This window comes from Triticum dicoccoides, chromosome 7B (genome assembly GCF_002162155.2).
Source record: "Triticum dicoccoides isolate Atlit2015 ecotype Zavitan chromosome 7B, WEW_v2.0, whole genome shotgun sequence".
Lineage (NCBI taxonomy): Eukaryota > Viridiplantae > Streptophyta > Magnoliopsida > Poales > Poaceae > Triticum > Triticum dicoccoides.
The window spans coordinates 241,443,494-241,515,582 of NC_041393.1; positions in this window are offsets into that span (position 1 = coordinate 241,443,494).

Sequence of the window (72,089 nt, forward strand, 5' to 3'; positions counted from 1 at the left end):
CAGCCTCTTTTCTCCTTGTATTTTCTTCTAAGGGCAACATGGAACTACATGATATCCATGCTGAAATTTAAACTTATTCAGGGTTCGTTTGGCCTTTTTATACACTAATTGAGTTTCCTAGGCATTTAATGTCCATAATTCAAATCTAAACTACAAATACATGCTCAAGTTCATCAAAATGGCTAGAAAAATTGTACATGCATGTGTCCTTGGGTGCATGTTTAATTAGGTCCCATGCCAGGAATGGGAACGAATTACGTACAACCGTACTGGCGTCTTGGCTCGTCCTCAAACATTTGGAATCTCGGTTTTAAATCCCCATAAATCCAAAACTCACCAGAAAGTCATTAAAGGTGGCATGGTGTCACGTCATGGCACATATATGTCGTGGTAAAAACATTGCCAATTTGGGCCAAGCTTTATTACAAACCTCTTACAAACCAGAGCTTCTCTCAAGGAAGCCTGATGGTTCCGATAGGGAAACGCGTTCCCCTTGTGGCGAAACATAGTCGCTCCCTCTTTTTGCCTTGTATTTTCTTCTACGGACAACATGGAACGACATGATATCCATGCTAAAATTTAAACTTATTCAGGGTTCGTTTGGCCTTTTTATACACTAATTGAGTTTCCTAGGCATTTAATGTCCATAATTCAAATCTGAAGTACAAATACATGCTCTGGTTCACCAAAATGGCTAGAAACATACATGCATGTGTCCTTGGGTGCGTGTTTAGGTCCCATGCAAGGATTGGGAACGAACTACAACCTGACCGACGTCTTGGCTCGTCCTCAAACATTTGGAATCTCGGTTTTAAATCCCCATAAATCCAAAACTCACCAGAAAGTCATTAAAGGTGGCATGGTGTCACATCATGGCACATATATGTCATGGTAAAAACATTGCCAATTTGGGCCAAGCTTTATTACAAACCTTTTACAAACCGGAGCCTATTGCAAGAACCCTTGTGGTTTTGGTAGGGAAACATGTCCCCTTGTGGGCCAAACGATAATTGCTCCCTCTTCTAGCCTCGTATCTTTTTTCTACACACAACATGTACAGAACAACGGGAGATTCGCGCTGAACTTTGAAATTATTCAGGGTTCGTTTGACCCTTTTTATTCATTAATTGAATTTTCTAGGCATTTAATGTCCATAATTCAAATCCGAACTACAAATACATGCTCCAGTGCACCAAAATGGCTAGAAAAAATGTACATGTGTCCTTGGGGTGCATGTTTAGGGTTCGTTTGGCCATTGTATATATTACTAATTAAGTTTTCTATGCATTAAATGTAGTCCATAATTCAAATTTGAACTACAAGCACAAAATGAGTGGGAAATCGTACATGTGTCATTGGGTGCATGTTTAGGTCTCATTTAAGGAATGGGAATGAATTACAAACTTGTCGTCGTCCTGAAACATTGAGAATCTCGGTTTTCAAATCCTAGTAAATAAAAACTCACCCAAAAAACATGAAACTTGGCATGGTTTCATGACATGGCACATATATGTCATGGTAAAAAAATGATCCATTTTGAGAAGAGGCACACACATTAGTACCCAACGAAGTCCTTTTTGAAACAGTAAGCTGACACGTTAATATCACAAACGGTTGTATCATATGAACCGTGTCAATATATAACCATACTTAGTGGCGTGCGTGCAACTGTTTGATTAGACGGGACAAGCACGAGAAGTCCGCCGTGCAGGCTCGACGGGACGCGTGTGAGCAGTCCGCCGCGCAGGCTCGACGGGACACATGCATCCTGTCCACCTCGCAGGCTCGACGGGACACGTGCGAGCAGCAAGGCCGCCCATGCTCACCGGAAGCAAGCTCTTTGACCTCCATGCACCAGCCGCAACCCGCCTCGCTCAAAACTTTGTCATTAATGGGTTAATTAAAGCGCCTGGACGGAGGTTTTTTTAGGGGTGGACGGAGGGTGTTTGTTTGTGATCTGATGGCATCATTTGCTTTGTTCGTGTTTTCAACTCGTATTTCGGCCTAATTTAAATTGCCACATATGGCAACGGATAATACGACAACAAATAAAATGGCAATGGATAGTACGACGATAAATTTACAATGGTGCAAATAATAATTGTCTTACATATTCCGGATAATTTTAAATGCCACATGCGGCAAAGTTCGGAAGACACGGGGGCAAGAGAAGAAGGAAATCATAGACAACGATCTAGATCGCTACTGTATCTACTCTTCGATGGATCACTGGGCGATGACATCCTCCAGCTCCTTCCTCATTTCCTCACGGCTTTGCTTGAAAGCAGCCACGGATTCCTCCACCTCCTGCTCGTGCTCGATCCGGATCTTTCTCAAGTCACCCATTAGTTCCTCGACGACTGCTGTCAGCGTCATCCCCGAGGCACTGCTCTGCTCATGCAGCATCTTCTAGCTGGTGACCTCATCCTCCTTCTCGATGAGCGCCTTGAGGAGCTTCACATTGTCACCCATGAGTTGCTCGACGAGGTCAGTCGCCTTGTCAACCGAGGCATCGCTGATCTCGAGCAGCTTCATGAAGCCGTCGACCAGCTCCTACTGCTTAATGAGGCCAGCGAGAATGTCATCGTCGCTGGCCAAGGACTTCAGCAACACCAGCTCGTCGCGATCGCCGATGCGGTGAGTGCACTTGTGAGAGCCCTCGCATGCCCGTGAGAGCTCGTTCGAGGGCTCCGCGGCGCGCCGGGACATCTTTGTTGCGGCTGCCGCTTTGTGGCGGGACCTCTCTAGTGCTTCAGCGGCCTTGGTCTTTGCTGCCTGGTTATATGCCCACCCGAAACTCCTCCTACCGGTCATGGCGGAATGACTTGACAGGAAAGACCAGTTTTGTAGGTGACGAGGAGAGGAACTGTGAAGTAATTTTTGAGTGGGTAGCTTTTATAGCCCGATGCTAAGTGTGAACACATATTAGTTTGATCTGTGTGAACAGATTTGCAATTACTTATTGCGTTGTAATCTGCAATGTGAGGAGAAAAAAAGTCAAAATTTATTGATGGTTCTGGGCCCACAAAGCCCCGTTTTGTTGTTCTGTCTCATCGCAAACAGTTCTCATCGCAAAGCCCGAAACGTGGGCCCTTGTTCTCGGATGTACGTGTACGTGTCTGCCCACTATCACACACAGTCATGATATCACCATCGTGTCCTATGGATGCGCCGTCGCGTCTCCCACGGGGTGCCAGAAGGTTGACCACGTGGTTGCTCGCCGTGGCATCCCTGCTTTTCTTCTTTTTTTTGCGGGTCCGTGGCGTCCCTGCGCGCTCTGCTCGCTGTTGAGGCAAATTTACAATGGAAAATGGTTAATAATTGTCTTACATAATTCAAGATAATTCAAAATGCCACATGCGGCAAGGCACAAAACACTCACGACCTACTTATGCATACCATTATAATAAAATATAGGCTAAAAAACTGAGCCGACAGCCTTCCGACGACGGTCTTCTCGGACTCCATGATCAGCATATCACCCTTGCGGCCGTTCATTATGTGTAACTTACTAATCATCGCACATGAGTACTCGCAAACGCATCGTGCGATACTCCTAGCCACTGCAAGCAACTAGTTTGCATTTTTTTTCAAAGGTTTTTGTATGAACAGAATCACACACGAACTTACTATAGTAACCGTCTGTGTTATAATTCCTCATCCCAAACAATTCATCCGAGTGGGTTGTTTGCTGCGTATCACACACATCTGGTTTACACGAATTGTTTGTGTTCGTTTGGCTGATCGCAAATGCCGCATATCACACACATCTTGTTAAGATGAACCGTTTCCATTCTCTTGCCTAATCAAAAATAGTTTTTCCGAGTGAACCGTATGTCGTATATCACACACACCTTGATCTGGTTGACCGTTTCTTTGCATTCCCTAATAGCACACAGTTCATCAGAGGGAACTGTATGCCGTATATTGCACATAGATTGATATGGCTGCCCGTTTTTGTTGTTCTTCCTCATCGCAAACAGTTCTGCTGAATCAACTGTATGCCCTGCATCGCACACGCAACTAAAATCTGAACCGTGTTTGATGCGTTCGTCATTGCAAACGTTTTGGACATTTTTGACGGTTCTCAGACACCACCGTTTGCGATTATTGCATCACATACGGTTTCTTGAAGGGTCTCTGATTGTAGTGTCGCATTAGCAGCATCATGCAGTAGTGTTTGTTGGGATTCGATGAACTTTGAGTTTATGATCAGATCTATGTTTTTATCCATGAAAGTTATTTGAGTCTTCTTTGATCTTTTATATGCATGATTGCTTATAGCCTCGTATTTCTTCTCCAATATTTGGATTTTGTTTGGCCAACTTGATCTATTTATCTTGCAATTGGAAGAGGTGCTTTGTAGTGGGTGAGGGAGTCCTGGATAAAGGGGGTATCCGGACTGCCGGACTATATACTTTGGCCGGACTGTTGGACCGCGAAGATACAAGACTCAAGACTCCGTCCCGTGTCCGGATGGGACTCTCCTTTGCGTGGAAGACAAGCTTGGCGATCCGGATGTTAGATCTCCTTCTTTGTAACCGACTCTGTGTAACCCTAGCCTCCTCCGGTGTCTATATAAACCGAAGGGTTTAGTCCGTAGGACAAGAACAATCAAAATCATAGGCTAGCTTCTAGGGTTTAGCCTCTACGATCTCGTGGTAGATCTACTCTTGTAATACTCATATCATCAAGATCAATCAAGCAGGAAGTAGGGTATTACCTCCATCGAGAGGGCCCGAACCTGGGTAAAACATTGTGTCCCCTGCCTCCTATTACTATTAGCCTTAGACGCACAGTTCGGGACCCCCTACACGAGATCCGCCGGTTTTGACACCGACATTGGTGCTTTCATTGAGAGTTCCTCTATGTCGTCGCTGCGAGGCTCGATGGCTCCTTCAATCATCAACCACAACGCTGTCCAGGGTGAGACTTTTCTCCCCGGACAGATCTTCGTGTTCGGCGGCTTCGCACTGCGGGCCAATTCGCTTAGCCACCTGGAGCAGATCGACAGCTATGCCCCTGGCCATCAGGTAAGGTTCGGAAACTTGAACTACATGACCGATATCCGCAGAGACTTGATCTTCGACGGATTCGGGCCTACGCCAGGAGCGCCGAACAGTCATGACGAGCACGGCTTAGACCTGTTGTCAGACAATACTCGGGATATCGCACCTGCAAGAGCTCCAGACCTAAATCCGGGGCAGATCCCGTCGTCAGAGGACGGGTGGATGGACCCCGCCTCGGAGGCTGCATACTCATCGGCAGTAGAGACGGACACGGACTCCGCCCCCAAGGAAGTCTGTGTCACTGGACCCCCGGACTTGTGTCCGGCCGTAGGTTCCAGACCACGCGCCCCCGAGCCCGCCGAATCTGGTTGGGCTCCGGTAATGGAGTTCACCGCTGCGGATATCTTCCAGCACTCGCCCTTTGGCGACATGCTGAATTCATTAAAGTCTCTCTCTTTGTCAGGGGACTCTTGGCCGAACTATGTCCGGCTCGAGTGGGAAGCAGGCGACGAGGAAATTAGTTGTCCACCCACCACCCACTTCATAGCCACCATCGATGACGTAACAGACATGCTTGACTTCGACTCTGACGACACTGACGGTATGGACGTCGGCGCAGGGGACGATTTGGAACCACCGCCCACGGGGCGTTGGATGGCCACCTCATCATATGATATATACATGGTGGACACACCTAAGGAGGACAGTGCCGACAAAAAGGACACAACGGAGGATAAACCCCCTGGGCAAAAGCCAAAACTACGGCGTAGACGCCGCTCTAAGTCCAGCCACAGTAAAAATAGCGATAACAGCGCTAAAAAAATCGACACCCCAGTCAACTCCAAAGGCAACAACGACCATATGGACCCAGCGATGGAGCAGGAAGAGCTAGGTCACGCCGAACACAATCCGGAGCAGACGCCCGATCACAACGATCCCGAGGGCCGAACTCATCAACCTGCCTCGGGAGAAGAGCACAGTCCAGACGACAATGCATTCATCATGCCGGAAAAATGTCTGGAACAAGATAACCTCCACAGAAGGCTTATGGCCACTGCGAGAAGCCTAAAGAAGCAGAAGCAAAGGCTTAAGGCCACGCAGGAAACGCTCAATCGCAGATGGAATAAAGTTCTAGACACCGAAGAAAGATATGGCGACGATCTCCACACGAAGAGCTACCCAAAGCACAAGTTGCTGCCAGAATTCAATGATGAGGCCATTCCGCCAAAGAACAATACGGCCAGTAGGCCGGACCAACCACTCCATGACCGCAATAGAGCAGGTACTGATGCCGCACACAATTTACGTGAGCTCCTGGACAAAAAGGTCGGCGCAACCAGGTCCATCTATGGATCTAGAGGACATGCTCCGGCGCAGGATTATGGTCACCAAAATGATCAAACTGATCGAATACCAGTTCAGAATCAACATCGGACACAACAACAGTCGACAGCATGCCACAACACGTCCAGATACAGAGGGGCTATGCACCCTCTGTGCTTCACCGAAGAGGTATTGGATCATGAATTTCCACAGGGATTCAAACCCGTGAACATAGAGGCATACGACGGAACGACAGACCCCGGGGTCTGGATTGAGGATTTTATACTTCATATCCACATGGCTCGTGGGGACGACCTCCACGCCATCAAATACCTTCCCCTCAAGTTGAAGGGACCAGCTCGGCACTGGTTGAAAAGCCTCCCTGAAAATTTGATCGGAAGTTGGGAGGAACTTGAGGACGCTTTCAGGGCCAACTTTCAAGGGACCCATGTCCGACCTCCGGACACTGACGATTTAAGTCACATAATACAACAGCCCGGAGAGTCCGCCCGCAAGCTTTGGAATAGATTCCTCAGTAAGAAGAATCAAATTGTCGATTGTCCGGATGCTGAAGTTCTAGCGGCCTTCAAGCACAGTATCCGAGACGAGTGGCTCGCCAGACAGCTCGGCCAAGAAAAGCCGAGGACAATGGCAGCCTTAACGAGCCTTATGACCCGCTTCTGTGCGGGTGAAGACAACTGGTTGGCCCGCAGAGGCACTAGCGACCCGAGCACATCCGAAATCAGGGATGGCAACGGGAAGCCACAGTGCAATAAAAACAAGCATCGAAACAAGGAAGAAAGTCCGGACAACACGGCGGTCAATGCCAGATTCAGGGGCTCTCGACCCGGTTAACAAAAGAAGCCATTTAAAGGCAGCAAAGAGGGACCGTCCGGCCTGAACAAAGTCTTGGATAGACTGTGCCAAATTCATGGCACCCCCGAAAAACCTGCGAACCACACTCACAGAGAATGCTGGGTCTTTAAGTAGGCCGGCAAATTAAATGCCGAACACAAGGGATGGGAAACACCAAGTGAAGACGAGGATGAGCCTCGCCAGCCGAACACTGGGGGACAGAAAAAATTCCCACCACAGGTAAAAACAGTAAACATGATCTACGCGACTCACATACCAAAGAGAAGGCGCAAATGCACGCTCAGAGATGCATACGTTGTAGAGCTCGTCGCCCCCAAACTCAACCCCTTGTTGGCCTGTCCGATCACTTTTGACCACAAGGACCACCCGACTGGTATGCGGCATGGAGGATCGGCTACCTTGGTGGTCGACCCAATAATTGACGAATACCATCTCACTCGTGTCCTCATGGACGGCGGCAGTAGTCTCAATCTAATATATCAGGACACTATCCACATGATGGGGATAGACCCACCCAGAATCAGCCAAAGTAACACCACCTTTAAAGGGGTGATACCAGGAGTTGAGGCCCGCTGCAGGGGCTCCCTCGTATTAGAGGTGACATTCGGTTCTCCAGACAACTTCAAAAGCGAAGAATTACTCTTCACCATCGCTCCCATCCGAAGTGGTTATCATGCATTGCTCGGAAGAACAACCTTCGCTTGTTTCAATGCAGTACCGCACTACGCCTACCTTAAACTCAAGATGCTCGGTCCACGTGGCGTCATCGCCGTCAGCGGAAATACAGAGCGTTCCTTACGTGTGGAAGAGTATGCGGCGGCTCTAGCAGCTGGACACTAAGCGGCCTCTCCTATCAGAACGCATGATCGGTCGTTAAGACCACAGACACAGTTAGACAAGTCTGGCAAACCACCCTCGATAACAGCCTAGATAAACTTGAGCTGGGTGCTATACATGTAACCCCATAGAGGGCATCAGGGGCTGCAAACATGCAATAAAGCCCACCTTTTTGCTTGACCTTACTAACAGGCTAATGCCTTACACCCCTACTATCCATTGATAATAATCAACTCTTCGCACGATTACGCCGTACTCTTTTACATGAGTTTTCCTGTTTACAAACACCATTCGTGCGACACCCTACCAGGACACAGCACAACGGAGACAAAGGCGCGGACGTGCAGCAGGGCCCCGCTCAAAGGTTTCTCTTTAGATTAAGCCCCTGTGTAAACCTTCTTTATTGTCTCTTGTTGCTTGACATCCCATGGGTATTCTATACACCCATAGGGGATACTGGCATGATTGGCATTTCGCCACGACAGACTACCACACATACATGGAAATACAGGGTTCATAATCAAGGGCGTTACTCAGCCCAGTATATGTTATAAAGTCCGAATACCCTCTGGAGTGTTCGGCGTCGCGAGTTTGGCCTTATATGCATCAGCTCTGAATCATGTCTTTCGTCAAATGTTGGGTTTGCCCGGCTCCTGGGTTTGCTGCCTTACATTTCGTTTCTATCGGCTAAGATGGCCAAAGGAGAACTACTGCTATTGTGCCCTGGTTATTCCGGATGAGCGCCTCAGTAGAGAAAGCCGAAAACTGACTATCATGATATAGCGAGAGACTGGTCAACCACTCGAGGACTCATCAGAATCTTTAGGATTCCTCCGCATCAACGAAGGGCCATTCCCCAGTCATGTACACACGCGCCCGTATCCAAATGCACGCGAAGGTACCAGGGGCTACATAGTAGCGCCTGTTGGGGAACGTAGTAATTTCAAAAAAAATCCTACGCACACGCAAGATCATGGTGATGCATAGCAACGAGAGGGGAGAGTGTGTCCACGTACCCTCGTAGACCGAAAGCGGAAGCGTTATAACAACGCGGTTGATGTAGTCGTACGTCTTCACGATCCGACCGATCCAAGCACCAAACGTACGGCACCTCCGAGTTCAGCACACGTTTAGCTCGATGACGATCCCCGGACTCCGATCCAGCAGGGTGTCCAGGATAAGTTCCGTCAACACGACGGCGTGGTGACGATGATGATGTTCTACCGACGCAGGGCTTCGCCTAAGCACCACTACAATATGACCGAGGTGGAATATGGTGGAAGGGGGCACCGCACACGGCTAAGGAACGATCACGAAGATCAACTTGTGTCTAGAGGTGCCCCCTGCCCCCGTATATAAAGGAGCCAGGGGGAGGGGGTCGGCCGGCCAGGAGGGGCGCGCCAGGAGGAGTCCTCCTTCCACCGGGAGTAGGACTCCCCCCTTCCTTGTTGGAGTAGGAGAGAAGGAAAGAGGGGGAGAGGAGGAAGGAAAAGGGGGCTGCACCCCTTGTCCAATTCGGACCAGAGGGGGGCTGCGCCCCTCCTTCCTTTCGACCTCTCTCCTCTATTCCCGTATGGCCCAATAAGGCCCATATACTCCCCGGCGAATTCCCGTAACTCTTCGGTACTTCGAAAAATACCCGAATCACTCGGAACCTTTCCAAAGTCCGAATATAGTCGTCCAATATATCGATCTTTACGTCTCAACCATTTCGAGACTCCTCGTCATGTCCCCGATCTCATACGGGACTCCGAACTCCTTAGGTACATCAAAACTCATAAACTCATAATATAACTGTCATCGAAACCTTAAGCGTGCGGACCCTACGGGTTCGAGAACAATGTAGACATGACCAAGACACGTCTCCGGTCAATAACCAATAGCGGAACCTGGATGCTCATATTGGATCCCACATATTCTACGAAGATCTTTATCGGTCAGACCGCATAACAACATACGTTGTTCCCTTTGTCATCGGTATGTTACTTGCCCAAGATTCGGTCGTCGGTATCCAATACCTAGTTCAATCTCGTTACCGGCAAGTCTCTTTACTCGTTACGTAATGCATCATTCTGTAACTAACTCATTAGCTATATTGCTTGCAAGGCTTATAGTGATGTGCATTACCGAGAGGGCCCAGAGATACCTCTCCGACAATCGGAGTGACAAATCCTAATCTCGAAATACGCCAACCCAACATGTACCTTCGGGGACACCTGTAGAGCTCCTTTATAATCACCCAGTTATGTTGTGACATTTGGTAGCACACAAAGTGTTCTTCCGGTAAACGGGAGTTGTATAATCGCATAGTCATAGGAACATGTATAAGTCATGAAGAAAGCAATAGCAACATACTAAACAATCAAGTGCTAAGCTAACGAAATGGGTCAAGTCAATCACATCATTCTTATAATGATGTGATCCCATTAATCAAATGACAACTCATGTCTATGGTTAGGAAACTTAACCATCTTTGATTAATGAGCTAGTCAAGTAGAGGCATACTAGTGACACTATGTTTGTCTATGTATTCACACATGTATTATGTTTCCGGTTAATACAATTCTAGCATGAATAATAAACATTTATCATGAAATAAGGAAATAAATAATAACTTTATTATTGCCTCTAGGGCATATTTCCTTCAATCTTGCACTTGCACTAGAGTCAATAATCTAGTTCACATCGCCATGTGATTTAACACCAATATTCACATCTGTATGTGTTAATACCCATAGTTCACATCGTCATGTGATCAACACCCAAAGGGTTTACTAGAGTCAATAATCTAGTTCACATCGTTATGTGATTAACACCCAAAGGGTTTACTAGAGTCAATAATCTAGTGCACATCGTTATGTGATTAACACCCAAAGAGTACTAAGGTATGATCATGTTTTGCTTGTGAGAGAAGTTTAGTCAACGGGTCTATCATATTCAGAGCCGTATGTATTTTGCAAATATTCTATGTCCACAATGCTCTGCACGGAGCTACTCTTGCTGATTGCTCCCACTTTCAATATGTATCCAGATTGAGACTTAGAGTCATCTGGATTGGTGTAAAAGCTTGCATCGTTGTAACTTTTTACGATGGGCTCTTTTATCACCTCCATAATCGAGAAACATCTCCTTATTTCTCTAAGGATAATTTTGACCAATGTCTAGTGATCTACTTCTAGATCACTATTGTACTCCATTGCCAAATTCAGAGCAAGGTATACAATAGGTCTGGTACATAGCATACTTTATAGAACCTATGACTGAGGCATAGGGAATGACTTTCATTCTCTTTTCTATTTTCTGCCGTGGTCGGGATTTGAGTCTTACTCAATTTCACACCTTTGCAAGACAGGCAAGAACTCTTTCTTTGACTGTTCCATTTTGAACTATTTCAAAATCTTGACAAGGTGTGTACTTATTGAAAAACTTATCAAGCGTCTTGATCTATCTCAATAGATCTTGATGCTCAATATGTAAGCAGCTTCACCAGGGTCTTTCATTGAAAACCTTTTATTCAAGTATCCTTTTATGTTATCCAGAAATTCTATATCATTTCCAATCAACAATATGTCTTGCACATATAATATCAGAAATGCTACAGAGCTCCCACTCACTTTCTTGTAAATACAGGCCTTTCCAAAAGTCTGTATAAAACCATATGCTTTGATCAACTCATCAAAGCGTATATTCCAACTCCGAGATGCTTGCACCAGTCCATTGATGGATCACTGGAGCTTGCACATTTTGTTAGCACCTTTAGGATTGACAAAACCTTCTGGTTGCATCATATACAACTCTTCTTTAAAGAATCCATTGAGGAATGCAGTTTTGACATCCATTTGCCAGATTTCATAAAATGTGGCAATTGCTAATATGATTCGGACAGACTTAAGCATCGATACGAGTGAGAAAATCTCATCGTATTGAACACCTTGAACTTGTCGAAAACCTTTCGCAACAAGTTGAGCTTAGTAGATAGTAACACTACTATCAATGTCTGTCTTCCTCTTGAAGATCCATTTATTTAACATGGCTTGCTGATCATCGAGCAAGTCAATCAAAGTCCATACTTTGTTCTCATACATGGATCCCATCTCAGATTTCATGGCCTCAAGCCATTTCGCGGAATCTGGGCTCATCATCGCTTCCTCATAGTTTGTAGGTTCATCATGGTCTAGTAACATGACTTCCAGAACAGGATTACCGTACCACTCTGGTCCGGATCTTGCTCTGGAAGACCTACGAGGTTCGGTAGCAACTTGATCTGAAGTTTCATGATCATCATCATTAACTTCCTTACTAATTGGTGTAGGAATCACTGGAACTGATTTCTGTGATGAACTACTTTCCAATTCAGGAGAAGGTACAATTACCTCATCAAGTTCTACTTTCCTCCCACTCACTTCTTTCGAGAGAAACTTCTTCTCTAGAAAGGATCCATCTTAGCAACGAATGTCTTGCCTTCGGATCTGTGATAGAAGGTGTACCCAATAGTTTCCTCTTAGGTATCCTATGAAGACGCACTTCTCCGATTTGGTTTCGAGCTTATCAGGTTGAAACTTTTTCATATAAGCATCGTAGCCCCAAACTTTTAAGAAACGACAACTTTTGGTTTCTTGCCAAACCATAGTTCATAAGGCGTCGTCTCAACGGATTTCGATGGTGCCCTTTTTAAAGTGAATGTAAGTGTCTCTAATGCATAACCCCAAAAACGGTAGTGGTAAACCGATAAGAGACATCATAGATTGCACTATATCCAATAAAGTACTTGTTATGACGTTCGGACACACCATTAAGCTGTGGTGTTCCAGGTGGCATGAGTTTGTGAAACTATTCCACATTGTTTTAATTGAAGACCAAACTCGTAACTCAAATATTTGTCTCCACGATCAAATTGCAGAAACTTTATTTTCTTGTTATGATCATTCTCCACTTCACTTTGAAATTCTTTGAACTTTTCAAATGTTTCAGACTTGTGCTTCATTAAGTAGATATACTCATATCTGCTCAATTCATCTTGTGAAGGTCAGAAAATAATGATACCCGCCACGAGCATCAACACTCATTGGACCGTATACATCGGTATGTATTATTTCCATCAAGTCAGTAGCTCGTTCCATTGTTCTGGAGAACGGAGTTTTAGTCATCTTGCCCAAAAGGCACGGTTGACAAGCATCAAATGATTCATAACCAAATAATTCCGAAAATCCATCTTTATGGAGTTTCTTCATGCGCTTTACACCGATATGACCCAAACGGCAGTGCCACAAATAAGTTGCACTATCATTATTAACTTTGCATCTTTTGGCATCAATATTATGAATATGTGTATCACTATGATCGAGATCCAACAAACTATTTTCATTGGGTGTATGACCATCAAAGGTTTTATTCATTTAAACAGAACAACAATTATTCTCTGATTTTAAATGAATAACCGTATTGCAATAAACATGATCAAATCATATTCATGCTCAACACAAATGCCAAATAACATTTATTTAGGTTCAACACTAATCCCGAAAGTATAGGGAGTGTGCGATGATGATCATATCAATCTTGGAACTACTTCCAATACTCATCGTCACTTCCCCTTCAACTAGTCTCTGTTTATTCTATAACTCCTGTTTCGAGTTACTAATCTTAGCAACCGAACAAGTATCAAATACTCAGGGGCCACTATAAACACTAGTAAGGCACACATCAATAACCTGTATATCAAATATACCCTTGTTCAATTTGCCATCCTTTTTATCCACCAAATATTCAGGGTATTTCCGTTTCCAGTGACCATTTCCTTTGCAGTGTAAGCACTCAGTTTCAGGCTTTGGTTCATCTTTGGGCTTCTTCGTGGGAGTGACAACTTGCTTATCATTCTACTTGAAGTTCCCCTTTCTTTCCCTTTGCCCTTTTCTTGAAACTAGTGATCTTGTCAACCATCAACACTTGATGCTTTTTCTTGATTTCAACTTCGTTGTTTTCAACATCACGAAGAGCTCGGGAATCGTTTTCGTCATCCCTTGCATACTATAGTTCATCACAAAGTTCTACTAACTTGGTGATGGTGACTAGAGAACTCTGTCAATCACTATCTTATCTGGAAGATTAACTCCCACTTGATTCAAGCGATTGTAGTACCCAGACAATCTGAGCACATGCTCACTAGTTGAGCGATTCTCCTCCATCTTTTAGCCATAGAACTTGTTGGAGACTTCATATCTCTCAACTCGGGTATTTGCTTGAAATATTAACTTCAACTCCTGGAACATCTCATATGGTCCATGACATTCAAAACATCTTTGAAGTCCCGATTCTAAGCCGTTAAGCATGGTGCACTAAACTATCAAGTAGTCATCATATTGAGCTAGCCAAGCGTTCATAACGTCTACATCTGCTCCTGCAATAGGTCTGTCACCTAGCGGTGCATTAAGGACATAATTCTTCTGTGCAGCAATGAGGATAAACCTCAGATCACGGATCCAATCCGCATCATTGCTACTAACATCTTTCAACACAATTTTCTCTAGGAACATATCAAAATAAACATATGAAAGCAACAACGCAAGCTATTGATCTACAACATAATTTGCAAAATACTACCAGGACTAAGTTCATGATAAATTTAAGTTCAATTAATCATATTACTAAAGAACTCCCACTTAGACAGACATCTCTCTAGTCATCTAAGTGATCACGTGATCCAAATCAACTAAACCATGTCCGATCATCACGTGAGATGGAGTAGTTTTCAATGGTGAACATCACTATGTTGATCATATCTACTATATGATTCACGCTCGACCTTTCGGTCTCCGTGTTCCGAGGCCATATCTGTATATGCTAGGCTCGTCAAGTTTAACCTGAGTATTCCACGTGTGGAACTGTTTTGCACCCGTTGTATTTGAACGTAGAGCCTATCACACCCGATCATCACGTGGTGTCTCAGCACGAAGAACTTTCGCAATGGTGCATACTCAGGGAGAACACTTCTTGATAATTTAGTGAGAGATCATCTTAAAATGCTACCGTCAATCAAAGCAAGATAAGATGCATAAAGGATAAACATCACATGCAATCAATATAAGTGATATGATATGGCCATCATCATCTTGTGCTTGTGATCTCCATCTCCGAAGCACCGTTGTGATCACCATCGTCACCGGCGCGACACCTTGATCTCCATCGTAGCATCGTTGTCGTTATGCCATCTATTGCTTCTATGACTATCGCTACCGCTTAGTGATAAAGTAAAGCAATTGCAGGGCATTTGCATTTCATACAATAAAGCGACAACCATCTGGCTCCTGCCAGTTGCCGATAACTTTGGTTAAAAAACATGATCATCTCATACAATAAAATATAGCGTCACGTCTTGACCATATCACATCACAACATGCCCTGCAAAAACAAGTTAGACATCCTCTACTTTGTTGTTGCAAATTTTACGTGGCTGCTACGGGCTGAGCAAGAACCGTTCTTACCTACGCATCAAAACCACAACGATAGTTTGTCAAGTTAGTGCTGTTTTAACCTTCGCAAGGACCGGGCGTAGCCACACTCGGTTCAACTAAAGTTGGAGAAACAGACACCCGCTAGTCACCTGTGTGCGAAGCATGGCGGTAAAACCAGTCTCGCGTAAGCGTACGCGTAATGTCGGTCCGGGCCGCTTCATCCAACAATACCGCTGAACCAAAGTATGACATGCTGGTAAGCAGTATGACTGTGTCGCCCACAACTCACTTGTGTTCTACTCGTGCATATAACATCAACGCATAAAACCTAGGCTCGGATGCACTATTGGGGAACGTAGTAATTTCAAAAAAATTCCTACGCACACGCAAGATCATGGTGATGCATAGCAACGAGAGGGGAAAGTGTGTCCATGTATCCTCGTAGACCGAAAGCGGAAGCGTTATAACAACGCGGTTGATGTAGTCGTACGTCTTCACGATCCGACCGATCCAAGCACCGAACGTACGACACCTACGAGTTTAGCACACGTTCAGCTCGATGACGATCCCCGGACTCCGATCCATCAGGGTGTCGGGGATGAGTTCCGTCAGCACAACAGCGTGGTGACGATGATGATGTTCTACCGATGCAGGGCTTCGCCTAAGCACCGCTACAATATGACCGAGGTGGAATATGGTGGAGGGAGGCACCGCACACGGCTAAGGAACAATCACGAAGATCAACTTGTGTCTAGAGGTGCCCCCTGCCCCCGTATATAAAGGAGCCAGGGGGAGGGGGTCGGCCGGCCAGGAGGGGCGCACCAGGAGGAGTCCTCCTCCCACCGGGAGTAGGACTCCCCCCTTCCTTGTTGGAGTAAGAGAGAAGGAAAGAGGGGGAGAGGAGGAAGGAAAAGGGGGCTGCACCCCTTGTCCAATTAGGACCAGAGGGGGGCTGCGCCCCTCCTTCCTTTCGACCTCTCTCCTCTATTCCCATATGGCCCAATAAGGCCCATATACTCCCTGGCGAATTCCCGTAACTCTTCGGTACTCCGAAAAATAACCGAATCACTCGGAACCTTTCCAAAGTCCGAATATAGTCGTCCAATATATCGATCTTTACGTCTCGACCATTTCGAGACTCCTCGTCATGTCCCCGATCTCATCCGGGACTCCGAACTCCTTTGGTACATCAAAACTCATAAACTCATAATATAACTATCATCGAAACCTTAAGCGTGCGGACCCTACGGGTTCGAGAACAATGTAGACATGACCGAGACACTTCTCCAGTCAATAACCAATAGCGGAACCTGGATGCTCATATTGGCTCCCACATATTCTACGGAGATCTTTACCGGTCAGACCGCATAACAACATACGTTGTTCCCTTTGTCATCGGTATGTTACTTGCCCGAGATTCGGTCGTCGGTATCCAATACCTAGTTCAATCTCGTTACCGGCAAGTCTCTTTACTCATTACATAATGCATCATTCCGTAACTAACTCATTAGCTACATTGCTTGCAAGGCTTATAGTGATGTGCATTACCGAGAGGGCCCAGAGATACCTCTCCGACAATCGGAGTGACAAATCCTAATATCGAAATACGCCAACCCAACATGTACCTTCGGAGACACCTGTAGAGCTCCTTTATAATCATCCAGTTACGTTGTGACGTTTGGTAGCACACAAAGTGTTATTCCGGTAAACGGGAGTTGTATAATCTCATAGTCATAGGAACATGTATAAGTCATGAAGAAAGCAATAGCAACATACTAAACGATCAAGTTCTAAGCTAACGGAATGTGTCAAGTCAATCACATCATTCTTCTAATGATGTGATCCCGTTAATCAAATGACAACTCATGTCTATTGTTAGGAAACTTAACCATCTTTGATTAACGAGCTAGTCAAGTAGAGGCATACTAGTGACACTATGTTTGTCTATGTATTCACACACGTATTATGTTTCCGGTTAATACAATTCTAGCATGAATAATAAACATTTATCATGAAATAAGGAAATAAATAATAACTTTATTATTGCCTCTAGGGCATATTTCCTTCAGCGCCACCGTCAAACTCCTATGGCTAAGTGAAAGTGTTAAAGCTATATAGTCCGGTTGCCTAGTTCGACATGCGATCACCTCCTTAATGGACCAAGACGTTGGATCAAGTGTGATTATGCATATTTTTGCAGACACCCCCGCATTGTATGCGTGGGGGCTGAAGCCAACGACTGCTAATTTTCAGGTTATATATACATCAAACGGCCGCACAGGAGGCACAATAACACTTTCGGGCGAGAGTATAAACATAGCCTCTATAATTAACATACAATTGTTTTTACAACGAAAAGATTTGTCACTCGAACATGATACTCTTCGAGCACTGAGCCTCTATTAAACGAGCACCTTCTGTTACCTGCTCCAAGTAGTGCTCGGCTGGATCCTGGCTTCCCGCCGGATTCTGGGTTGCAATGATGGTGGCCTCCATATCTGCCCAATATGTTTTAACATGGGCAAGAGCCATCCGCGCACCCTCTATGCACGCCGACCTCTTCATGGCATCGATTCATGATACGGCACCAAGGAATTGTTGCACTAAACCAAAATAATTGTCCGGCTTCGGCCCCTTCGGCCATACATGGTCTATTACAGACCTCATTGCAAGACTGGACAACCTATGGAGCTCGGCCACAGCGGCCATCCTTTCACTCAATGGCAACGGGCGCGTTGGAGCACTGAATTGCGACCAGAACAGCCTTTCGACTTCACTATCTTTTTGATCCTCGAAAAACTTGGCCGCATCAGCCGTACTCTTTGCCAGATCCGCATACGCGTCTGCAGGGCTCCAGCACTGATCCAGAGGAGCGTACTTTGGATCTAAGAACTTCATCCTCAACAAATAGGGGCTTCCAGCCGCGATTTCTCCGGCCTGTCGAAGCTCCTCCCGCGCATCCCTAATTTCGGAACGCGTCTCCTTGGCCGCATCAAGGGCCTTCTTTAGGTTGGCCGACTTCGCCTGATTCTCCTTTTCAAGGATCTCATACCGGCCGGCGGCGTTTTTCAGCTCCATAGCCATCTCAGCTATTTTATCTTCGCTTCAGCGATGAGTAGCCTGTTCGGCTCTCAACTCTTCGGCCGCCTTTAGGGCAGCCGCATTGCTAGCCCTGACTTGCTCCTTGGCTAGGGCAAGCTCCGCCCTCAGGGCCTCCACGGCAGTAGCTCCGCCTGCAGTCGAAGCATATCACATTAACATTATGCTCCTCTTAATATTTCCTATAAAAATAAGGAAAGCAGAGCACATACTTTGTGACTCGTTAAGCCACTCGTTCACAAGCGTGATGTCGGCATCCACAATTTCAATCTGTCGCCTCAGTTCGGTGACTTCAGCGGTTCGGTCTGCCGCTGGACCCTTAGCCACCTGCGCATGAATGCAGCGCGATCATTACTTAAGAGTGTGATCCTCCATTTGCCGCCTAGTGCTGGCAACCAGAGTCTCAGGGGCTACTATCTATACGGAGCACACCTACCGTGTGCGGTACAACCAAAAAAATTACGTATTTTATTATGTACCTCAAAGCCTTTGAGCAGGCTTGTAAAAGCTTCATTCAACCCGCTCGTGGCAGATGAAATCTTCTCAAGCACCGTACCCATTAACGAACGGTGATCATCCGAGAGAGCAGCTCGCTCCAGAAGGCCTGTCAGCGTGTCCGGCCGGTCACCGGACTGTGCCGGACCCTTCTTATTGCCCCCCGCGGGAGCCGAACGCTCTGGGCTCAGGGCAGCCAAAGTATTAGCTTCTAGCCTCGGCAAATCTGGACTCCTCCGTGACGACACCTTGGGGTCGCCCGCCCCATGAGGCGGAGAGGCAGGTGGGGTTTCACTCTCCATCATCTCCGAAAGAAGATCCCTGAAGACAAACTCTGTCGAGAAGAGCTGCTAGCCGGACTACAAAGAATGGATCCTGGTTATTGTTCTCGGAGGAGGAAGCAATAGCTTTGTATTTATGATTAACTTACCACTCGGCTGAGGGCTGGCCCGTTTGCGGGCATGGCGCGATGAGGACGCCCTCCGGGGCAGGGCCCCTTGGTGAAGTTTTCTTCCCTTGTCTAGGCGCCTCCGTCTCCAAGTCTTCGAAGGCGGCCCTCTTCTTCTCGCGGGGGGAGGAGACTGTAGATTCCCCTCCCCGGCTATCCTCCTTCATGGAGATAGTAATTCCCCCGGCTTGGATGTGCAATGGGTGAAGCTCTGCTTCTCTGTTCTTCCCTTCGTCTTTCCCCAAAGGCACTTGACTTAGCACACGACTAAGCATCCTGGCTATGGCAGGACTAGGCGAGCCTTCGGGAAGCGGTGCCGGACACCTGATTCTCTCTGCCTTGCTGAGCCAATCCTGGCCGCGGATGGTTTTCAGAATAATGTTATGATAAGTATAAACAAAGTGTTCGGTTGCTAGGTTACTTACTTGGGTATCCGGGCGGTTGCAGCTCAGGCCCGCATCCTCGGTGATGTCCGGACACTTTACTTGTGGTCCAAAGAATAACTTACACATCCCTTCAAGCATCATGCCGAAGAAGTGCTGAATAGTTCACGGACCTTCCAGGTTGAACTCCCACATCCGGAGAGGCCGACGTTTGCACGGCAAGATCCGTCGGACTAGCATTACCTGAATTACGCTGACAATACTGATGTCCCTCTCAAGAAGCTCCCGAATGCGGCTCTGCAATGTCGGTGCATCATTAGCAAGCCCCGAATCCAGTCCCATGTTGGCTCACGAGGCCAGTTGAGGCGGAGGGCCCAAGTGGAAGTCGGGGGCATCCACCCACTTTGTGCCTCTGGGAGCCATGACATAGAACCACCTCCGCTGCCATAGATCGGATACCTCTGGGAAGAAGCCCTCTGGCCATGGGGCGTCGGTGTTTCTGCTTATTGCAGCGCCTCCGCACTCCGCGTGTTGTCCCTCAATCACCTTTGGCTTTACATTGAAGGTCTTGAGCCATAAGCCGAAGTGCGAGGTGATGTGGAGGAAGGCTTCGCACGCAACGATAAACGACGATATGTGAACGATGGAGTCCGGAGCTAGATCATGAAAATCTAGCCCGTAATAGAATATGAGCCCTCTCACGAAGGGATTGAGGGGTGAAACCTAAGCCACGAAGGAAGTGAGAAACAAATACGACGCTCTCGTTGGGCTCGGGAGTAGGGATGACCTGCCCTGGAGCAGGAAGCCTGTGCTTGATGTCGGCGGTCAGATATCTGACCTTCCTAAGCTTCGGAATGTCCTCCTCTGTGACAGAGGAGGCCATCCACCGGCCTTGAAGGTTGGATCCGGACATGATTGAAGATCCGAAGTGCCTAAGCTTGGGCTTTGGGTGTTGGAACTTGAGATGCGGAACGGCGCAAGCGTGGTAGGAAAGAGGGATAGGCCTCATTCCCTCTATAAAGGAGGTGAATCTCAAGCGTCCCCGACGTGACCGTCTGGGACTTGCCTAAAAACACGGAGTCATACCAACGGGCATAGTGGGGTTGCCCGTGCCCGTATTGATGGGAATTCCGCAATAAGGGGAACACGATCTCTGCTTCGACGAGGCGTGCCAATAGAACCGCCTCGCAATGCATGTCGTGGCAGGCCAAGAAAAAACCGGTTCGTATTAAGCCAGGCCACGGCGTGAGGGCACACCATGAAAAATCATTGGCAGAATAGATTTGTGAAGTGTTATGCTCTCTACGGTGGTGTGCGGAAATTATTTTACACAGCCGGACACGATCCTTAATCTACTTTGGGGTATTTGGAGATGGAACCCGCCTTGCAATGCCGAAGACAATCTGCGCACCGGACTCATCATCATTGAAGCATGGTTCAGGGGCTATTGAGGGAGTCCTGGATAAGGGGGTATCCGGACTGCCGGACTATATACTTTGGCTGGACTGTTGGACCGTGAAGATACAAGACTCAAGACTTTGTCCCGTGTCCAGACGGGACTCTCCTTTGCGTGAAAGACAAGCTTGGTGATCCGGATGTTAGATCTCCTTCTTTGTAACCGACTCTGTGTATCCCTAGCCTCCTCCGGTGTCTATATAAACCGGAGGGTTTAGTCCGTAGGACAAGAACAATCAGAATCATAGGCTAGCTTCTAGGGTTTAGCCTATACGATCTCGTGGTAGATCTACTCTTGTAATACTCATATCATCAAGATCAATCAAGCAGGAAGTAGGGTATTACCTCCATCGAGAGGGACTAAACCTGGGTAAAACATCGTGTCCCACAGTTCGGGACCCCCTACCCGAGATCCGCCGGTTTTGACACTAACAGTGGGTTCAATCTTACGGTGCTTGATCCGAGTGACAGAAAGGGAACCAACACGTAAGTATCGTTGCTACTAAGGATAACAAGATGAGATCTATATCTACCACAATAGATAAACAGATCTCGTCTACATCATGTCATCGTTCTTATTGCATTACTCCGTTTCCTCATGAACTTAATACACTAGATGCATACTGGATAGCGGTCGATGTGTGGAGTAATAGTAGTAGATGCAGGCAGGAGCCGGTCTACTAATCTTGGACATGATGCCTATATAATGATCATTGCCTGGATATCGTAATAATTATTTGAAGTTCTATCAATTACCCAACAGTAATTTGTTCACCCACTAATTGCTATTTTTCTCGAGAGAAGCCACTAGTGAAACCTACGCCCCCCGAGTCTCTTTTCATCATATTTGCCTTGCGATCTACTTTTTCCTCGTGTTTATTTTTAGATTTATTAAACCAAAAATACAAAAATACCTTGCTGCAATTTATTCTTATTTATTTTATTTGGCATTCGATCTATCAATTTACTACAAATTTACCTCACGTCCTTTGCCTATCTTGAGGCGTCGTACCCCGAAAGGGATTGACAACCCCTTTAACATGTCGGGTTGCGAGGTGTTGTTCTTTATGTGCAGGGGCTGTTTACGTTGTGTTGCTTGGTTCTCCTACTGTTTCGATAACCTTGGTTTCATATCTGAGGGAAATACCTACCGCCGTTGTGCTGCATCATCCCTTCCTCTTTGGGGAAATACCGACGTAGCTTCAAGCGACATCAAAAGGAATTTATGGCACCGTTGTTGGGGAGGATCTTGAACATCAACCAAGTTCCTAATCAAAAATCTCATCTCCTTGCAATTTACATTATTTGCCATTTGCCTCTCGTTTTCCTATCCCCCACTTCACAAAAATTTGCCGTTTTATTCGCCTCTCTTTTTTCGTTCTCCGTTTTCTTGCCGGATCTGTTTTTGAGTGCAATCTTGTTGTGTGGTCATCATGACTCAAGAGAACACCAAACTATGTGACTTCTCAAATACCAACAACAATGATTTTATTGGCACTCCGCTTGCTCCTCCCGCCACTAGTGCGGAGACTTGTGATATTAATACTGCTTTGCCGAATCTTGTTATGAAAGACCAATTTTCCGGTACTCCTAGTGAGGATGTCGTGTCCCATATTAATACCTTCGTGGAATTATGCGATATGCAAAAGAAAAAAGATGTGGACAATGATGTGGTCAAGATGAAATTATTTCCGTTTTCTTTGCATGATTCTGCAAAAAATTGGTTCTCTTCTTTGCCTCGCAATAGTATTGATTCTTGGAATAAGTGCAAAGATGCTTTTATCACTAAGTATTTTCCTCCCGCAAAAAGTATCTCCCTTAGAACCCAGATCATGAATTTCAAGCAACTTGAACATGAGCATGTTGCACAATCTTGGGAAAGGATGAAAATGATGCTAAGGAATTGCCCAACTCATGGGTTAAATCTTTGGATGATCATACAAAAGTTTTATGCGGGGTTGAGTTTTGTTTCTCGTAATCTTTTAGATTCCGACGTGGGTGGTACTTTTATGGAAATTACCTTGGGTGAAGCCACCAAATTGCTTGATAATATTATGGCAAATTATTCACAACGGCATACCGAAAGGGCTCCTACTAGTAAAAAGGTTAATTCGGTTGAAGAAATTTCTTCTTTGAGTGAAAAAGTTGATGCTCTTATGAAATTGGTTGCTAGTAAAAGTGCCCCTATTGATTTTAATGATATGCCTTTGTCTACTTTGATTGAGCAAAATAGTGACGCCATAGATGTGAATTTTATTTCTCGCAATAATTTCAACAACAATGCTTATAGAGGTAATTTTAATCCTAGGCCTTTTCCTAGTAATTACTCTAATAACTATGGTAATTCCTATGGAAATCAATCTTACAATAATAATAGGAATACCTCTGATTTTGAGAATAATATTAAAGAATTTATCAACACACAAAAGGTTTTCAACACTTCCATAGAAGAAAAGTTGAATAAAATAGATGATTTGTCTAGAAGTGTTGATGGAATTTCTCATGATGTAGAAACTCTCAAAATGTTTTTTTTGCCTAAAGTTGAAGAATCAATTAAATATCTTTATGTTTCTATGGATGAAAGTAAGAAAAGAACCACTATGCTTAGAGCTAAAAGAGATTTTTTTTAGAAAAAGCGTTTTCTAGCAATTACTATCATAAAAGTGATGAAGATCTTAAAGTTATTGGTGTTTCTTCTATTGATTCTTTGTTTAGTAAATTTAAGATTGATGAAAAAGGGACTAGAGAAGAGTCAACTTTAGTTAGAAGGCGTCCCTATGATTCGGAGGGTGAAAGTCTTGTTGAAAAAATTGATAAAAGTGGGTTTGAAGAGGTCAAGACTTTAACTAATGATGTGCCCACTATTTTGGATTACAAAGACTTTAATTATGATAGTTGCTCTCTGGTTGATTGTATTTATTTGTTGCAATCCATGATAAATTCACCCCATGCCTACGAACAAAATAAAGCTTTTACTAAACATATTGTTGATGCCATGATGAAAGCTTTTGAAGAAAAATTGGAATTAGAAGTTTCAATTCCTAGAAAATTGCATGATGAATGGGAACCTAATATCAAAGTCAAGATCAAAAATTATGAGTGTTTTGCTTTATGTGACTTGGGTGCTAGTGTTTCTACAATTCCGAAATCTTTATGTGATGTGTTTGGTCTTACTGATATTGAAGAATGCTCTTTAAATTTGCACTTAGCGGATTCTACTATTAAAAACCTATGGGAAGGATTAATGATGTTCTTATTCTAGCTAATAGGAATTATGTTCCCACAGATTTTATTATCCTTGATATTGATTGCAATCCGTCTTGTCCAATTATTCTTGGTAGACCGTTTTTGCGTACTATTGGTGCCGTGATTGATATGAAAGAAGGCAATATTAAATTTAAATTTCCACTAAGCAAGGGAATGGAACACTTCCCTAGAATAAGAATTAGGCCACCATATGAATCAATCATGAGGGCATCTTATGGATCTAGAACCAAAGATGACAAAACTTAGACCCTACGCGTTATGCCTAGCTAGGGGCGTAAAACGATAGCGCTTGTTTGGAGGCAACCCAATGAATAAAATTTATTTTTGCTTTTTTGCTTTATGTTCTTGAGTGTTAGCACAATTATGCTACTGTTATGATTGTGTTTTTTGTGTTTTAATTAGTGCTTGTGCCAAGCAATGCCTTTTGGAAGATTTGGGTGAAAGTTTATTTCATCTTGCTGAAAAACAGAAACTTTTGCGCTCACGAGATCCGTTGTCATTTTTTACAGAAGAGTGCTTTTAAGTTGATTCCTTTTTACAGAGGATTAATAGACAAATTCCTCACGTCCACCAATTTATTTCATAATTTTTGGAGTTACAGAAGTATTCGAATTTTTCAGATTGCTACAGACTGTTCTGTTTTTGACAGATTCTGTTTTCTTTGCGTTGTGTGCTTGTTTTGATGGCTCTATGGTTTTATTTGATGAGTTTTTCCCATAGAAAAGTTGGAATACAGTAGATATAATGCAAAAACAAAATAAGTATAGGTTTTCTATAGTACTTATAGTAGTGGTTTGGTTTCTTATACTAACGGATCTCACAAAGGTTTTGTTTGAGTTTTGTGTGATTGAAGTTTTCAAGTTTTGGGTTATCATACGATGGATGAAGGAATAAGGATAAGAAAAAGGCTAAGCTTAGGGATTCCCGAGGCATCCCAAGATAATATTCAAAGAAGTAGCAAGCAATTAAGCTTGGGGATGCCCCCGAGTGGCATCCCCGCTTTCTTCTAACGACCATCAGTATTTTACTTGAAACTATATTTTTATTCATCACATGATATGAGCTTTGCTTGGAGCGTCTTGTATGATATGAGTCTTTGCTTGTTTTTCTTTGTGTTTTAAGTGTTTAATCCTTCCTGGACACACCCTTCTTAGAGAGCCAAAAATTATGCTATGATTTCTCCTATGCTTCACTTAAATTTTTAGAGCCATGGACTTGCTCTAGTACTTCACTTATATCTTTTTGAGCACGGTGTGCTTTGTTAATTTTGAAGACATGCTCTCGTGCTTCACTTAGATTTATTTGGGAGTTAGTAAATTTTGAATAAATTCTCTCTTGCTTCACTTAGATTAATTTGAGAGAAAGAAAAAATTATGCTCATGATCTTCACTTATATTTGTTTGAGCTTACCAAAAGCAACATATGAGAATAGTTCCAAAGTGATAGATATCCAAGGAGGATATAATAAAAACTTTCATGAAGATCATTGGACAAAATAAACTTGATTCTTAGTAATGGTTTTGAGATATGATGATATGATATGCAAGTCATGTTGATGAGTAATTGTGCTTTAGTAAGAATATTGATGTTAAGGTTTGTGATTCCCTATGCAAGCACGAAAGTCAATAGTTATGCAATGAAATTTATATCCTACTTATGGTGCATTATTCGGTGTTACTTATGCTTAATGCTTGGGTATGAGATTTTTCACTTTTTGGTTGGTCGCTTCTCAATCTTTTTACTAGCCTTCATTTTGCACTAAGTATGATCACTACTTGTGCATCCAAAACCCTTTAAACCAGTTTTGCCATATGAGTCCGCTATACCTACCTATATGCGGTATTTTTATGCCGTTCTAAGCAAATTTGCATGTGCCATCTCTAATGTTCAAAATAAATTTCTCTTTTGTGTGCTCTACTACTCGCGAGGCGGTAAAGGGTAGCCAGCATTTTCCATGCTAGATGTGTTATTCTCATGATGAGTGTTCTTTCACTTGTCATTGCACGAGAGTACGACAAAGGTATTAGGGATGCCCAGTCCCGAAATGAAAAATGAATTTACTTTATGTTGTCAAATAATAAATTCCATGGAAAGTGTTGGGATGCTCCAAGTCATTTTCGTTGGTAGGAAAATTATGCCTCTCAAAAATAACTTTATCTCTCAATTTAAGCTTTGAGCTCTGGCACCTCTACAAATCACTACTTCCCTCCGCGAAGGGCTTTTCTTTTACTTATGCAATTTTTATTTTGAATTTGAGTCTCCATCTTCTCTTATAAAGCACCAACTAAGGGGCACTATGATCATATTTGAGCATTGAGTGTAGCTAATATTCGAGTGTGTTTCATGAATGGATCAATGATTGAGCATGATGGGCAAGGGATAACTTGCTTTAGTGTTGATATTCTGAAAGACATGGTTGCTTGTTGGTATGCTTGAGTATTAAAGTCTTCATGTCAAAACTAGACTATTGCTTTGAATCATATAAAAGTCCATATGTCCATGCTATAAAGAAAAGAATGTGGTGAACATGTTAGGCAACATTCCACATAAAAATTTCAGTTTTTAATCATTTACCTACTCGAGGACGAGCAGGAATTCAGCTTGGGGATGCTGATACGTCTCCAATGTATCTATAATTTTTTATTGTTCCATGTTGTTATATTATCATTCTTGGATGTTTTACAATCATTTTATAGTCATTTTATATCATTTTTTGGTACTAACCTATTGACATAGTGCCAAGTGCCAGTTGTTGTTTTCTGCATGTTTTTTACATCGCAGGAAATCAATATCAGATGCAGTCCAAATGCCACGCCACTTTACAATGATTTTTTATGGACCAAAAGGAAGAAGTTGGGCCCTGGTTGCACCTGGGGGGAATCCCGAGGAGGGGACAACCCACTAGTGCGCACCAGGAGGCCCAGGCGCACCCTGGTGGGTTGTTGATGTCTACTACACAACCTTCTTCTTGTAGACGTTGTTGGGCCTACAAGTGCACATGTTTGTAGGACAGTAGCAAATTTCCCTCAAGTGGATGACCTAAGGTTTATCAATCTGTGGGAGGCGTAGGATGAAGATGGTCTCTCTCAAACAACCCTGCAACCAAATAACAAAGAGTCTCTTGTGTCCCCAACACACCCAATACAATGGTAAATTGTATAGGTGCACTAGTTCGGCGAAGAGATGGTGATACAAGTGCAATATGGATGGTAGATAAAGGTAATTGTAATCTGAAATTATAAAAACAGCAAGGTAACAAGTGGTAAAAGTGAGCGTAAACGGTATTGCAATGATAGGAAACAAGGCCTAGGGTTCATACTTTCACTAGTGCAAGTTCTCTCAACAATAATAACATAGATAGATCATATAACACTCCCTCAACATGCAACAAAGAGTCACTCCAAAGCCACTAATAGCGGAGAACAAACGTAGAGATTATGGTAGGGTACGAAACCACCTCAAAGTTATTCTTTCGGATTGATCTAGAAAAGAGTTCGTACTAGAATAACACCTTAAGACACAAATCAACCAAAAACCCTAATGTCACCTAGATACTCTATTGCCACTTCAAGTATCCGTGGGCATGATTATACGATATGCATCACACAATCTCAGATTCATCCAACCAACACAAAGTACTTCAAAGAGTGCCCCAAAGTTTCTACCGGAGAGTCAAGAACGTGTGCCAACCCCTATGCATAGGTTCATGGGCGGAACCCACAAGTTGGTCACCAAAACATACATCAAGAGGATATCCCATTGTCACCACAGATAAACATGGCAAGACATACATCAAGTGTTCTCATAAAAGACTCAATCCGATAAGATAACTTCAAAAGGGGAAACTCAATTCATCACAAGAGAGTAGAGAGGGAGAAACATCATAAGATCCAACTATAATAGCAAAGCTCGGGATACATCAAGATCGTGCCATAGAGGGAACACGAGAGAGAACACGAGAGAGAGAGATCAAACACATAGCTACTGGTACATACCCTCAGCCCCGAGGGTGAACTACTCCCTTCTCGTCATGGATAGCGCCGGAATGATGAAGATGGCCACCGGTGATGGCATCCCCCTTCGACAGGGTGCCAGAATGGTCTCTCGAGAGGTTTTTGGTGGCTACAGAGGCTTGCAGCGGCGGAACTCCCGATATATCTTCTCCGTGGATGTTTTTAGGGTACATGGGACTATATAGGCGAAAGAAGTTGGTCGGGGGAGCCTCGAGGGGTCCACGAGACAGGGGGCCGCGCCCTATAGGGGGGGGGGTGCCCCCTATCTCCTAGGCTCCTCGAGGTTCTTCTGACTTGATCTCCAAGCCTCCAGGATGATATTCTTCCAAAAAATCACAATGCCGAAGGTTTCATTCTGTTTGGACTCCGTTTGATATTCCTTTTCTTTGAAATACTGAAACAGGCAATAAAACAGCAATATGGGCTGGGCCTCCAGTTAATAGGTTAGTCCCAAAAGTAATATAAAAGTGTATAATAAAGCCCATAATCATTCAAAACAGATAATAATATAGCATGAATGCTTCATAAATTATAGATACGTTGGAGACGTATCAGCATCCCCAAGCTTAATTCCTACTCGTCCTCGAGTAGGTAAATGATAAAAGAAAGAATTTATGAAGTGTGAATGCTAGAAGGTGCACAAGTTTGATCAATGATAATTTCAATCACCTTTACTAGCATATTTATATGTCATAACAGTAGTTCATCTCATAAAACTTTTAATGATCAAGTAACAAGCAATTCACATGTTAAAGCATAGACCATAAACTTTCTTGAAAGCTAGAAAACTTCATTCTTAGTCATCAAAACAATTGCAATTCATCCTATTTTCAGGAAGGGTCTATGTCAGAGCTTTGATTTAGCAAACTTCACATACTCAACTATCATATAGTCTTCTACAATTGCTAACACTCACGCAATACTTGTGGTTATGAAGTTTTAATCAGACACAGAGAAAGATTGGGGCTTATAATGTTGCCTCCAAACGTATTCACCTTTGGTTGATGTCAATAATAATATTTCATGCTAACACACATCCAATTGGATATATATATCAGGATCACCCCAACACAAAGTGCTTGCCAAAGGATAAAATGAAAAAGGGAAAGGTGAAGATCACCTTGACTCTTGCATAAAGTAAAAGACATAAAGTAAAAGATAGGCCCTTCGCAGAGGGAAGCAGAGGTTGCCATGTGCTTTTAGGGTTGGATACACAAAATCTTAATGCGAAATAACTTCACTTTTTATTGCCCCTTGTATATGGACCTTTATTATGCAGTCCGTCGCTTTTATTGCTTCCATAACAAGTTCGTACAAAGCTTATTTTCTCCACACTAATAAGTCATGCATATTTAGAGAGAAATTTTTATTGCTTGCACCGATGACAACTTACTTGAAGGATCTTACTCAATCCATAGGTAGGTATGGTGGACTCTCATGGAAAAACTGGGTTTAAGGATATTTGGAAGCACAAGTAGTATCTCTACTTGGTTCTAGGAATTTTGGCTAGCATGAGGGGGAAAGGCAAGCTCAACATGTTTGAATGATCCATGACAATATACTTTAACTGAGATGTGAGAAAACATAACCCATTACATTGTCTTCCTTGTCCAACATCAACTCTTTAGCATGTCATACTTAATGAGTGTTCACAATTATAAAAGATGCCTATGATAATATATTTATATGTGAAATCTCCCTTCCTTCAATATTCTTTCATGAATTTTTCAAATGACCAATACAATGCTTGCTAACCGTCAATAAATTTACAACCTCTACTTCTTAGATGTGAAGTCATTACTCCCCATGGGGTAAGCAAATGATACATATAAATTCAGATTTATGACAATCAACTCATTCAACCATTTACTCATAGGATATAAGTGAAGCACACGAGTAAATGAAAAATTACTCCAAAAAGATATAAGTGAAGATCAATGAGTAGCTAAATAATTATGCAACTATGCAAAGACTCTCTCTCTCATTAAAGGATTTCAGATCTTGGTATTTATTCAAGCAGCATGCAAAGCAAAACAAAATGACATTGCAAGGATAGAACAACTCATGTGAAGAAGCAAAAACTTAGGCTCAACCGATACTAACCGATGATTGTTGAAGAAGAAAGGTGGGATGCCTACCGGGGCATCCCCAAGCTTAGATGCTTGAGGCTTCTTGAAATATTATCTTGGGGTGCCTTGGGCATCCCCAAGCTTGAACTTTCATGTCTCCTTAATTCCTCTCATGTCATGGTTCCTCTTTTTATCAAAAGCTTCATTCACAACAAACTCAACACGAACTCGTGAGATAGGTTAGTATAAACCAATGCAAAACCTTATCATTTTCTACTATAGCAAATTACTAACATTATTATTCAACATTGCATACTAAATGCCTCTACATATTCAATACTCCTATCCTTAAATAGTATCATTAAACAAGCAAACATATGCAAATAATGCAAACATAACAGCAATATGCCAAAACAGTACAGTTTGTAAAGAATGCAAGAGTATCAATACTTCCCTGACTCCAAAATTACGAACTAAAATTCCCACTGTAATAAATTTATCAGAGCTCAATATGCAAAAAGATTCAACATTATACCATTCTCTTACTTTTCTAGGGAATTTTTGCAACAGCGGTAAACTTTCTGTTTTCAAACAGCAACATGTATACTAGCAAAATAAGCATGGCAAAGGCTATCCTTGACATTTTTATTGAAACTAAAGATGCAAAACATTATTATAACTAACAGCAAGCAAAAACTAACAAAAGAAAAGGACTCTCTAAGCAAAACACATATCATGTGGCAAATAAAAATATAGCTCCAAGTAAAGTTACCGATGAACAAAGACGAAAGAGGGGATGCCATCCGGGGCATCCCCAAGCTTAGGCTCTTGGTTGTCCTTGAATATTACCTTGGGGTGCCTTGGGCATCCACAAGCTTAGGCTCTTTCCACTCCTTATTCCATAGCCATCGAATCTTTTACCCAAAACTTGAAAACTTCAACCACACAAAACTCAAAACAAAACTCGTAAGCTCCGTTAGTATAAGAAAATAAAAACCACCACTTAGGTACTGTAATGAACTCATTATAAATTCATATTGGTGTAATATCTACTGTATTCTAACTTCTCTATGGTTCATACCCTCCGATACTACTCATAGATTCATCAAAATAAGCAAACAATACATAGAAAACAGAATCTGTCAAAAACAGAACAGTCTGTAGTAATCTGTATAAAACGCATACCTCTGGAACTCCAAAAATTATGAAATAAATTTCTGGACCTGAGAAATTTGCATATTAATCATCTTAAAAAAGAATCAACCTAAAAACACTCTCCAGTAAAAAATGGCAGCTAATATCGTGAGCGCTAAAGTTTCTGGTTTTTACAGCAAGGTCATATAAACTTCACCCAAGTCTTCCCAAAGGTTCTACTTGGCACTTTATTGAAACAAAAGCTATAAAACATGATTACTACAGTAGCATAATCATGTGGAAACACAAAAACAGTAAGGTTAAATATTGGGTTGTCTCCCAACAAGCGCTTTTCTTTAATGCCTTTTTAGCTAGGCATGATGATGGCAATGATGCTCACATAAAAGATAAGAATTGAAACATAATGGGAGCATCATGAAGCATATGACTAGCACATTTAAGCCTAACCCACTTCCTATGCATAGGGATTTTGTGAGCAAACAATTTATGGGAACAATAATCAACTAGCATAGGATGGCACAACAAGCATAACTTCAAGATTTTCAACACATAGGGAGGAAACTTGACATTATTGCAATTCCTACAAGCATATGTTCCTCCCTCATAATAATTTTCAGTAGCATCATGAATGAATTCAACAATATAACCAGCACCTAAAGCATTATTTTCATGATCTACAAGCATAGAAATTTTACTACTCTCCACATAAGCAAATTTTGGGAGCAAGCTCAACAAAATAATTATCATGTGAGGCATAATCCAATTGAAAACTAAAATCATGATGACAAGTTTCATGGTTTTCATTATTCTTAATAGCATACAAGTCATCACAATAACCATCATAAATAGCAACTTTGTTCTCATAATCAATTGGAACCTCTTCCGAAATAGTGGAATCATCACTAAATAAAGTTGACACTCTTCCAAATCCACTTTCATGTTCATCACAATAAGATTCAACATCCTCCAATATAGTGGGATCACTACTTCCTAAAGTTGACACTCTTCCAAACCCACTTTCATTAATATAATCATCATAAATAGGAGGCATGCTTTCATCATAATAAATTTGCTCATCAAAACTTGGGGGACAAAAAATATCATATTCATCAAACATAGCTTCCCCAAGCTTGTGGCTTTGCATATCATTAGCATCATGGATATTCAAAGAATTCATACTAACAACATTGCAATCATGCTCATCATTCACATATTTCATGCCAAGCATTCTATGTAATTCTTCTTCTAGCACTTGAGCACAATTTTCCTTTCCATCATTCTCACGAAAGATATTAAAAAGATGAAGCGTATGAGACAAACTCAAATCCATTTTTTTGTATTTTTCTTTTATAAACTAAATTAGTGATAAAACAAGAAATTAAAAGACTCGATTGCAAGATTTAAAGATATACCTTCAAGCGCTAACCTCCTCGGCAACGGCGCCAAAAAAGAGCTTAGTTGATGGGGTGTGAGTGAGTGCCCTTTACCTAGCCTCCCCGGCAACGGCGCCAGAAAAGAGCTTGATGTCTACTACACAACCTTCTTCTTGTAGACATTGTTGGGCCTGCAAGTGCACATGTTTGTAGGACAGTAGCAAATTTCCCTCAAGTGGATGACCTAAGGTATATCAATCCGTGGGAGGCGTAGGATGAAGATGGTCTCTCTCAAACAACCCTGCAACCAAATAACAAAGAGTCTCTTATGTCCCCAACACACCCAATACAATGGTAAATTGTATAGGTGCACTAGTTCAGCGAAGAGATGGTGATACAAGTGCAATATGGATGGTAGATAAAGGTAATTGTAATCTAAAATTATAAAAACAACAAGGTAACATGTGGTAAAAGTGAGCGTAAACGGTATTGCAATGATAGGAAACAAGGCCTAGGGTTCATACTTTCACTAGTGCAAGTTCTCTCAACAATAATAACATAGATAGATCATATAAAAATCCCTCAACATGCAACAAAGAGTCACTCCAAAGCCACTAATAGCGGAGAACAAACATAGAGATTATGGTAGGGTATGAAACCACCTCAAAGTTATTCTTTCGGATCGATCTATAAAAGACTTCATACTAGAATAACACCTTAAGACACAAATCAACCAAAAACCCTAATGTCACCTAGATACTCCATTGTCACTTCAAGTATCCGTGGGCATGATTATACGATATGCATCACACAATCTTAGATTCATCCAACCAACACAAAGTACTTCAAAGAGTGCCCCAAAGTTTCTACCGGAGAGTCAAGAACGTGTGCCAACCCCTATGCATAGGTTCATGGGCGGAACCCGCAAGTTGGTCATCAAAAGATACATCAAGAGGCACATGATATCCCATTGTCACCACAGATAAACACGACAAGACATACATCAAGTGTTCTCATAAAAGACTCAATCTGATAAGATAACTTCAAAAGGGGAAACTCAATTCATCACAAGAGAGTAGAGGGGGGGAAACATCATAAGATCCAACTAAAATAGCAAAGCTCGGGATACATCAAGATCGTGCCATAGAGGGAACACGAGAGAGAACACGAGAGAGAGAGAGAGATCAAACACATAGCTACTGGTACATACCCTCAGCCCCGAGAGTGAACTACTCCCTCCTCGTCATGGATAGCACCGGGATGATAAGATGGCCACCGGTGATGGGATCCTCCTACGGAAGGGTGCCGGAATGGGCTCCCGAGAGGTTTTTGGTGGCTACAGAGGCTTGTGGCGGCGGAACTCCCGATCTATCTTCTCCGTGGATGTTTTTAGGGTACGTGGGACTATATAGGCGAAAGAAGTTGGTCGGGGGAGCCTCGAGGGGTCCATGAGATAGGGGGCCGCGCCCTGTAGGGGGGGGGCGCCCCTATCTCATGTGCTCCTCGAGGGTCTTCTGACTTGATCTCCAAGCCTCCAGGATGATATTCTTCCAAAAAATCACGATGCCGAAGGTTTCATTCCGTTTGGACTCCGTTTGATATTCCTTTTCTTCGAAATACTAAAACAGGCAATAAAACAACAATATGGGCTGGGCCTCCGGTTAATAGGTTAGTCCCAAAAGTAATATAAAAGTGTATAATAAAGCCCATAATCATTCAAAACAGATAATAATATAGCATGAATGCTTCATAAATTATAGATACGTTGGTGACGTATCAGTTGTGCCCACCTCGGGTGTCCCCCCGGACCGCCTCTTTGCTCTATAAATACCCCAATATTCTAGAAACCCTAAGGGAGTCTAAGAAATATTCATCCAGCCGCCGCAGAGTCCAGAACCACCAGATCCAATCTAGACACCATCACAGAGGGGTTCACCACTTCCATTGGTGCCTCTCTGATGATGCGTGAGTAGTTATTTGTAGACCTACTGGTCCATGGTTAGTAGCTAGATGGCCTCCTCTCTCTCTTGATTATCAATACAATGGTCTCTTAGAGATCCATATGATGTAAGTCTTTTGGCGGTGTGTTTATTGATATCCGATGAACTTTGAGTTTATGATCAGATCTATGTTTTTATCCATGAAAGTTATTTAAGTCTTCTTTGATCTCTTATATGCATGATTTCTTATAGCCTCGTATTTCTTCTCTGATATTTGGGTTTTGTTTGGCCAACTTGATATATTTATATTGCAATGGGAAGAGGTGCTTTGTAGTGGGTTTGATCTTACAGTGCTTGATCCCAGTGACAGAAAGGGAACCGACACGTATGTATTGTTGCTATTAAGGATAAGAAGATGAGATCTATATTTGGCGCAATAGATAAACGAATCTCGTCTACATCATGTCATCGTTCTTATTGCATTACTCCGTTTTCTCATGAACTTAATAAACTAGATGCATGTTGGATAGCGGTCGATGTGTGGAGTAATAGTAGTAGATGCAGGCAGGAGTCGGTCTACTAATCTTGGACGTGATGCCTATATAATGATCATTGCCTGGTATCGTCATAATTATTTGAAGTTCTATCAATTGCCCAACAGTAATTTGTTCACCCACCATTTGCTATTTTTCTCGAGAGAAGCCACTAGTGAAACCTACGGCCCAGGGGTCTCTTCTCATCATATTTGCCTTGCGATCTACTTTTTCCTTGCGTTTATTTTCAGATCTATTAAACCAAAAATACAAAAATACCTTGATGCAGTTTATTCTTATTTATTTTATTTGGCGTTCGATCTATGAATCTACTACAAATTTACCTCACGTCCTTTGCCTATCTTGAGGCGCCATACCCCGAAAGGGATTGACAACCCTTTATCACGTCGGGTTGTGAGGTGTTGTTCTTTGTGTGCAAGGGTTGTTTATGTTGTGTTGCTTGGTTCTCCTACTGGTTCGATAACCTTGGTTTCATATCTGAGGGAAATACCTACCGCCCCTGTGCTACATCATCCCTTCCTATTTGGGGAAATACCGACGTAGCTTCAAGCGACATCACACCCCACCTATTCCCCTCAACCATGCTTCCCTACATGGCCAGACCCGGTGCCTCGGACTGCTTGCAGCCATTGATGAGTTCCCGCGGTGATTGCGGAGTGCTCAATGACATGAGGTGCCACTACCACCTCACGTTTGTCGTTGACATCGCTACTGGCTCTGGCTACCTTGATCTGCCCTTCCCCATCTTGTCTTTCCCATGAACCAGAGAAGGAGATAGATTAGAGAGAGAGGGGAGAGGGGAAGGATGGAAGAAAAATGAGAGGAGAAGAGAATGGTCAGCTTGAATGATGCCAACCATTTTATGTGCATCGAGGGTATCACACATGATCCTGTGATTCTTGTAGACTGATATAATAACATATGTAATCACGATATCTAGTAAATAGTACGGTAGAAGTCATTAATTATCCATTCACTTGTTATGGCAGATGGACTCTGTCCTATTTTGACACTATTTGCACAACATGTTGGTTCCCGTAGATATATGTAATTATGATATTTCCATGTTCCAAGTTTTTTTAGGATGACTACCCAAAACACAACACACAAATATCACTTTGTGTACTCAGATAACATTAGTGGGAGTAACGCTTCCGACACGTCAGCGATCATCATGCAGTCCCCAAGATGACTAGCTCTTGCGGCAAACTCATGTGCTAGACTGTTCTTGTCTCTCTTAACTGACTTGAATTGAACTAAACTAAAGACCCGCATTGCTCCCTTTATCTCACCGACCAACCAGAACCATTCCAATCAGCATGCATCTCTTCCTCTCAGCTCATTTGCCATCGTTGCATTGTCTATCTCTATAATGATGGTCCCCTGTATAGTCATGACAGTCACATCAGGCCCATCAAAATTTCCATTCCCTCTATTTCTTCTACTAATTTGCATGTGGTAATTGTTCTACTCCCCTAGTAAAATACGATCCTCATGTTATTCCTTGCCACTATACCCACCCAGCTTTGCCCTGATGAGTCCAATTTATGTGATAATTTTACTAAGTATTTTGTGCCTAGACTGTAGGCTTTGTGGAATTTTATCGCATTCGAGCACCTCTTTTGGTTGATAATTCCTCGGGTAATTCTTTTTGGTCCATTTAAAATCACATGGAAGAAATCCCTAGAAATGGTAGTGGAATCACGTATTTAAAGTGATAATCACCTACCATAAAAGAATCAAGCAAGAAGGCCAAAGAAGATATCGTTGTTGCGCTTCCAGAGCAAAAGACGATGTTCCATACGATCGTGCTCGCTCGTCTGAGTGGTCGTATGGAGTGCCAACGCTGCCGCCGGATCAACTATTTTCACCCCGTGAAATCAAATCGTGGATCAGACGCCCAGAGAGACCAGAAACTTGTCCAGAAGGTAGAACCCTAGCCTCCAGTGTTCATCCAGAGGAGGGACTAGCAAGGAGAATAGGGCCATCTTGCTCACCACGTGCAAGGGGCTACAATATCATCACCACTATCATCGTCATCATCATCGTCACCGCCATCATTCTCATCATCATCCACATCCTTATCATTGTAACATTAGGAACCCTAGTGGATCATCATGTTTGTTATTTGAATCTTCCATCCATGTATGCCATCACCCTCGTCATTATGTTTGTTGTCTCCATGTGTGAGTAGACCCCTAGTTCTTAGGGGTATGGATGAACCTTGGTAAGTGTAGGATTTGAAACGTTATTTTGGATATGAGATTCTCTGCTGAATGCTTAGTTTAATAACTTCGTGAATATTGTGAACATACTGCTCAGGTATCCATCCCATACTGTGCCCATGCATACGTGCGCTACAAACATACTGATACGTGATAACCCGCAAGTATACGGAATAATTGTAGCCTCTTTCGATAAGTAAGAGTGTCCAACCCAATGAGGAGCTAAAGGTAGAACAAATATTCTCTCAAGTCCTATCTGCCACTGATATGACTCTATGCATGCTCAGTGTTTGCTTTACCTAGAACAAGTATGAAATTAGAAGGACTTTGCAAGTGTTGTTGGATATGTTTGCAAGATAATAACGAACACGTAAATAAAAGCTAGGGGCTGTTTAGATAAAGAAGCAATAAAGTAAGTATTAGTAGAGAGCTTTTTGTTACGAGAAAGTTATTTGTCCAAGGCAATCGATAACTAGACCGGTAATCACTATTGCAATTTTATTTGAGGGAGAGGCATAAGCTAACATACTTTCTCTTCTTGGATCATATGCACTTATGATTGGAACTCTAGCAAGCATCCGCAACTACTAAAGATCATTAAGGTAAAACCCAACCATAGCATTAAAGTATCAAGTCCCCTTTATCCCATACGCAAACAACCTACTTACTTGGGTATGTGCTTCTATTCACTCACGCCACCCACCATAAGACAACCATGAACATATTGAAAACCTACGGCGGGGATACCTCATGCTTGCGCGACACAGAGAGCATCATAGGACAACACCAATAATAAAACATGCAACTCAAACCAATCACGATCATCAATTAACCCATAGGACAAAACAGATATACTCAAACATCATAAGATAGCCATACATCACTGGGAAATAATATATAGCGTTGAGCACCATGTTTAAGTAGAGATTACAACGGGTAAGAGAGGAGTTACACCACTGCATAGAGGGGGGAAGAGTTGGTGATGAAGGCGGTGAAGTTGTTGATGAAGATCACGGTGATGATGATGGCCCCCGACGGGGTTCTGGCGCCTCCGGAAGCAAGGGGGAGAGGGCCCCCCTTCTTCTTCTTCTTCTTCCTTGACCTTCTCCCTAGATGGGAGAAGGGTTTCCCCTCTACTCCTTGGCTCCCATGGCGTGGGAGGGCGAGAGCCCCGCCGAGATTGGATCTATCTCTCTGTCTCTCTCTGTTTCCGCGTTCCCAGATTCTGCCCCTTCACCGTTTCTTTTATATCCGGAGATCCGTAACTCCGATTGGGGTGAATCTTTCGCCCAGATTTTTCTCAAAAAATTAGCTTTCTTGCAGCAAAAGAAGCGTGTCAACCACCTTACGGGGCCCCCAGGAGAGTCCAGGGCGCGCCTGCCTCCCTGGGGCGCACCCCTATCTCCTGGCCACCTCGGGCACTGTCTCGCGTTGATTTTACTTCCCAAAAATCACAAATATTCCAAAATAATTCTCCGTCCGTTTTTATCCCGTTTGGACTCCGTTTGATATGGGTTTACTGCGAAACATAAAACATGCAACAAACAGGAACTGGCACTGGGCACTGGATCAATATGTTAGTCCCAAAAATAATATAAAAAGCTGCCAAAAGTATATGAAAGTTGAATAATATTGGCATGGAACAATAAAAAGTTATAGATACGACGGAGACGTATCAGCATCCCCAAGCTTAATTCCTGCTCGTCCTCGAGTAGGTAAATGATAAAAAAAAGATAATTTTTGATGTGGAATGCTACCTAGCATAATCTTGATCATATGTCTAATCATGGCATGAATATTAAGACATGAATGATTCAAAGCAACAGTCTATCATTTGACATAAAAAGATAATACTTCGAGCATACCAATAAAGCACTCATGTCTTTTCAAAACAACATGGCCAAAGAAAGTTATCCCTACAAAATCATATAGTCTGGTTGTTGCTCTATCTTCATCACACAAAGTATTTAATCATGCACAACCCCGATGACAAGCCAAGTAATTGTTTCATACTTTAGTAATCTCAAACTTTTTCAACTTTCACGCAATACATGAGTGTGAGCCATGGATATAACACTATAGGTGAAATAGAATATGATGGGTGGGGGTTATGTGGAGAAGACAGAAAGGGAGAAAGTCTCACATTGACGGGCTATGGAGATGCCCATCAATTAATGTCAATGCGAGGAGTAGGGATTGCCATGCAACGGATGCACTAGAGATATAAGTGTATGAAAGCTCAAACTGAAAACTAAGTGGGTGTGCATCCAACTTGCTTGCTCATGAAGACCTAGGGCATTTGAGGAAGCCCATCGTTGGAATATACAAGCCAAGTTCTATAATGAAAATTCCTACCAGTATATGAAAGTGGTAACATAGGAGACTCTCTATATGAAGAACATGGTGCTACTCTGAAGCACAAGTGTGGTAAAAGGATAGTAACATTGCCCCTTTTCTTTTTTTCTTTTTTTCTTTTTTTTGGGTGGGCTTCTTTGGCCCCCTTTTTTTATTTAGGCTTCTTTGGCCTCTTTTTTTCTTCTTTTTTTTCATGGGGCAATGCTCTATAATGATGATCATCACACTTTTATTTACTTACAACTCAATATAACAACTCGATACTAGAACAAATATATGACTCTATATGAATGCTTCCGGTGGTGTACCAGGATGTGCAATGATCTAGCGTAGCAATGACATCAAAAAACGGACAAGCCATGAAACATCATGCTAGCTATCTTACGATCATGCAAAGCAATATGACAATGAATGCTCAAGTCATGTATAGGAAGATGATGGAAGTTGCATGGCAATATATCTCAGAATGGCCATGATAGGTAGGTATGGTGGCTGTTTCGAGGAAGGTATATGGTGGGCGTATGGTAGCGGTAAAAGTTGCGCGGCACAAGAGAGGCTAGCAATGGTGGAAGGGTGAGAGTGTGTATAATCCATGGACTCAACATTAGTCATAAAGAACTCATATACTTATTGAAAAAATCTACAAGCCATTGAAAACAAAGGACTACGCGCACGCTCCTAGGGGGATAGATTGGTAGGAAAAGACCATCGCTCGTCCCCGACCGCCACTCATAAGGAAGACAATCAATAAATAAAATTGTGCTCCAACTTTATCACAAAGCGGTTCACTATACGTGCATGCTTCGGGAATCACAAACCTCAACACAAGTATTTCTAATAATCCACAATCACCCACTAGCATGACTCTAATATCACCACCTTTATATCGCAAAACTATTGCAAGGAATCAAACATATCATATTCAGCGATCTACAAGTTTATGTAGGATTTTATGACTAACCATGTGAATGACCAATTCCTATCATCTCCCTAAATAGATATAAGTGAAGAAAGAGAGTTTAATTCTTTCTATAAAATATATGCCCACGCTCTAACAAATATAAGTGAAGCAAAAGAGCATTCTACAAATGACGGTTTTCTATGTGAAGAGAAACAGGCAATCCAGACTTCAAATGATATAAGTGAAGCACATGAAGCATTCTATAAAGCCATACTCAAAAGATTTAAGTGAGATGCAATGAGCATTCTATAAATCAACCAAGGACTATCTCATACCAGCATGGTGCATAAAAGAAAAGTAAAAACTAAATGCAAAAGACGCTCCAAGACTTGCACATATCGCATGAACGAAACAAATACGAAAACATACCGATACTTGTTGAAGAAAGAGGGGATGCCTTCCGGGGCATCCCCAAGCTTAGACGCTTGAGTCTTCTTGAATATTTACTTGGGGTGCCTTGGGCATCCCCAGGCTTGAGCTCTTGCCTCTCTTCCTTTTCCTCATATCGAGACATCCTCGATTAGACACTTCATCCACACAAAACTTCAACAGAAAACTTGGTAAGATCCGTTAGTATAATAAAGAAAATCACTACTCTAAGTACTATTGCAAACCAATTCATATTTTGTTTTTCATTGTGTCTACTGTAATATAACTTTTTCATGACTTAAATTCACTGATATAAATTGATAGTTTCATCAAAACAAGCAAACTATGCATCAAAAACAGAATCTGTCAAAAACAGAATAGTCTGTAGCAATATGAACATTCACAATACTTATGGTACCCCAAACATTCTACCAAAATTAGGAAAAATAAACGATTTGTACAGCAAGACAGTGCAGAAGGAATCAGAACCATTTGACGATCCAGTTAAAAATGTAAAATCACGCACTACAGATAAAGTTTCTGTCCTGCTCCATACAAACCAACAAGCATTGTAAACAACCTAAACGCAAACCTTGGCACATTATTTTTATAATACAATAGAAATGTACAAGGGGATAATTTTGTTGAGAAGTTTCTGTAATCAAGATTCACAAAGTTTCCGTCAGCATGAACAAAGTTCAAGGCTAGCTCCCACTTCAACAATGCTTGTCTATCTCACTTTCACTTCCCTTTTTGAAAAGTTTTGAGTTCTCCTCTTCATTTTTTTTGTTTTTAAACTATATGAAAGCACTCAACAGAAATAAATGACTCTCTAGAACTTCCGGGTTGTCTCCCTGGCAGCGCTTTCTTTAAAGCCATTAAGCTAGGCATATAGTGCTCAAGTAATGGATCCACCCGAATCCCAAGGTATATCAAAGCCAATTTTAATTAAAAATGATTTGTAATATAGTAATAAGCACAAAGTAACATATATCATGCAACAACGAACTCTAACTCTCTTCCTATCCATCGGCATGTCATAAAAGAACAATGTATGCACACATAGCAAAGGCCAATGCATAGTATAAGCAGTTTCTTGCAATTTTATCATATTGGAAACATAGAGAGGTGGAGATATAGTTCCTCTCTCATAATAATTGCAAGTAGGAGCAGCAAGCACATGCATATTATATCTAGCAAAATCATCATGTGCAATGGTAAAAGGCAACCCATCAATATAATCCTTACTAAACACAAACTTCTCTGATATAGTGTAGTTTGGAGAATTCAACAAGATAATAGGACTATCATGCGTGGGTGCAATAACAACAATTTCATGTTTAACATAAGGAACTATAGCAAGTTCATCTCCATATGCATCATTAATATTGGCATCTTGTCCACAAGCATAGCAAGCATCATCAAAAAGGGATATTTCAAGAGAATCAACGGGATCATAACAATCATCATAGCAATCATCCTTCGGTAAGCACGAAGGGGAATTAAACAATGTATGAGTGGAAGAGTTACTCTCATTAGAAGGTGGGCACGGGTAGCTAATCCGATCTTCCTCCTTTTGTTCTTCGCTCTCCTCATCATCTTTTTCATCCAATGAGCTTGCAATTTCATCAATTTCTTCTTCCATAGCTTCCTGCAAAATATTAGTCTCTTCTTGGACAGCAGAGAATTTCTCAATATATGGTTTGACATAGGCATTAGAAGCATAATTATCATAACAATATTCAAGTATGGCAAAATTTTCAGATTTGTAAAGAGTGGCATCATACTTTTCAATCAAAGAAGCAATTTCATAAGCACCCTTAAAAGTAACAAATTCTTCAACTTGTTGAACATCATAGTAATTATAAACACCCTTAGCATACGATGATACGATTCCATTATCAATAACCTCACACTGGTAGGGAAGGTGTTTCTTAGGGTTTTCAGAACAACAAGTAACATCATATAATTCACATAAAGTCCAAGCATAGCATTGCAAACAATCAATTTGATCCAGTAAAAGTTTCCCTTTTTCAAATATACGGTGTCGCGCATAACAAGCATGCTCATCTAAAGATTTGCCCTCAACTAAGCTAGTGGGGGTTTCAGCACGAGCACAAAGGGATCGAAGATGATCCAAGTAAAAAGCTTCAGGAGTGTGATAGATTTTGAGTGGTTCTTCAACCATTGGTTCAGTAGGTACAACTATTTTTTGGTATTTTGCGTTTCCTACCCATAACTAAAGATAGAAAACAACTAAGAACATCAAATAAAAATTACTTAGTGATAAAGCAAACAAGCACACACGAGAATATTCACCCCACGCTATGACTCCCCGACAATGGTGCCAGAAAAAGGTCTTGATAACCCGCAAGTATATGGAATAATTGTAGCCTCTTTCGATAAGTGTGAGTGTCGAACCCAACGAGGAGCTAAAGGTAGAACAAATATTCTCTCAAGTCCTATCTGCCACTGATACGACTCTACACACGCTTAGTGTTCGCTTTACCTAGAACAAGTATGAACCTAGAAGGACTTTGCAAGTGTTGTTGGATAGGTTTGCAAGATAATAAAGAACACGTAAATAAAAGCTAGGGGCTGTTTAGATAAAGAAGCAATAAAGTAAGTATCAGTAGAGAGTTTTTTGTTACGAGAAAGTTATTTGTCCAAGGCAATCGATAACTAGACCGATAATCACTATTGCAATTTTATTTGAGGGAGAGGCATAAGCTAACATACTTTCTCTTCTTGGATCATATGCACTTATGATTGGAACTCTAGCAAGAATCCGCAACTACTAAAGATCATTAAGGTAAAACCCAACCATAGCATTAAAGTATCAAGTCCCCTTTATCCCATACGCAAACAACCTACTTACTCGGGTCTGTGCTTCTGTTCACTCACGCCATCCACCATAAGCAAATCATGAACATATTGCAAACCCTCAGAGGGGATCCCTCACGCTTGCGCGACATGGAGAGCACCATAGGACAACACCAATAATAAAACATGCAACTCAAACCAATCACGATCATTAATTAACCCATAGGACAAAACGGATCTACTCAAACATCATAAGATAGCCATACATCATTGGGAAATAATATATAGCATTGAGCACCATGTTTAAGTAGAGATTACAGCGGGTAAGAGAGGAGTTGCACCGCTGCATAGAGGGGAGAAGAGTTGGTGATGAAGGCGGTGAAGTTGTTGATGAAGATCACGGTGATGATGATGGCCCCCGGCGGCGTTCCGGCGCCTCCGGAAGCAAGGGGAGAGGGGCCCCCTTCTTCTTCTTCTTCATTAACCTTCTCCCTAGATGGGAGAAGGGTTTCCCCTCTGGTCCTTGGCTCCCATGGTGTGGGAGGGGCGAGAGTCCCTTTGAGATTGGATCTATCTCTCTGTCTCTCTCTGTTTCTACGTTCCCAGATTCTGCCCCTTCACCTTTTCTTTTATATCCGGAGATCCGTAACTCCGATTGGGGTGAATCTTTCGCCCAGATTTTTCTCAAAAAATTAGCTTTCTTGCGGCAAAAGAAGAGCATCAACCGCCTTACGGGGGCCCCAGGAGAGTCCAGGGCGCTCCTGCCTCCCTGGGGCGCGCCCCCGAGGCCCGTATGAGAAGCCTGTGCAGGGTGTGCGCCGGCACACGGCCTCCAGATCGGAGAGGCCCCATATTTGGTTGGATACCATTACTAATTGAGTTTTATGTGTGATAATCATGCATTAGTAGGACTAGTGCATAGGCACTTCCGCACTTGCATGCCATTTGAGTAATCTACGCGCGAGATGAGTAGTACCAGACTCCATGCATTTGTAGTACTAGACTACATCCCGTGGGTGTCCCCCCTTCTCTCTCCTCTTCAAATTGGAGGATACCCCTCAATTCTCCAATCATCATCTTCATCAATTAATTTTTTGCAGTTCCCAAAATGAATCAATTATTAGTGGTGACTAGCTATTGGCAACCATTGTAAATACTTACTAGTGTTCACCGAAGAGATTTTTCAGCGACTGGAAACAATATTTTGAAGGGAATTGCTTATGAAGAAACAATTGAGGATTATGTAAGCTCTTTAATATTCAAAATGTTTTTCTGTATTTTTCGCAGTTTGCAGCAAATAAGCAACTTCAGTTGCAAATCTTTGTTCGAATACAATTATGAATAACAAATTTTCACGTCAAAGCTATTGGCACAAAACTTTTGATGCAACCATTTTTTTAGGGAATAGTGTCAAAATAGAAAATTTGGACTCCATATGTTTATATTTGGGAATTGAGATAAGTATATATTACCAAAGAACAAAAAGGAGATCCCAGTTTTAGCGAAAAATAAAGGCATTGAAAATTTAAGATTCACTTTTTGATCAGATATATTTTCTGGGCAGAACATTGTGCAATATGTAAATTGCTTCTGTAATTAAATTGAATTATGTACAGGGCCTTATTTTAAATTTTGCACAGGGCCTCCAAATTCTTAGGTACGGCCATGCGCCCCCTATCTCCTGGCCACCTCGAGCACCGTCTCGCGTTGATTTTACTTCCCAAAAAATCACAAATATTCCAAAATAATTCTCCGTCCATTTTTATCCCGTTTGGACTCCGTTTGTTATGGGTTTTCTGTGAAACATAAAACATGCAACAAATAGGAACTGGCACTGGGCACTGGATCAATATGTTAGTCCCAAAAATAATATAAAAAGTTGCCAAAGTATATGAAAGTTGAATAATATTGGCATGGAACAATAAAAAATTATAGATATGACGGAGACGTATCAATACGTCCCAACGTATCTATAATTTTTTATTGTACCATGTTATAGTATCAATCTTGGATATTTTATATACACTTACAAGCAATTATATACCATTTTTGGGACTAACCTATTAACTTAGTGCCTAATGCGAGTTGCTATTTTTTGTTTGTTTTTGGTATTTCAAAATATCAGTACCAAACAAAGTCCAAATGCCACGAAACTCTTTGGTGATTTTTTTTCTGGACATAAGAGACCCTGGAAGCTTCGGGAGGGGACGAGAAGATGGAGCAGCGGCCCACGAGGCACCAGGGTGCCGTGGTGGCTTGTGGGGCCCACATGGCTCCGTTTGACGTAACTCTGCCTCTATAAATTCTCTAAAACTAGGAAACCAACAGAGGAGTCCATGAAATACCTTTTTCACTGCCACAAGTTCCTATTCTCGAGAGATCCCATATGGAGGCCTTTTTCGACACTCTATCGGAGTGGGATTCGATCATAGAGGGGCTCTACATCAACCTTGCTGCCCTTATGATGATGCGTGAGTAGTTTACCATAGACCTACGGGTCCATAGTTAGTAGCAAAATGGCTTATTCTCTCTATTTGATCTTCAATACAATGTTCTCCTCGATGTTCTTGGAGTTCTTTCCGATGCAATCACTTTTTGCAGTGTGTTTGTTGGGATCCGATGAATTGTGAGTTTATGGTTAGATTATTTGAGTTTTCTCTGAACTCTTTTATGCATGATTGTTATAGCTTCATATTTCTCTCCGGTCTATTGATTTGGTTTGGCCAACTAGATTGATTTATCTTGCAATGGGAGAGGTGCTTTGTAATGGGTTTAATCTTGCGGTGCTCAAGCCCAGTGACAGAAAGGGACGTCACATGTATTGTATCATTGCTATTAAGGATAAAAAAGATGGGGTTTATTCATGCGTGAGTTTACTTTGTTTACATCATGTCATCTTGCTTAAGGTGTTACTCCGTTCTTTATGAACTTAATACTCTAGATGCATGTTGGATAGCGGTTGATGTGTGGAGTAATAGTAGTAGATGCAGAATTATTTTGGTCTACTTGTCTCGGACATGATGTCTATATACATCATTATTTCCTTGAATATCATCATGATTATTTGCTTTTCTGTCAAGTGCCCAACAGTAATTTGTTTACCCACCGTATGCTATTTTCAAGAGAGAAGCCTCTAGTTTTCACTATGGTCCCCGGGTCTACCTTTATCATATATTAAAAATCCAAAATAAGTTTGCTGCAATTTTACATTATTTATTCTATTTTGTATTTTTGTCGATATATCTATCTACCACTATACAATTTAATCTTGCAATTAACCGCCAAGGGATTGACAACCCCTTGTTCATGTTTGTCGCGGGAAACCACGACCACCTATGGGACCAGGACGACCCCTTGCTGGTTCGGTAGGGGGGAGTCGCGTTGCACAAAGAGCAGACCGATGCAAGGCAACACAACAAGGATCACACAGGCAGTTTTACCCAGGTTCGGCCACTGCGAGGCGCAAAACCCTACTCCTGCTTTTGGTGGATTGATTGGGAAAAGGTGGTGGTCGTGCGTAGTACACTTGCCCAGCAAGGGTTGCTTCGGGGCAGCGGCGACTATGCGCGTATGGGGGTGTGAACGAACTAAACTTCTAACCCCTTAAATCGTTGCCATGGGCCTCCTTTTATAGATCAAGGGGTTAGCACAGTGGAAAATTAGTCATTAGACACTGATATGATAGCAAACAGTGTTATCATACTTAACTCTATAGGCTAACGACGCGCATTTAATGCACCACTTAGTGTCACGTCGTTGGTTGCCCGACAAGGCTTGCCGGACTAATTCGCCAGCTCCATGCCTGCTCGATTGCCACATCTCTGGACGGGTGTCATTTGTGAGTTCACTTGGTAGGAAGTGGCCTCCATGTGGTGAATGGCTGCCACTTAATCATCCTGTGTCTTGACACCGCACTGACCCATGACATGGGTCGTGGTGGAGCAGTCAGTGGGGTGATATGGTCTCCGCGAGTCCTGATAGGCCCTACCGGGATGCCTTGGTCCTCTCCTTCTGGGGGTGGCCTCGCCCCTTGCCGGGATCGCCTGCCTGGCAAGGGAGGCCTCTTTCTTGATAACATCTGGTCCTTCTGCCTCAGTCTTGATTCCTTATGATCTGCTAGTTGGTTCTTCGAGTCTCTTGGTCTCTTGTTCTGGTGGCGCCATGGTCGATGGTGCTGTCGACGATGTAGATGGCGATGAAGATGGTGTGCTGCTTACGTCTTCTGGTTCGCGCAAGAGTTCCCCCTACCTGGCGCGCCAAAGATGTCACGGGAAACCACGACCACCTATTGGACCAGGACGGCCCCTTGCTAGTTCGGCAGGGGGGAGTCACGTTGCACAAAGAGCAGACCAATGCAAGGCAGCATGGCAGGGATCGCACAGGTAGTTATAACCAGGTTTGGGCCGCCGCAAGGCGTAAAACCCTACTCCTGATTTGGTTGATTGATTGGGAAAAGGTGGTGGTGGTGCGTAGTACACTTGCCCGGCAAGGGTTGCTTCGGGGCAGCAGCGACTACGCGCGTACGGGGGTGTGAATGACCTAAACTTCTAACCCCTTGAATAGTTGTTGTGGGCCTCCTTTTATAGATCAAGGGGTTACCACAGTGGAAAATTAGTCATTAGACACTGATATGATAGCAAATAGTGCTATCATACCTAACTCTACACGTTGACAATATGCATTTAATGCGTCGCTTAGTGTCACATCATTGGTTGCCCCGCAAGGCTTGCTGGGCTAATTTGCCAGCTCCACGCCTGCTCGCTTGACATGTCTCTGGACGAGTGTCATTTGTGGGTTCACCTGGCAGGAAGTTGCCACCATGTGGCGAATGGCTGCCACTTAATCATCCTGCATCTTGACACCGCACAGACCCATGACGTGGGTCGTGGTGGAGCAGTCGGTGGGGTGGTCTAGTCTCCGCGAGTCCCAGCAGGCCCTGTCGGGATGCCTTGGTCCTCTCCTTCTAGGGATGGCCTCTCCCCTTGCCGGGCTCACCTTCCCGGCAAGGGAGGCCTCTCTCTTGATAACATCTGGTCCTTCTACCTCAGTCTTGGTTCCTTCTGATCTACTAGTTGGCTCTTCGAGTCTCTTGGTCTCTTGTTCTGGTGCTTCAATCTTGATCTTGTGCCTATGCACAGTCAAGTCAACAACCCTGGGTCTGTTGCACCAACAGAAGCACCCGGGCCTGCCCTGTGCGCGCTGCCGAGCGTCATTGGGGTAGGGCCTAACAAGTGCACAGGCAATGCTGTCGAAGAGGCTGGTCTCTTGAGATCTTCTTTGCTTCTTCATTAGCCTTGATTCCAGGCCAATTTCCGGTTTCCCCGCACGTTGAGCAAAGCCAATGGTGGTGGGACCGCTCCAGTAATGGCCCATGAATGACTTTAACACACGGGATAGAAACTGCCATTTCACTCTTCCCACCACGCCCTTATCCTTAGCCATGTATGCTGCATGCACCGCGCGGGGTAGGTAACAGAGGCGCGTGGCATGGGAGAGTATGATGGCGAGGGCCCGGCTTCCTTGAACTGATGGAGAAGGGCGGTGGCCGCCCTTCGTGGATACAGGCCCAGTCCCCCATCTACCTATAAAAGGAAGAGCAGGGGAGGAACGGAGGCATCCAACGGAACCCACTTCTTCTTCTGTCTTGCTCCATCTTGAATATGCTGGGATGGGAGCCTGGGGCTGGCCTCCAGGCTTTAGTTTTAGGTTGATAATGATGAGCGAGGGTGCTAGTACTTGGGGAGTGAGCTTGGTCCAAGTCCAAGGGGAGGGGCTAGGGATCGTTGGAAATCCCAGTACAGCCCCTCTCCTTGGAGCTGGAGTTGATGTCGATGAGGGGCGCGTCTTCCTGCTCGTCATGGAGGGAAGCGTTGCGCTTCTCGCCCCTTGGCCGCCTTGATCGCTCGTCGTCTCTCTAGAGCGGGTGCCAGACTAGAGGCTCGGCATTTCCCAGGAGAGGTGTTGATGAAGTTGAAGCCAGGGAAGGCGGAGAAGGCAGGAGGCAGGTTATCAGGACAGAGCATGACTGCATCGATGCGTTTGTCTTGTCCTAATGTCCTGCCGCCTCGTCTTCTCGTTCCTCCCTTCCTCACCGGCACCGTCATCACCGGCCTCCTGGTCGCCGAGGAGGGGGCTGTTCTCTTGGTGCCTTCGCCTCCTCCAGCAGTCTTCCAGCTGAGCTTTGGTGGATGACTCCACTGTCGCTCGAGCTGGGGCTTCTGGAGCTCTCTGGTGGTGGCGACCAAGGGCGCCACTGGGCCGTCCCCCTCCTTCACAGCTTCGCCACTCCCGATCTTGTCAGGCCTTGCGCCCGGTAGGCCTCGATGAGATCGGGGTGGACTCCATCTTGGGCGCTGCTCCCGGCCTCTGTCTTCTCTTAGTATATCCTGGGGGGAGAAGGAACAGGGAGAGGAGTTTACAGGGCCCTTATCTTTTTTAAATCTTAAACTTGTAGGCATTTGCCAAATTTTATTTCAGATAAAGTAATCTCTCCTGTCCATGCTTGTATTATGTAATGCTTGCACTTGTATCAACATGTTAATGAAAAAGATAAACCTTGTCGAGAACTCATGCATGTATACGTCCATGCAGAGGTGAGATGCTCTTTAGTGCAAATAAACGAGTTTGCCCCGACAGGCTATCCTGCTGGCCCTCTTTTTGTCTGCCGAGTAACCTTATCTGCCGAGTTACAGACAGAAGGACTAGCCCCCCATCAACTTGCCTTTACCAAAGGCAACTACTACCACCCTGACTGAAGCAGCGTGGAATGGGAGCACCCAAGCATAAAAGGAGCGGCGAGGCTTCTTAATGCACAAGTTATAGCTTACAAAACACGAATGGACAAGAGGTAGAACTTATCTGTTTGGCTTGCCGGGATCGCAGTGCTGGGAAATCTTCTCACTCCTTTGTTGAAGCCAAGTCCATAGTGAGAACCTGTAACTTCATGTAGATGAGAATGAATGCAGGATGCAATCCTATCTATATGCATATGCAGAGTCTCATGGAAATGCTTATGTAGTAATATGAAATGCTCATGCATGCATGCAATCCAGGTTGGGGCCCCTCTACAGCGCTTCTTTATTTTCTCTTGCATGGGGTCATCACCCTGGCTTTGTACAAGGGGTTACATGCAACTGAGGCAAGGCCTGCACAAATGGGTGGCTGTCGGACAGGGCCCAATAGCCTCGCGCCTTACGGGTAGAACTTGCGGAGATGCTCAATATTCCATGAGTTTTGCAACAGAGGGCCATCTCCAGTCTCCAGATGAACTGCGCTAGGTCTGGTGACTCGTACTACCCGGTAAGGGCCTCCCCACTTCGGATGACAGCTTGTGTGTACCCTTGGTGGACTGGACATGCCTAAGGACAAGGTCACCTTCCTCAAGACACCGGGCGTGAACCCTGCGGCTATGATAGCGACGCAGGGCTTGCTGATAGTGTGTAGCACGCATAGAAGCCTGGAGACGGTTCTCCTCGAGTAGCACAACATCATCACGCCGGTGCAGATCTTGTACAATTTCGTCGTAAGCAAGTACTCAAGGTGACCTGTAAATGAGTTCTATGGGGATAACTGCTTCTGCTCTGTAGATCTTGGAGACGGGAATCTGCCCGGTAGCTCAGTTTGGTGTCGTTCTGAGGGACCAGAGAACTACCAGCAGCTCCTCGATCCACCATCTGCCGTGCTTCTGCAGCGCATCAAAGGTTCTTGTCTTGAGTCCACGTAGCACTTCAGCATTCGCCCCCTCAGCTTGTCCATTGCTTCGTGGGTGTGCCACAGGGGCGAATGAGATCTTGCATCCGAGGGCATGAACATATTGCATGAAGGCACTGCTCGTGAACTGGGTGCCGTTGTCGGTGATGATCCTTGCCGGAACTCCAAAACGACACACCAGATCTTTCAAGAACTCGATAGCTGACTGACCAGTCACCTTTCTCACCGCAATCACTTCCGACCACTTTGTAAACTTGTCGATGGCAACAAACAAGAATTCAAAGTCCCCGATTGCTCGGGGGAAAAGGCTAAGGATATTGAGCCCCTAGAACAAAAATGGCCATGATAGAGGGATTTTCTAAAGCGCTTGGGCAGGCAGGTGGGTTTTCTTGGAATAGAACTAGTAGGCTTCACACTTAGTGGCTAGCTCGACCGCATCTTGGAGGGTTGTGGGACAATAGAATCCTTGCCGGAATGCTTTCCCAACTAATGCCCTTGATCCAATGTGGGAGCCGCACATTCCTTTGTGAATCTCAGCTAGCAGTTCCTTCCCTTCTTCCTGGCAGACACACTTCAATTTAACACCGTTGGGCCTCCTTGTGTACAGAGTATCATCGACAAACTGATACATACTGGCCCTCCAGGCTACTCTTTTAGCTTCATCTTGATCACCCAGAAGCTCTCCGGTTTGGAGGAAGCGGACAATGTGCCTTGCCCAAGTTGGAGCATGTGGCTCGGAAACAAGGACTAGCGGCCCCTCCTCTGCTGCGGGAGCACTAGCCTTGTGCGCAGGGTCCATGGATCTGACAAGAGGGGGTGGTCCGGCAGGCTGTGAGGAGTTGTTTCCGGCAGGCTGTGAGGAGTTGTTTCCGGCAGGGTCTCTGCCGGAAGCGGACGGCTCTACCGGGAGAGGCTTTTCAGAGTCCAACTTTCTCCTCTTCCGGGCCATTGTTGCTGGGGATACGGAGGGCTGAATAAGACGGAGAACAAAAGTCCCTGGTTCCACAGGAAGCTTCTGCATAGCATACTTTGATAGATGATCAGATATGTTGTTTTCCGCATGGGGTACGTGCACTATTTGCAATCCGTCAAAGTGATCCTCCAATCTTCTCACTTCCTCAATGTATGCCTCCATTAATGGACTTTGATAATCCTTGTTAACTTGCCTCACCACCAACTATGAGTCTCCTTGAATGATCAGCTTCTTAATTCCCAATTCTGCTACAATCCTGAGTTCGGCAAGGAGACCTTCATACTGTGTTGTATTGTTGGTGGCTTCTTCCTGTGCAAAATGCATCTAGACAACGTACTTCAAGTGCTCCCCGGTGGGGGCAACAAGAAGCACGCCATCCCCCGCACCTTGCAGGGAAAAAGCACCATCAAAATACATAATCCATTCTTGGGGTGATTCCTTGCCGGGGACAATTGTCTCTGTCACTTGCTCATCAGGGGTTGGCGTCCATTGAGCAATAAACTCTGCCAATGCCCTCCTCTAGACAGTTGATGTGCTCTCAAACCTCAAGCCAAAGCTGGATAGCTCCAAGCCCACTCCACTATTCTGTCGGTAGCCTCTGGGTTTCAGAGTATCCGTTGCAACATGAAACGAGTAACAACCGTGATCTCATGGGCTTGGAAGTAGTGGCGCAGTTTCCTTGAGGCCATGATGAGGCCAAAGATGAACTTTTGCACGCCAGAGTGCCTCGACCTAGCCCCCTGTAAAAGGGAGCTGACAAAGTACACTGGGCGTTGCACCACTTTCTTCCTTGTCGCGTCCTTGGGGCTGTCATCGTTGTCGTGCTCACTGCTGCTCTGATCCTTTTCTGGCCCTGCTAGCCTCTGCACACTCTCTTTCTCATCCACTTCTCGTTGTGCTACTAAGGCTGCACTGACCACTTGATTTGTTGCCGCCAAGTATAACAATAACGGCTCCTAAGGCTTGGGTGCAACCAGGGTAGGCATAGAGGACAGGTACGTCTTCAGCTCTTGCAAAGCTGCATCTGCTTCAGGGGTCCATTTCATGGGACCTGCCTTCTTCAAAATCCTGAAGAACGGCAGGGCATACTCGGAAGGCTTGGAGATGAATCTTCTTAGCGCGGCAACGCATCCTGTCAGGCGCCTCACATCCTTGACTATTCTTTGTGCTTGGATCTTCTCGATGGCCTTGATCTTGTCGGGATTGGCTTCGATCCCCCTATGGGACACAAAGTATCCAAGCAGCTTGCTAGAGGGGACGCCAAACACACATTTCTCTGGGTTTAGCTTCAAGTTGATCTTGCGTAGATTTGCAAACATCTCCTCCAAATCCTGAATCAGAGTTGCTCTGTCTTTGGTTTTGAACAAAATGTCATCCACATAAGCCTCAATGTTTCTATGCAGCTAAGGTTCAAAACCAATCTGGACTGCCCTTGCAAAGGTGGACCCGACACTCTTTATTCCGAACGACATGCGGACAAAGCAATTCGTACCGCATGGAGTGATGAATGATGTCTTCTCCTCGTCCTCCTTTGACATGAAGATCTGGTGGTACCCAGAATAGACGTCCAGAAATGAGAGAAAATCACAACCTGAGGTGGAATCCACTATCTGATCAATACGCGACAAGGGGAACGGGTCCTTTGGGCAAGCCTTGTTGAGGTCTGTGAAGTCAATGCATAACCTCCACTTTCATTTCGCCTTCCGGACTACCACTGGGTTTGCTAGCCAAGTGGGATGTAGCACTCCTCTGACTAATCCCGCTGCTTCAAGCTTCTTGATCTCTTCTGCAATAAACTGTTCACTACAAAAAAATACACATCCTTGACATTTTGGGCCGAACGATTTTTTTTTCTGTCATACATATGACACTTCTATGACGATAATTGTGACAAAACCCAGTATCATCATAGATGTGGTGGGCTCCTACTTCTATGACAAAAAATCATGACAGAAAATGGGCTTTTCGTCCTGGGCGGGACGGAGACGCAGCTGCATGACATTCTTTGGGCCGTCCATGACGGAAAAAACCGTGGTAGAAGCGAGGGCGACGAAAATTTCGGGGAGTTCCCGGTTACGGTGGGTGGTCGGGGGCCAGCGATGCGTGTTTCTCTCGTACACATACGCGCGTGTGTGCGAGGCATTGGCTCTAACTAAACCTGAGCGAGGCAATGGGCTCTAACTGAACCCGAGCGATTGCACTGCAGGCTACACGTTACTGAACCCGAGCAATCGATCGATGGCTGTTAACTGAACCCGATCGAGCGATTCCTTCGCTACTGCTGCTAACTGAAGCCGATCGATACTGCCTCTCTGGATGAACAGTGAGCGTTGCCAGGGGGGGGGGGTGGATGAACAGTGAGCGGTGGCGTTGCCTCTGGATGAACAGGACCTCGATCGATCGAGACGGTTGGGGCTGGATGAATAGGACCCCGTGGATGGCTGGATGAATAGGACGACCCCGTGGAAGGCTGGATAAACAATAGACGGTGGAGGGGTGCCCGTGGAGGGGTGTTTGAACAGTAGCCGACAGAGTAGCGCGCGGTGGATGCTGGATGAAAGGAGCCCGTGGAGGCTAGAGGAGGTCGACGGTAGCCCGTGGATGCTGGAGGAGGTCGACGGTAGCCCGTGGAGGCTGGAGGAGGTCAATGCTGGAGATGAACAGTATCCCGTGGAGTCCCGTTTTGCGGTACGCCACAGCCCTCCGATGAACATGACCCCCGTTTCGACCGTAGCGCTCCAACAGAAGTCCGTTTAGTCCATTTTGCGGTATGCCACACCCCTCCCAATCAACAAGACCCCCGTTTTGACTGTAGCGCTCCAACACAAGTCCATTTCGTCTGTTTTGCGGTACGCCACACCCCTCCCGATCAACAGGACCCCCGTTTCGACCGTAGGAGGTCCGTTTCCTCCATTTTGCGGTACGCCAGACCCCTCCCAATGAACAGGATCCCATTTCGAACGTGGCCGGTCAAACACAAGGCCGTTTCCTCCATTCTGTGGTACTCCAGGCCTTGTTTCCATCACCTGTTCCATCCAAGCCCTCCCGATGAACACTGCTACATCTTGAGCTTGCGTTGGTTTTCCTTAAAGAGGAAAGGGTGATGCAGCAATAGTAGCGTTAGTATTTCCCTCAGTTTTTGAGAACCAAGGTATCAATCCAGTAGGAGGCTCCTCAAAAGTCCCACACACCTACACAAACAAACAAAGAACTCGCAACCAACGCAATAAAGGGGTTGTCAATCCCTTCATGGCCACTTGCGAAAGTGAGATCTGATAGAGATAGTATGATAAGATAAATATATTTTTGGTATTTTATAATATAGATTGGAAAAGTAAAGATGCAAATAAAAGTAGATTGAAAGCTTATATGATAAAAGATAGACCCGGGGGCCATAGGTTTCACTAGTGGCTTCTCTCAAGATAGCATAAGTATTACGGTGGGTGAACAAATTACTGTCGAGCAATTGATAGAAAAGTGAATAATTATGAGATTATCTAGGCATGATCATGTATATAGGCATAACGTTATTGCAATTCCTACAAGCATATGTTCCTACAAGCATATGTTCCTCCCTCATAATAATTTTCAGTAGCATCATGAATGAATTCAACAATATAACCAGCACCTAAAGCATTATTTTCATGATCTACAAGCATAGAAATTTTACTACTCTCCACATAAGCAAATTTCTTCTCATGAATAATAGTGGGAGCAAACACAACAATATAATTATCATGTGAGGCATAATCCAATTGAAAACTAAAATCATGATGACAAGTTTCATGGTTTTCATTATTCTTAATAGCATACAAGTCATCACAATAATCATCATAAATAGCAACTTTGTTCTCATAATCAATTGGAACCTCTTCCGAAATAGTGGAATCGTCACTAAATAAAGTTGACACTCTTCCAAATCCACTTTCATGTTCATCACAATAAGATTCAACATCCTCCAATATAGTGGGATCACTACTTCCTAAAGTTGACACTCTTCCAAACCCACTTTCATCAATATAATCATCATAAATAGGATGCATGCTTTCATCATAATAAATTTGCTCATCAAAACTTGGGGGACAAAAAATATCATATTCATCAAACATAGCTTCCCCAAGCTTGTGGCTTTGCATATCATTAGCATCATGGATATTCAAAGAATTCATACTAACAACATTGCAATCATGCTCATCATTCACATATTTCATGCCAAGCATTCTATGTAATTCTTCTTCTAGCACTTGAGCACAATTTTCCTTTCCATCATTCTCACGAAAGATATTAAAAAGATGAAGCGTATGAGACAAACTCAAATCCATTTTTTTGTATTTTTCTTTTATAAACTAAATTAGTGATAAAACAAGAAACTAAAAGACTCGATTGCAAGATCTAAAGATATACGTTCAAGCGCTAACCTCCTCGGCAACGGCGCCAGAAAAGAGCTTAGTTGATGGGGTGTGAGTGAGTGCCCTTTACCTAGCCTCCCCGGCAACGGCGCCAGAAAAGAGCTTGATGTCTACTACACAACCTTCTTCTTGTAGACGTTGTTGGGCCTGCAAGTGCACAGGTTTGTAGGACAGTAGCAAATTTCCCTCAAGTGGATGACCTAAGGTTTATCAGTCCGTGGGAGGCGTAGGATGAAGATGGTCTCTCTCAAACAACCCTGCAACCAAATAACAAAGAGTCTCTTGTGTCCCCAACACACCCAATACAATGGTAAATTGTATAGGTGCACTAGTTCGGCGAAGAGATGGTGATACAAGTGCAATATGGATGGTAGATAAAGGTAATTGTAATCTGAAATTATAAAAACAACAAGGTAACAAGTGGTAAAAGTGAGCGTAAATGGTATTGCAATGATAGGAAACAAGGCCTAGGGTTCATACTTTCACTAGTGCAAGTTCTCTCAACAATAATAACATAGATAGATCATATAAAAATCCCTCAACATGCAACAAAGAGTCACTCCAAAGCCACTAATAGCGGAGAACAAACATAGAGATTATGGTAGGGTACGAAACCACCTCAAAGTTATTCTTTCGGATCAATCTATAAAAGATTTCGTACTAGAATAACACCTTAAGACACAAATCAACCAAAAACCCTAATGTCACCTAGATACTCCATTGTTACTTCAAGTATCCGTGGGCATGATTATACGATATGCATCACACAATCTTAGATTCATCCAACCAACACAAAGTACTTCAAAGAGTGCCCCAAAGTTTCTACCGGAGAGTCAAGAACGTGTGCCAACCCCTATGCATAGGTTCATGGGCGGAACACGCAAGTTGGTCACCAAAACATACATCAAGAGGCACATGATATCCCATTGTCACCACAGATAAACACGGCAAGACATACATCAAGTGTTCTCATAAAAGACTCAATCCGATAAGATAACTTCAAAAGGGGAAACTCAATTCATCACAAGAGAGTAGAGGGGGAGAAACATCATAAGATCCAACTACAATAGCAAAGCTCGGGATACATCAAGATCGTGCCATAGAGGGAACACGAGAGAGAACACAAGAGAGGAGGGATCAAACACATAGCTACTGGTACATACCCTCAGCCCCGAGAGTGAACTACTCCCTCCTCGTCATGGATAGCGCCGGGATGATGAAGATGGCCACTGGTGATGGGATCCCCCTCCAGAAGGGTGCCGGAATGGGATCCCGAGAGGTTTTTGGTGGCTACAGAGGCTTGCGGCAGCGGAACTCCCGATCTATCTTCTCCGTGGATGTTTTTAGGGTACGTGGGACTATATAGGCGACAGAAGTCGGTCGGGGGAGCCTCGAGGGGTCCATGAGACAGGGGGCGGCGCCCTGTAGGGGGGGGCCCTATCTGCTGTGCTCCTCGAGGGTCTTCTGACTTGATCTCCAAGCCTCCAGGATGATATTCTTCCAAAAAATCACGATGCCAAAGGTTTCATTCCGTTTGGACTCCGTTTGATATTCCTTTTCTTCGAAATACTGAAACAGGCAATAAAACAACAATACGGGCTGGGCCTCCGGTTAATAGGTTAGTCCCAAAAGTAATATAAAAGTGTATAATAAAGCCCATAATCATTCAAAACAGATAATAATATAGCATGAATGCTTCATAAATTATAGATACGTTGGAGACGTATCAGTTGTGCCCACCTCGGGTGTCCCCCCGGACCGCCTCTTTGCTCTATAAATACCCCAATATTCTAGAAACCCTAAGGGAGTCTAAGAAATATTCATCCAACCGCCGCAGAGTCCAGAACCACCAGATCCAATCTAGACACCATCACAGAGGGGTTCACCACTTCCATTGGTGCCTCTCCGATGATGCGTGAGTAGTTCTTTATAGACCTACAGGTCCATAGTTAGTAGCTAGATGGCCTCCTCTCTCTCTTGATTATCAATACAATGGTCTCTTAGAGATCCATATGATGTAAGTCTTTTGGCGGTGTGTTTGTTGAGATCCGATGAACTTTGAGTTTATGATCAGATCTATGTTTTTATCCATGAAAGTTATTTAAGTCTTCTTTGATCTCTTATATGCATGATTTCTTATAGCCTCGTATTTCTTCTCCGATATTTGGGTTTTGTTTGGCCAACTTGATCTATTTATCTTGCAATGGGAAGAGGTGCTTTGTAGTGGGTTTGATCTTACAGTGCTTGATCCCAGTGACAGAAAGGGAACCGACACATATGTATCATTGCTATTAAGGATAACAAGATGAGATCTATATTTGGCGCAATAGATAAATGGATCTCGTCTACATCATGTTATCGTTCTTATTGCATTACTCCGTTTTCTCATGAACTGAATAAAATAGATGCATGTTGGATAGCGGTCGATGTGTGGAGTAATAGTAGTAGATGCAGGCAGGAGTCGGTCTACTAATCTTGGACATGATGCCTATATAATGATCATTGCCTGGTATCATCATAATTATTTGAAGTTCTATCAATTGCCCAACAGTAATTTTTTCACCCACCGTTTGCTATTTTTCTCGAGAGAAGCCACTAGTGAAACCTACGGCCCAGGGGTCTCTTTTCATCATATTTGCCTTGCGATCTACTTTTTCCTTGCATTTATTTTCAGATCTATTAAACCAAAAATACAAAAATACCTTGCTGTAGTTTATTCTTATTTATTTTATTTGGCGTTCGATCTATCAATCTACTACAAATTTACCTCACGTCCTTTGCCTATCTTGAGGCGCCATACCCCGAAAGGCATTGACAACCCCTTTATCACGTCGGGTTGTGAGGTGTTGTTCTTTGTGTGCAAGGTTTGTTTACGTTGTGTTGCTTGGTTCTCCTACTGGTTCGATAACCTTGGTTTCATATCTGAGGGAAATACCTACCGCCGCTGTGCTACATCATCCCTTCCTCTTTGGGGAAATACCGACGTAGCTTCAAGCGACATCACAACCCACCTATTCCCCTCAACCATGCTTCCCTACATGGCCAGACCCGGTGCCTCGGACTGCTTGCAGCCATTGATGAGTTCCCGCGGTGATTGCGGAGTGCTCAATGACATGAGGTGCCACTACCACCTCACATTTGTCGCTGATATTGCTACTGGCTCTGGCTACCTCGATCTGCCCTTCCCCATCTTGTCTTTCCCATGAACCAGAGAAGGAGATAGATTAGAGAGAGGGGGGGGGAGGGGAAGGATGGAAGAAAAATGAGAGGAGAAGAGAATGGTCAGCTTGAATGATGCCAACCATTTTATGTGCATTGAGGGTATCACACATGATCCTGTAATTCTTGTAGACTGATATAATAACATATGTAATCACGATCTCTAGTAAATAGTACGGTAGAAGTCATTAATTATCCATTCACTTGTTATGGCAGATGGACTCTGTCCTATTTTGACACTATTTGCACAACATGTTGCTTCACGTAGATATATGTAATTATGATATTTCCATGTTCCAAGTTTTTTTAGGATGACTACCCAAAAGACAACACACAAACATCACTTTGTGTATTCCGATAGCATTAGTGGGAGTAACGCTTCCGACACGTCCGCGATCATCATGCAGTCCCCAAGATGACTAGCTCTTGCGGCAAACTCATGTGCTAGACTGTTCTTGCCGCTCTTAACTGACTTGATTTGAACTAAACTAAAGACTCGCATTGCTCCCTTTATCTCACCGACCAACCAGAACCATTCCAATCAGCATGCATCTCTTCCTCTCAGCTCATTTGCCATCGTTGCAATGTCTATCTCTATAATGATGGTCCCCTGTATAGTCATGACAGTGACGTCAGGCCCATCAAAATTTCCATTCCCTCTACTTCTTCTACTAATTTGCATGTGGTAATTGTTCTACTCCCCGAGTAAAATACGATCCTCATGTTATTCCCTGCCACTATACCCACCCAGCTTTGCCCTGATGAGTCCAATTTATGTGATAATTTTACTAAGTATTTTGTGCCTACACTGTAGGCTTTGTGGAATTTTATCGCATTCGCGCACCTCTTTTGGTTGATAATTCCTCGGGTAATTCTTTTTGGTCCATTTAACATCACACGGAAGAAAGCCCTAGAAATGGTAGTGGAATCACGTATTTAAAGTGATAATCACCTACCATAAAAGGCCAAAGAAGATATCGTTGTTGCGCTTCCAGAGCAAAAGACGATGTTCCATACGACCGCGCTCGCTCGTACGAGTGGTCGTATGGAGTGCGAACGCTGCTGCCGGATCAACTATTTCCACCCCGTGAAATCAAATCATGGATCAGACGCCCAGAGAGACTAGAAACTTGTCCAGAAGGTAGAACCCTAGCCTCCAGTGTTCATCCAGAGGAGGGACTGGCAAGGAGAATAGGGCCATCTTGCTCACCACGTGCAAGGGGCTACAATATCATCACCACTGTCATCGTCATCATCATCGTCACTGCCATCATTCTCATCATCATCCACATCCTTATCATTGTAACATTAGGAACCCTAGTGGATCATCGTGTTTGTTATTTGAATCTTCCATCCATGTATGCCATCACCCTCGTCATTATGTTTGTTGTCTCCATGTGTGAGTAGACCCCTAGTTCTCAGGGGTATGAATGAACCTTGGTAAGTGTAGGATTTGAAACATTATTTTGGATATGAGATTCTCTGTTGAATGCTTAGTTTAATAACTTCATGAATATTGTGAACATACTGCTCAGGTATCCATCCCATACTGTGCCCATGCAAATGTGCGCTAAAAACATACTGATACATGATAACCCGCAAGTATACGGAATAATTGTAGCCTCTTTCGATAAGTAAGAGTGTCGAACCCAACGAGGAGCTAAAGGTAGAACAAATATTCTCTCAAGTCCTATCTGCCACTGATACGACTCTACGCATGCTCAGTGTTTGCTTTATCTAGAACAAGTATGAAATTAGAAGGACTTTGCAAGTGTTGCTGGATAGGTTTGCAAGATAATAACAAACACGTAAATAAAAGCTAGGGGTTGTTTAGGTAAAGAAGCAATAAAGTAAGTATTAGTAGAGAGCTTTTTGTTACGAGAAAGTTATTTGTCCAAGGCAATCGATAACTGGACCGGTAATCACTATTGCAATTTTATTTGAGGGAGAGGCATAAGCTAACATACTTTCTCTTCTTGGATCATATGCACTTATGATTGGAACTCTAGCAAGCATCCGCAACTACTAAAGATCATTAAGGTAAAACCCAACCATAGCATTAAAGTATCAAGTCCCCTTTATCCCATACGCAAACAACCTACTTACTTGGGTATGTGCTTGTATTCACTCACGCCACCCACCATAAGACAATCATGAACATATTGAAAACCTACAGCAGGGATACCTCACGCTTGCGCGACACAGAGAGCATCATAGGACAACACCAATAATAAAACACGCAACTCAAACCAATCATGATCATCAATTAACCCATAGGACAAAACAGTTCTACTCAAACATAATAAGATAGGCATACATCATTGGGAAATAATATATAGCGTTGAGCACCATGTTTAAGTAGAGATTACAATGGGTAAGGGAGGACTTACACCACTGCATAGAGGGGGGAAGAGTTGGTGATGAAGGCGGTGAAGTTGTTGATGAAGATCACGGTGATGATGATCGCCCCCGGTGGCGTTCCGGCGCCTCCGGAAGCAAGGGGGAGAGGGCCCCCTTCTTCTTCTTCTTCTTCCTTGACCTTCTCCCTAGATGGGAGAAGAGTTTCCCCTCTGGTCCTTGGCTCCCATGGCGTGGGAGGGGCGAGAGCCCCTCCGAGATTGGATCTATCTCTCTGTCTCTCTCTGTTTCTGCGTTCCCAGATTCTGCCCCTTCACTGTTTCTTTTATATCCGGAGATCCGTAACTCCGATTGGGGTGAATCTTTCACCCAGATTTTTCTCATAAAATAAGATTTCTTGCGGCAAAAGAAGCGTGTCAACCGCCTTACGGGGGGCCCAGGAGAGTCCAGGGCGCGCCTGCCTCCCTGGGGCGCACCCCTATCTCCTGGCCACCTCGGGCACTGTCTCGCGTTGATTTTACTTCCCAAAAATCACAAATATTCCAAAATAATTCTCCGTCCATTTTTATCCCGTTTGGACTCCATTTGATATGGGTTTTCTGCGAAACATAAAACATGCAACAAACAGGAACTGGCACTGGGCACTGGATCAATATGTTAGTCCCAAAAATAATATAAAAAGCTGCCAAAAGTATATGAAAGTTGTATAATATTGGCATGGAACAATAAAAAATTATAGATACGTCAGAGACATATCAGCATCCCCAAGCTTAATTCCTGCTCGTCCTCGAGTAGGTAAATGATAAAAAAAAGATAATTTTTGATGTGGAATGCTACCTAGCATAATCTTGATCATATGTCTAATCATGGCATGAATATTAAGACACGAATGATTCAAAGCAATAGTCTATCATTTGACATAAAAAGATAATACTTCGAGCGTACCAATAAAGCACTCATGTCTTTTCAAAACAATATGGCCAAAGAAAGTTATCCCTACAAAATCATATAGTCTGGTTGTTGCTCTATCTTCATCACACAAAGTATTTAATCATGCACAACCCCGATGACAAGCCAAGCAATTGTTTCATACTTTAGTAATCTCAAACTTTTTCAACTTTCACGCAATACATGAGCGTGAGCCATGGATATAACACTATAGGTGAAATAGAATATGATGGTGGGGGTTATGTGGAGAAGACAAAAAGGGAGAAAGTCTCACATTGACGGGCTAATCAACGGGCTATGGAGATGCCCATCAATTGATGTCAATGCGAGGAGTAGGGATTGCCATGCAACGAATGCACTAGAGCTATAAGTGTATGAAAGCTCAAACTGAAAACTAAGTGGGTGTGCATCCAACTTGCTTGCTCATGAAGACCTAGGGCATTTGAGGAAGCCCATCGTTGTAATATACAAACCAAGTTCTATAATGAAAATTCCTACCAGTATATGAAAGTGATAGCATAGGAGACTCTCTATATGAAGAACATGGTGCTATTCTGAAGCACAAGTGTGGTAAAAGGATAGTAACATTGCCCCTTTTCTTTTTTTCTTTTTTTTCTTTTTGTTGGGTGGGCTTCTTTGGCCCCCTTTTTTATTTAGGCTTCTTTGGCCTCTCTCTTTTTCTTCTTCTTTTTTCTTTTTTTTCATGGGGCAATGCTCTATAATGATGATCATCACACTTTTATTTACTTACAACTCAATATTACAACTCGATACTAGAACAAATATACGACTCTATATGAATGCTTCCGGCGGTGTACCGGGATGTGCAATGATCTAGCGTAGCAATGACATCAAAAAACGGACAAGCCATGAAACATCATGCTAGCTATCTTACGATCATGCAAAGCAATATGACAATGAATGCTCAAGTCATGTATAGGAAGATGATGGAAGTTGCATGGCAATATATCTCGGAATGGCCATGATAGGTAGGTATGGTGGCTGTTTTGAGGAAGGTATATGGTGGGTGTATGGTAGCGGCGAAAGTTGCACGGCACAAGAGAGGCTAGCAATGGTGGAAGGGTCAGAGTGTCTATAATCCATGGACTCAACATTAGTCATAAAGAACTCATATACTTATTGAAAAAATCTACAAGCCATTGAAAACAAAAGACTACGCGCAAGCTCCTAAGGGGATAGATTTGTAGGAAAAGACCATCGCTCGTCCCCGACCGCCACTCATAAGGAAGACAATCAATAAATAAAATTGTGCTCCAACTTTATCACAAAGCGGTTCACTATACGTGCATGCTTCGGGAATCACAAACCTCAACACAAGTATTTCTACTAATCCACAATCACCCACTAGCATGACTCTAATATCACCACCTTTATATCGCAAAACTATTGCAAGGAATCAAACATATCATATTCAGCGATCTACAAGTTTATGTAGGATTTTATGACTAACCATGTGAATGACCAATTCCTGTCATCTCTCTAAATAGATATAAGTGAAGCAAGAGAGTTTAATTCTTTTTATAAAATATATGCCCATGCTCTAACAAATATAAGTGAAGCAAAAGAGCATTCTACAAATGCCGGTTTTCTATGTGAGGAGAAACAGGCAATCCAGACTTCAAATGATATAAGTGAAGCACACGAAGCATTCTATAAAACCATACTCAAAAGATTTAAGTGAGATGCAATGAGCATTCTATAAATCAACCAAGGACTATCTCATACCAGCATGGTGCATAAAAGAAAAGTAAAAACTAAATGCAAAAGACGCTCCAAGACTTGCACATATCGCATGAACGAAACAAATACGAAAACATACCGATACTTGTTGAAGAAAGAGGGGATGCCTTCCGGGGCATCCCCAAGCTTAGACGCTTGAGTCTTCTTGAATATTTACTTGGGGTGCCTTGGTCATCCCCAAGCTTGAGCTCTTGCCTCTCTTCCTTTTCCTCATATCGAGACATCCTCGATTAGACACTTCATCCACACAAAACTTCAACAGAAAACTCGGTAAGATCCGTTAGTATAATAAAGCAAATCACTACTATAAGTACTATTACAAACCAATTCATATTTTGTTTTTGCATTGTGTCTACTGTAATATAACTTTTTCAAGGCTTAAATTCACTGATATAAATTGATAGTTTCATCAAAACAAGCAAACTATGCATCAAAAACAGAATCTGTCAAAAACACAATAGTCTGTAGCAATATGAACATTCACCATAGTTCTGGTACCCCAAACATTCTACCAAAATTAGGAACAATAAACAATTTGTACAGCAAGACAGTGCAGAAGGAATCATAACCATTTGACGATCCAGTTAAAAATGTAAAATCGCGCACTACAGCCAAAGTTTCTGTCCTGCACCGTACAAACCAACAAGCATTGTAAACAACCTAAAGGCAAACCTTGGCACATTATTTTTATAATACAATATAAATGTACAAGGGGATAATTTTGTTGAGAAGTTTCTGTAATCAAGATTCATAAAGTTTCCGTCAGCATGAACAAAGTTCAAGGCTAGCTCCCACTTCAACAATGCTTGTCTCTCTCACTTTCACTTCCCTTTTTGAAAAGTTTTGAGTTCTCCTCTTAATTTTTTTGTTTTTAAACTATATGAAAGCACTCAACCGAAATAAATGACTCTCTAGAACTTCCGGGTTGTCTCCCTGGCAGCGCTTTCTTTAAAGCCATTAAGCTAGGCATATAGTGCTCAAGTAATGGATCCACCCGGATCCCAAGGTATATCAAAGCCAATTTTAATTAAAAATGATTTGTAATATAGTAATAAGCACAAAGTAACATATATCATGCAACAACGAACTCTAACTCTCTTCCTATCCATCGGCATGTCATAAAAGAACAATGCATGCACACATAGCAAAGGCCAATGCATAGTATAAGCAATTTCTTGCAATTTTATCATATTGGAAACATAGAGAGGTGGAGATATAGTTCCTCTCTCATAATAATTGCAAGTAGGAGCAGCAAGCACATGCATATTATATCTAGCAAAATCATCATGTGCAATGGTAAAAGGCAACCCATCAATATAATCCTTACTAAACACAAATTTCTCTGATATAGTGTAGTTTGGAGAATTCAACAAGATAATAGGACTATCATGCGTGGGTGCAATAACAACAATTTCATGTTTAACATAAGGAACTATAGCAAGTTCATCTCCATAAGCATCATTAATATTGGCATCTTGGCCACAAGCATAGCAAGCATCATCAAAAAGGGATATTTCAAGAGAATCAACGGGATCATAACAATCATCATAGCAATCATCCTTCGGTAAGCACGAAGGGGAATTAAACAATGTGTGAGTGGAAGAGTTACTCTCATTAGAAGGTGGGCATGGGTAGCTAATCCGATCTTCCTCCTTTTGTTCTTCGCTCTCCTCATCATCTTTTTCATCCAATGAGCTTGCAATTTCATCAATTTCTTCTTCCATAGCTTCCTGCAAAATATTAGTCTCTTCTTGGACAGCAGAGAATTTCTCAATATATGGTTTGACATAGGTATTAGAAGCATAATTATCATAACAATATTCAAGTATGGCAAAATTTTCAGATTTGTAAAGAGTGGCATCATACTTTTCAATCAAAGAAGCAATTTCATAAGCACCCTTAAAAGTAACAAATTCTTCAATTTGTTGAACATCATAGTAATTATAAACACCCTTAGCATACGAAGATACGATTCCATTATCAATAACCTCACATTGGTAGGGAAGGTGTTTCTTAGGGTTTTCAGAACAACAAGTAACATCATATAATTCAGATAAAGTCCAAGCATAGCATTGCAAACGATGAATTTGATCCAGTAAAAGTTTTCCTTTTTCAGATATACGGTGTCGCGCATAACAAGCATGCTCATCTAAAGATTTGCCCTCAACTAAGCTAGTGGGGGTTTCAGCACGAGCACAAAGGGATCGAAGATGATCCAAGTAAAAAGCTTCAGGACTGTGATAGATTTTGAGTGGTTCTTCAACCATTGATTCAGTAGGTACAACTATTTTTTGGTATTTTGCGTTTCCTACCCATAACTAAAGATAGAAAACAACTAAGAGCATAAATAAAAATTACTAAGTGATAAAGCAAACAAGCACACACGAGAATATTCACCCCACGCTATGACTCCCCGACAATCGTGCCAGAAAAAGGTCTTGATAACCCGCAAGTATATGGAATAATTGTAGCCTCTTTCGATAAGTGTGAGTGTCAAACCCAACGAGGAGCTAAAGGTAGAACAAATATTCTCTCAAGTCCTATCTGCCACTGATACGACTCTACGCACGCTTAGTGTTCGCTTTACCTAGAACAAGTATGAAACTAGAAGGACTTTGCAAGTGTTGTTGGATAGGTTTGCAAGATAATAAAGAACACGTAAATAAAAGCTAGGGGCAGTTTAGATAAAGAAGCAATAAAGTAAGTATTAGTAGAGAGTTTTTTGTTACGAGAAAGTTATTTGTCCAAGGCAATCGATAACTAGACCGGTAACCACTATTGCAATTTTATTTGAGGGAGAGGCATAAGCTAACATACTTTCTCTTCTTGGATCATATGCACTTATGATTGGAACTCTAGCAAGCATCCGCAACTACTAAAGATCATTAAGGTAAAACCCAACCATAGCATTAAAGTATCAAGTCCCCTTTATCCCATACGCAAACAACCTACTTACTCGGGTCTGTGCTTCTGTTCACTCACGCCACCCACCATAAGCAAATCATGAACATATTGCAAACCCTACAGAGGGGATCCCTCACGCTTGCGCGCCATGGAGAGCACCATAGGACAGCACCAATAATAAAACATGCAACTCAAACCAATCACGATCATTAATTAACCCATAGGACAAAACGGATCTGCTCAAACATCATAAGATAGCCATACATCATTGGGAAATAATATATAGCGTTGAGCACCATGTTTAAGTAGAGATTACAGCGGGTAAGAGAGGAGTTACACCGCTGCATAGAGGGGGGAAGAGTTGGTGATGAAGGAGGTGAAGTTGTTGATGAAGATCGCGGTGATGATGACGGCCCCCGGCGGCGTTCCGGCGCCTCCAGAAGCAAGGGGAGAGGGGCCCCCTTCTTCTTCTTCTTCTTCCTTGACCTTCTCCCTAGATGGGAGAAGGCTTTCCCCTCTGGTCCTTGGCTCCCATGGTGTGGGAGGGGCGAGAGCCCCTCCAAGATTGGATCTATCTCTCTGTCTCTCTCTGTTTCTGCGTTCCTAGATTCTGCCCCTTCACCTTTTCTTTTATATCCGAAGATCCGTAACTCCGATTGGGGTGAATCTTTCGCCCAGATTTTTCTCATAAAATTAGCTTTCTTGCGGCAAAAGCAGAGCGTGAACCGCCTTACGGGGGGCCCAGGAGAGTCTAGGGCGTGCCTGCCTCCCTGGGGCACGCCCCCCAGGCCCCTACTAGAAGCCTATGCAGGGTGTGCGCCGGCACACGGCCTCCAGGTCGGAGAGGCCCCATATTTCGTTGGGTACCATTACTAATTGAGTTTTATGTGTGATAATCATGCATTAGTAGGACTAGTGCATAGGCACTTCCGCACTTGCATGCCATTTGAGCAATCTACGCGCGAGATGAGTAGTACCAGACTCCATGCATTTGTAGTACTAGACTACATCCCGTGCGTGTCCCCCCTTCTCTCTCCTCTTTAAATTGGAGGATACCCCTCAATTCTCCAATCATCATCTTCATCAATTAATTGTTGGCAGTTCCCCAAATGAATCAATTATTAGTGGTGAGTAGCTATTGGCAACCATTGTAAATACTTACTAGTGTTCACCGAAGAGATTTTTTAGCGACTGGAAACAATATTTTGAAGGGAATTGCTTATGAAGAAACAACTGAGGATTATGTAAGCTCTTTAATATTCAAAATGTTTTTCTGTATTTTTCGCAGTTTGCAGCAAATAAGCAACTCCAGTTGCAAATCTTTGTTCGAATACGGTTATGAATAACTAATTTTCACGTCAAAGCTATTGGCACAAAACTTTTGATGCAACCATTTTTTAGGGAATAGTGTCAAAAATAGAAAATTTGGACTCCATATGTTTATATCTGGGAATGGAGATAAGTATATATTACCAAAGAACAAAAAGGAGATCCCAGTTTCAGCGAAAAATAAAGGCATTGAAAATTTAAGATTCACTTTTTGATCAGATATAATTTCTGGGCAGAACATTGTGCAATATGTACATTGCTTCTGTAATTAAATTGAATTATGTACATGGCCTTATTTTAAATTTTGCACAGGGCCTCCAAATTCTTAGGTACGGCCATGCGCCCCCTATCTCCTGGCCACCTCGGGCACCGTCTCGCGTTGATTTTACTTCCCAAAAATCACAAATATTCCAAAATAATTCTCCGTCCATTTTTATCCTGTTTGGACTCCGTTTGAAATGGATTTTCTGCGAAACATAAAACATGCAACAAACAGGAACTGGCACTGGGCACTGGATCAATATGTTAGTCCCAAAAATAATATAAAAAGTTGCCAAAGTATATGAAAGTTGAATAATATTGGCATGGAACAATCAAAAATTATAGATACGACGGAGACGTATCAATACATCCCAACGTATCTATAATTTTTTTTGTACCATGTTATAGTATCAATCTTGGATGTTTTATATACACTTACAAGCAATTATATACCATTTTTGGGGCTAACCTATTAACTTAGTGCCTAATGCGAGTTGCTATTTTTTGTCTGTTTTTGGTATTTCAAAATATCAGTACCAAACGAAGTCCAAATGCCACGAAACTCTTTGGTGATTTTTTTTTCTGGACATAAGAGACCCTGGAAGCTTCGGGAGGGGACGAGAAGATGGCGTAGTGGCCCACGAGGCACCAGGGCGCCCTGGTGGCTTGTGGGGCCCACATGGCTCCGTTTGACGTAACTTTGCCTGTATAAATTCTCTAAAACCAGGAAACCAACAGAGGAGTCCATGAAATACTTTTTTCGCCGCCACAAGTTCCTATTCTCGAGAGATCCCATATGGAGGCCTTTTTCGACACTCTATCAGAGTGGGATTCGATCACAGAGGGGCTCTACATCAACCTTGCTGCCCTTCTGATGATGCGTGAGTAGTTTACCATAGACCTAAGGGTCCATAGTTAGTAGCTAGATGGATTCTTCTCTCTATTTGATCTTCAATACAATGTTCTCCTCGATGTTCTTGGAGTTCTTTTCGATGCAATCACTTTTTGTAGTGTGTTTGTTGGGATCAGATGAATTGTGAGTTTATGGTTAGATTATTTGAGTTTTCTCTGAACTCTTTATGCATGATTGTTATAGCTTCATATTTCTCTCTGGTCTATTGATTTGGTTTGGCCAACTAGATTGATTTATCTTGCAATGGGAGAGATGCTTTGTAATGGGTTTAATCTTGCGGTGCTCAAGCCCAGTGACAGAAAGGGATGTCACATGTATTGTATCATTGCTCTGAAGGATAAAAAAGATGGGGTTTATTCATGCGTGAGTTTACTTTGTTTACATCATGTCATCTTGCTTAAGGTGTTACTCCGTTCTTTATGAACTTAATACTCTAGATGCATGTTGGATAGCGGTTGATGTGTGGAGTAATAGTAGTAGATGCAGAATTATTTCGGTCTACTTGTCTCGGACATGATGTCTATATACATCATCATTTCCTTGAATATCATCATGATAATTTGCTTTTCTGTCAAGTGCCCAACAGTAATTTGTTTACCCACCGTATGCTATTTTCAAGAGAGAAGCCTCTAGTTTTCACTATGGTCCCCGGGTCTACCTTTATAATATATTAAAAATCCAAAAAAGTTTTCTGCAATTTTACATTATTTATTCTATTTTGTATTTTTATTCGATATATCTATCTACCACTATACAATTTAATCTTGCAATTAACCGCCAAGGGATTGACAACCCCTTGTTCATGTTTGTCGCGGGAAACCACG